Genomic DNA, 72,089 nt, shown 5'->3' on the forward strand with positions numbered 1-72,089 from the left:
ACAAAAGCCTCATTATCCAATGTCACAGTGAGAATACAGAACACAGCCTCTGTACTACTATACCATCTGCCTCTATCTTGCAAAGAATAGGAATTAAACAAACTTCCTACATTATTTGATTAGTTCCATAAAGACCAAGTATTTAAAAGATCATTTTAAATTATTTGGGTAAGGTTTTAGGATTTCGTCATGTAATTAGCCAAAAACTTCTTCCTGTAGCCAACACGAAACAATGATTTTCAAAGGCCAGTTGCATTAGAATTACAGAGCCTTAGTTACATTTCAGATTCGGGGCAGCTTCCTGCTCCTACGGAATCAACTGCCCATGGGAATGTGGGTTTACAAGCTTCCCAAATGAATCTTACATACTTTAAATTTTGTAAAGCTCTGGATGAAGCAAAATACAGGGTATTTTTGTTGTTGTTTTTCTGTTGTGATGTGGGGTGACTTTTCCTGCTGGTTGTAGCCAGCAGTGAGGTTTTCAGGCTTTCTGGTTGTAGACTATAACGGTGCTGCTCTGACACAGAAGGTTGCACCTTACAGCTCCTGTCATTCAGTTACGCAGGGGTTTCAATGTAAAATATCATTGAAAGCAGCCCGGCCTCAGATTCTGTTTTCAGATTTTTAAAGTGGTGGGTGTGGCCAAAGCAGAAGCTTCTCCGAGGCCACCAGAGCTGCCGTGTTCATTGCCTTCCCTGTAACCTTAGGAGAGAGAATGGGTTTGAGGAAAAAAGCAGAGGCTTCACACATTTGCCTTCTGACGAATTCGGATGAAAGAAGACAATTTCACTGTTTTCCTCCAAATAACTTTTTTTTTTGTAGGTAAAGAACTTACCTACAATTCTTTAATCAAGAGGGTCTCCCCCCTATGTTTAACTTTTCATTTATTCCACATTTTACCCAGTACCAGTGTATGCAAGGCACTATAGTAAGAACGGAGAGTTAAAGGTGCCTCGAAGATGAAGCAGCCAGGCACAAGAACGATGATGTTACACCCTATTAGAAGCAAAGAGAAGGAAAACTTAGTGGTAGGTGAAGTCAAGAAAATCTTGCAAGACAAGAACATTACAAGTAGAAGAATTAGCATGTGCAAAGAGACTGAGACACGACAGTGTGCTTAGTGTAAGGAAAGTAGAAGTAGAAGTTAGGACCTACCCTTCCTGAAGCAATTTAAAACACATTTTTTTTTAATTCCCAATTGAAATAGAAAACACATTTTTACTCTCCTGCATGATAGTCCTGATTATAAGTCCTTTAGATTCCTCTTTTGCCTTGTGTTTTCCAACATCCATCCCCTTTTGCAAATTGCTCTTCACGTTTTCCCTTTCTGTTAAACTGGTTGGCTCAAGACTGGATACATTTTGTAAGGTTGACAGGATATAAAGAGGACTTCACGTGCACATTGTGCTCATTAGTTATAAGTTAATGGCCTGACACTAGATTGCTCACTCACAGATATCAAGCAAGGTGGAAGCCTGTTTGAAAGTAAGAAAATAAAATCATTCAAGTTCTATATCAAGAACCTGAGATGGTTTAGATAATCTCTGAGACTGTTGTTAATATTCTAGTTCTGCGATTCTTGAATCTGTTAGGATTTATATAGGATCAAAGAGAATATAATCACCTCTGTTAATCTATGAGAACAAAAAAAAAAAAAACATGGAGAGTATAGATAGAAAAATCCCCAGAATAATCTTAAAATCAATTTTGATCTATTTCTCACACACTCTTTACCAAAACCTGTGAGAAGAAAAATTGACAAATTTCCCTCCTCTTACCACTATATTAATATAAGGTGAAATGCCAAGAAAATGGTGGCAGAGAGGTGCCATTGCAGCAAAAGGAGTTGGTCCTCTACATACTGGACATGGATAATGAATAATGGAGAGTAAATTCCTTTCATACATCTTATTAGGAGACCTAATACATGCTATGACAGTGATTCATTGCTTTATTGATGTACATCAAAATTACCTGGGGAGCTAGTTAAAAATGCAAATGACCAATCCCTAGGAGATTCCATATAATAAAGTTGGGGGGAGGGGTTTGAGCATCTTCGAGTTTATTAAGTTCTGCAGGTGATTACATTGTAAGTCAAAATTTAAGAGCCACTCTGCTAGGGAAGTATAATGATCAGTAATAGCAATTCATAAATTTTAACTAATCAATACATGTATTGCTGATTATCAGTACACAATTTCAACCATCTGATTTTTACAGGCTCTATTACCAGACTAGACTAGTGAATTTTGTTTTTATTTAATAAGTTTTCACCTAATTATTTAGTTCCATCATGATATTTAACTTTCTAATTTTGTTCTACGGAAATCTATTATGACTCTGGAAAATTTTATAATGTAGGAAAATTTACTTTTTTCTTTCTTTCTAGATTTATAGTTCATATTTTTTAAATAGACCACCCTTCATACAAGAAATGAGAAGGAGGAGTAAGTGCAGGCTTTTGATGTTTCCTGAGCTATAAAAAGAAAACACAGCATTACATCTTCTGTGGGGATCATAATGAATTTTTAAATGGCGCCTAGCCATTGATCAGCTGTCTCAGGGATTTCAGCAGGGACAGAAGCTTACGTGAGAAGAATCATCGGTATTGATAAGTCCTTTATGTTCAGCAAGAGGAGAATTGTGATTTTCTGTTTGCACATTACCATGATGTGTATTGAACATCTGAGCAATGAAGTGAATCAAATTGTACATACTCAGCATGCTTGCCACTGGGTATGTGTAATCCTTCAGGGTATATAATAGTGGAGAGTTTAAAATAGAATCCCAGAGCTACCCAAATAAACAACTAACTGCCAATTTCTTTAAGCATGGCAAAAGCACATCCCATGGTGATTAGTCTGAGTTTGTTTCCAAGGTAATTTTCCAATAACCAGTCTAGTTTTGCAGACATATTAACATGTTTTCACTAATATGAAAGTCCAGAGTTAGGAATTAAAATAATCTATTTCAAAAAGGAAACACTGTCATTGATAAAGAAAGAATATTATTTTGAATAGAGTTGCATGTCTTCTACCTTTCCATATAAACTTAAGAATGAGTTTATCAACATTGACAAAACAGTTCCTTGGAATTTAGATTGGGATTGCATTGAATCTGTAGATCAAGTTGGAAAAAGCTGACATCTTAACTATATTGAGTCTTCTAATCCATCAACATGGAATATCTATCCATTCTTTATACCATCTTTAATTTCTCTCAGCAGTGTTTTGCAGTTTTACCTATACAGATTCTGTATATATTTTATTAGATTTATGCCTACGTATTTGATTTTTGATGCTATTATAAATGTTTTTTTTTTTTTTAATTTTTTTTTTCAACGTTTATTTATTTTTGGGACAGAGAGAGACAGAGCATGAACGGGGGAGGCGCAGAGAGAGAGGGAGATACAGAATCGGAAGCAGGCTCCAGGCTCTGAGCCATCAGCCCAGAGCCCGACGCGGGGCTCGAACTCCCGGACCGCGAGATCGTGACCTGGCTGAAGTCGGACGCTTAACCGACTGCGCCACCCAGGCGCCCCTAAATGTTTCTTTTTAATTCTAGTTTTCATTATGGTACCTAAGAAAACAATTGACTTTTATATATTGACCTTTTATCTGCTACTCACCATATTGTAGTAGGCTTAGCTTTAGTAGGTTATTTTGAAGATTCATTGGCATTTCCTACATAGATAATCATTCCATCTGTAAATAAAAAGTTTTATTTCCTTCTATTTATTCTGTTTATATTTTGTTTCTTTTTCTTGCTTTGTTGCACTAGCTAGGACATCCAGTATAATGTCAAATAGAAGTCATGAGACAAGACCTTCTTACTCATGTACTTTTAATGTTATGAGTGACATTGTTTCAATTCTGGCATTATTTTATGATATAATTGATATTTGTATCATGTTCTATTTAATGTAACAAAGTTTTCTTTTATTATTTAATTTGGTTTTTGGGAAAGATTCTCAAAGTCTAGTAATTATCTTTGTTATTTATATCTATTACAGTGCCCTTAATTCTAATTTTTCTTTAAAAATCTTTTACTATAGGGGCGCCTGGGTGGCTCAGCCGGTTAAGCGTCCGACTTTGGCTCAGGTCATGATCTCGCTGTTTGTGAGTTCGAGCCCCGCATTGGGCTCTGTGCTGACAGCTCAGAGCCTGGAGCCTGCTTTGGATTCTGTGTCTCCCTGTCCCTCTCCCCCTCCCCTGCTTGTTCTCCGTCTCTCCCTATCTGTCAAGAATAAATAAACTTAAAAAAAATTTAAAAAAATCTTTTACTATCTAGTCTGTCAGTTTTATGTACTAGTCATTGACACTAACATATGCAATAGCTAATTGCCTTTTTCAAATTTTGTTCTTCTTTCTCTCTCCTTCCATTTTTAATGGAATTTTTTTCTACATAGTCAGATCGTTGATATTTAAATATTATCCTTTCATTCATGACCCTACTCTTGTAGTGATCTTTGATTTCCAACCAAATATTTTGTTTATTTATATTCCAATTTTTATGATTTCATTTTTCTTGACTTACTGCACTGGTGCCTTTTTTAAATTATTTTTTAATATAATTTATTGTCAAATTGGGTAACATACAGTACGTTAAGTGTGCTCTTGGTTTTGGGGGTAGATTCCCATGATTTATTGCTTACATACAACGCCCAGTGATCATCCCAACAAGTGCCCTCCTAAATGCCCATCAACCATTCCCCCCCGCATCAACCCTCAGTTTGTTCTCTGTATTTAAGAGTCTCTTATGGTTTGCCTCCCTCCCTGTCTGTTTGTAACTATTTTTTTCCCCTTCCCTTCCCTCTTGGTCTTCTGTTAAGTTTCTCAAAATCCACATATGAGTGAAAACATATGATATCTGTCTTTCTCCGACTGGCTTATTTCATTTAGTATAATACCTCCAGCTCCACCCACGTTGCTGCAAATGGCATGGTTTCATTCTTCCTCGTTGCCAAATAGTATTCCATCATGTATATAAACCACATCTTCTTTATCCATTCATCAGTTGATGGACATTTAGGCTCTCTCCTTCCATAATTTGGCTATTGTTGAAAGCGCTGCTATAAACATTGGGGTACATGTGCCCCTATTAATCAGCCCTCCTGTATCCTTTGAATAAATTCCTGGTAGTGCTATTGCTGGGTCATAGGGTTCTTCTATTTTTAATCATTTGAGGAACCTCCACACTGTTTTCCAGAGCAGCTGCACCAGTTTGCGTTCCCACCAACAGTGCAAGAGGGTTCCCATTTTCCACATCCTCACCAGCATCTGTAGTTTCCTGAGTTGTTGATTTTAGCCATTCTGACCTGTGTGAGGTGGTATCTCATTGTGGTTTTGATTTTACTTCCCTGATGATGAGTGACATTGAGCATCTTTTATATATGAAATAATCATAAATCCATTTACTAAGGTTTCCTTAGCATGTCTTGGTTACATGAACTCATCCTGTAGTAGATTCCTCACAAATGATTCACACAGACGATAGACCCTGGGTTCTTGCACAGTTAACACTGGTTTTCTATAGTCTTGATACTTTAAAGACAACTTGGCTGAATTTAAAACCTTGCTTAACTTTTCTTTTAGTGAACATTTTGAAAGGGTTGCTTCACTGTTGCTTTGTGTTTTTTGTTGTTCTTGAGAGGCTGATGTTAGACTAATATACTTGCCATTATAGATAATTTCATTATTTTGTTTAGGGGAACTGGCGATTTGTTTTTCCCTTAAAGTAGAATAATTTTCCTAGCATATTTCTCCAAATCATTTGTTTTAGACCATTTTCTCATGTACAAGGTAGGCCCCTTCAAAATGTAGATTTAAGCTATTTTTTATTTCTGGATACTTTTCTTGCCTTACAGATTCCAATGTTTATTTCTGTTCTGTTTCTCTTTATTTTACAGTAACTCTAATCATGTTAAGGACAGATTTTTTTCCTTGCCTGCCTGGCATTTCATCCACTTTCTTCTTAACCTTTATACTCTTAAAAACAATCTCAAATGTACTCTCTTGGTTTTTGTCCTGCCTTTCTTCAAAGTCCCTTATTAAATTTTTATTCCAATCTATATTTATTCCCCTGGGTACCTTCTAATTTCTTCTTCACTTCCTGGTTTACTTTTTCATTTTCTTCAATTTCTTTTCTGAGTTGGACTTACATTGCATTTTTTCCTGTGTTGTGTCATTTTTGTCACTAGGTGTTTTTTTTTTTAACTTTCTGTTTTAATGCATTTCTGGAATTACAATTAAATGCTTCCTTGAGAGTAATATAATTTACAATATTTGATACAGTGTTCTTCCTTATTGAATTTTGGAAAAAAATTATCACAGGTAATATTTTAATTGGAATTTTCTTTTTTTTTTTTTTTTGCATACTTTTGTGTTGATTTTGGTTGATTTTTTTAAATCGTTGGCATTTTTTTGATGATCTCCTAGCTCAAAAATGCCTTTTTCTACCAGTATGGTAAAGTGCATTTTAAAAGAATTAGTTGTGCTGTTTATATAAGTGATGATGGCGTGAAAATGGGATGAATGGCATCTCATTTTATCTTTTGTTTCTGTAGGATCCTTAACTTTTAGGTCTCCCTCTTCTTTCTCTTTCTTTCTTTCTTTCTTTCTTTCTTTCTTTCTTTCTTTCTTTCTTTCTTTTCTTTCATTCTCTATTTAGCAGATTCTCCACATAAGAAGCAATGTATCCCAAAAGCTAATTCCTCCAGGTTTGCCTACTTTTAAGCCCCATTCTTGTAGCTGGTGTTGGGAACTACCAATTACTTGACTCGTTTCTAGTATTTTGGTACTAACTGTTGTAATTTCTTTCTGTAAGTGATTTATCTATCTTTTTGCTATATGTTCTATTCTATTCTTCTTTGTCACAGAATCCCTAAGTTCTCCTTCACTTATTCTTCACACCTATAGACTTTCACCAGCCATGAGAGCTTTCTGGAATTTAGTTTTTATTTCTCTACTTATAAGAATTAGAAGCTGATGGCATTTGTGTCCCCTAGTGATGTCTAAAATATGGTTGGTTGTAATTTTATTTTTGTTTTTTTGTTTATTTATGTCATTTTATTTGTCATTGTTGGTCATGTGGGTTTTCAGAAGGTTGTAGGAAGAGATTCAGATTCAAGGAGTCACCATTACCCTCCATACTGGGATGCTTCCCCAGGGAAGGTTACTTTAACAACTTCAAACAAATCAAGAGTCGGATGTTCAACCGACTGAGCCACCCAGGTGCCCCAAAATGTCAGTTTTAGAAGCTGAGTGGAGGCACTACTGCAGGACTGAGAGAGTGGAAATAAGGATGAGTAATTGTTTCAGTTTGTAAAGTGACTCATAACAAAAAAGTGTCAGTAGAATTTCAAAGTTAGGATAGATTCAAATTGCAAAGTGATACGGACTAATTGGTAACTTCTTAAATAAATTGGGTTTTATATAACGGAATTGTTACAAATGGAGTAAATTTTCAATTCATTAATAGCAAAGTAATCAGTTTTTGGAAAAAGATAATGTCCTACTAATGCACAGTAAGGATTCCATTTGTCCCTGACCTTCAGGGAAATTCTAAAGGAAACACTATTGAAAAGGATTGTAATACCATATCATTATCACTTGATTAATTATGCCAGATTTTCACTTGAGATGCTCATTTTTAACAGAGATTTGTTTTTGACTCAAATTAATTTGGTTTAATTGAATTGAATTGTTTTAATTTTTGTTTATAACTTAATGATTATAGCACTTAAAGATATTAGGTGTGATGGCGCTTTGCTATGGAAAAAGTAAGCTGATTGGGATTGAACAGGAATTAATATAAATTGCCACCAATATGAATCACTTGGAGAATTAAGCTACTAGAGGTATTGTGAGATTTACAAAATTAATAAGCATAAAATGCTTGGAACAGTATCAAGCACAGTGTAACTACTCAATAAATATTAGCTATCGTTAGGACATAAGCTGTATGTCCTAACTGTATGTATATAATCAACCTTGATTTTGTTTACACAGCTCTTCTTTTGGATATAGCTAATAGAACAAATTGGAGTAAAAATTATTTTTGTAGGTCATTTCTTTTTGACTTTGGTCAGTAACAGTGGAAATATTTCCTGAAACCTCTCCATTTTTAGAATCTAACTTCTAAAATATAGACATATTGCTTGAAGCATTCATGCTTTTTTTTCTATAATGAGGCAACCTATTCTCAACATAGATTATGGTGAAAAAAGAATGTAATATTTACTACAAAAGAGAAACATACAATGCTTCTAAATATTATGCTATTTAGTAATTCTTTATTGAATTTTATGGTTTTATATTTCTTAGTCCGTTGGATTAATTATTGAGACCTATTGAGACCTTTGTTCTGTCATATAATCATAAAGACAAAAAGCTTTTCTTAGGGAAATATTTGCCTTAATAGTTATATTTTCAGGCTACTTAAATCCTGAATCTTTACCATTATACCCTGTCAGGTTTTTTTTTTTCCTCCATATGCACTACTTTCTATCCCTTTTTACTTATTCCTTCTGCAGCATATAGCCAGCCTAAAACAAAAATTAAATTAAATGTTTGCTCCAGTCTCCGAAATACCAATTTATCCACATTTGTATATTTTATGTTGCCATGACCTCCTTTGACAATTTCTAGAAGTTTAAATTTTTTTAATCTTTGTTTAATTCCAGTTAGATAACATAGTTAGTTTCAAATGGACAGTGTAGTAATTCAACACTTCTGTACAACACCCAGTGCTTATCATGACAAGTGCACTCCTTGATCCCCATCACCTATTTCATCCATGCCCCCACTGACCTTTCTCTGATAGTCCTTAGTTTATTGTCTCTCTCTTTCTCTCTTTTTTAATTTAATCCAAGTTAGTTAACACATAGTGTAATAATGATTTTAGGAATAGAATTTAGTGATTCATCACTTACATATAACACCCAGTTTCATCCCAACAAGTGTCCTCCTTAATGCCCATCACCCATTTATCCCATCCCCACCCAGCACCCCTCCAGCAGCCTTCAATTTTTTCTCCGTATTAAGAGTCCATTATGGTTTTTCTCCATGTCTGTTTTTATATTAATTTGCTTCTCTTCCCTTATGTTCATCTGTTTTTTTTCCTAAATTCCACATATGAGTGAAATCATATGGTATTTTTTTTCTCTGACTGACTTAATTTCGCTTAGCATAATACACTTTAGTTCTATCCACATTGCTGTAAATGGCAAGATTTCAATTCTTTTAGATCACTGAGTAATATTCCATTGTACATATATATGCCACATCTTCTTTATCCATTCATCAGTTGATGGATATTTGGACTCTTTCCATACTTTGGCTATTATTGATAGTGCCAGTGTAAACATTGGGGTGTATGTGCCCCTTCGAATCAGCACTCCTATATCCTTTAGATAAATACCTAGTAGGCAATTACTGGGTCATAAGGTAGTTCTATTTTTAATTTTTTGAGGAACCTCCACACTGTTTTCCAGAGTGGCTGCACCAGTTGGCATTCCCACCAGCAGTGCCAAAATGTTCCTCTTTCTCTGCATCCTCGCCCACATCTGTTTTTGACTGAGTTGTTAATTTTAACCATTTTGACTGGTGTGAGATGGTATCTCATTGTGGTTCTGATTTGTATTTCCCTGATGATGAGTGATGTCGAGCATTTTTACATGTGTCTGTTAGCCATTTGGATGTCCTCTTTGGAAAAGTGTCTATCCATGTCTTTTGTCCATTTCTTCACTGGATTATTTGGTTTTTGGGTGTTGACTTTGATAAATTCTTTATAGATTTTGGATACTAACCCTTTATCTGATAGGTCGTTTGCAAATATCTTCTCCCCTTCCGTCGGGTGCCTTTTAGTTTTGCTGATTGTTTCCTTCACTGTGCAGAGCTTTTTGTCTTGATGAGGTCGTAATAGTTCATTTTTGCTTTTGTTTCCTTTTCCTCTAGAGACATGTCAAGTAAGAAGTTGCTGTGGCCGAGGTCAAAGAGGTTGTTGCCTGTTTTCTCCTCTAGGATTTTGATGGCTTCCTGTCTTAGTTTTAGGTCTTTCATCCATTTTGAGTTGACTTTGGTGTATGGTGTAAGTAAGTGGTCCAGGTTCATTCTTCTGCAGGTTGCTGTCCAGTTTTCTCAACACCATTTGCTGAAGAGACTGTCTTTTTTTCAATTGCATATTTTTTCCTGCTTTGTCAAATATTACTCAGCCATACATTTGTGGGTCCGTTTCTGGGTTCCTTATTCTGTTCCATTGATCTTTGTGTCTGTTTTTGTGCCAGTACCATACTGTCTTGATGATTACCGGTTTGTAATACAGCTTGAAGTCCAGAAGTGTGATGCGTCCAGCTTTGGTTTTCTTTTTCAGGATTGCTTTGGCTATTCAGGGTTTTTCTAGTTTCAAACAAATTTTTAGGATTGTTTTTTTTAGCTCTGTGGTGTTATTTTGATAAGGATTGCATTGAATATGTAGATTGCTTTCAGTAGTGTCAACATTTTAACAATCTTTGTTCTTCCAATCCATAAAGCATGGAATATATTCCCATTCTCTTTGTGTCTTCTTCAATGTCTTTCATATAGTTTTCAGTGAATAGATTTTCACCTCTTTGTTAGGCTTATTCCTAGCTACTTTATGGTTTTTGGTGCAATTGCAAATGGAATCGATTCCTTGATTTCTCTTTCTGCTGCTTCAATATTGATATATAGAAAGGCAACCTATTTACGTACAGTGATTTTATATCCTGAGGCTGCTGAATTCATGGATCAGTTCTAGTAGTTTTTTGGTGGAGACTTTGGGTTTTCCACATAGAGTATCATGTTGTCTGCAAAGATATACTGTCAGTTTTTAATGCTTTGTTAAAAGCTCCTGTGTGGTAAGTACACACACACACACGCACACACACACACACACAGAGCACACTTTGAAGGGGCCAGCTGCAATAAGTAATCTGATTCTTGGGCTAAAATGTGTTTAATGAGATTAATCACCAGAAGATGTAAAAAAAAGTAGGGCAGAAGTTTGAAGTTTGGACATTAGATTCTCTTTCTTCTCCTCTTACTTCCTGTCTAGTAATCCACAAGTAATAAATGAGTCTAAATGTCTGTTAAAGAATGTTGAGTAAAATAGAAACTCATGTAATCAGAGAGATAAAATCAGTGGACAAAATTGGAAACTCTGAGCTCTGAGAGACCTCAGAAGCTGTGTTTAACATAAATACTCTTTGGGCCAAATTTGACTTCACTATGCCCTAATTAGAAATATACATATCACTAAGTTCCTACTTGAAAAAAGCTGTTACCTTTTAGATGTTTTGGAAGAAGATAATGGAAACAGAGGTAGAAGTAAGGAATAAGTAGGGGGAAGATAAACAAGAAAGACAGATCTATGGGGCATAGTCTGGATTAGGACCTCATCTTTATTTCTTCCTAGAACAGGATGCTGGCTACTGGGAGGCAATGTACTACTCTTTAAGTTATGTAAGTGTGTTTGTAAACCCATGACAGAGCACCAAGGACTAAGAACATTTTCTTTGGTACTGAAGCATAGATTTTAGAGGCTTAGGTAAGCTTGTGCTACTAATGGAGGAATTAAAAGAACACCGCCTTCCACTTTCTACCTCCATGAAACCCTAAGAAACCAATCCATGAATATCCAAATCTGTTTTCCTTGCTTGCAGGCAGAGGCAAGGAACTGTATCAGACAAGGATAGCATGCAGACTGCACATGGAGGCTTATTTTCATTCCTTGCATTGCTGGCCATCGTTATCCATTTCTGGGTGCTTCTTAACATCTATGAGTGCTCTAGAGCTTAACGACAGGGGATAAATGGTAATATATATATATATATATATATATATATATATATATAGTTGGCAATTGTGTGTGATATTATGAGCTAAAGGCTTTGGTACTTATTGCTTGCTGGGTGATGGGGTGCTAAATATGTGTGAGTTCAGGACATCATCCCATGCAAAGCACAAATCAAAGAAAATCTTGGATTGGAAAACAAAGCTGAGCAGACCATGTATTCGGCAAACAAACCAGATTTGTGACAAAAATACAAATATACAGATGTGTGTTCAATAAAACCTTGTGACAGTGTTACCATAAGAAATTATTAGCTTAATTTCAAATTCCATTTTTAAAAATGTAACATGAGGTCCATCTTGATTTAAGGAATTTTTAACTGTAGAACATATAGTCAGTTCCTTATAGGACAATGTCACTCACATCACGAAGTCAATTTAAACCTTGAGTTTGAAGGTAAAGCACATAAGAACATTGTTGAATGTCCTCAATCACCACTTCCTTGCACTTTGGGGGAAAAAATCAGAAGAGGAGGTGGATGGGAACAGATGCTACTTAAGTAGAATTCCACTTGGGCTATTTTAAGTCGTAAATCCCCTTCCATTTGAATTTATTATTAATTTTCTATTCATGTGGTGTGATATTGTTGTAGTTTAGAAACCGAAGTTTAGCCAACAAACGTTCAGAATAAACTATATATTCTTTTTGAAAATGCCATTAGTTGAATGGCTTTTGATAAGTGCCCAACTTTGCTAAGCCTCACTTTCCTTCGTTTAAGGTGGAGGCAGTTCCTGCTTCAATTATTTACAGTATCTTTATAAGATTCCAAATAAACCTCCTATACATTTGAACTTTCATTGAAAAACCTTGCTTAAAGCCCTAGTAATAAAAAGTAAAATGTAAAGGGCAAAGTTATCCGAACTACCATAAAAAATAATGACTAAATTAATTAATTAGGACACATAATCATGTGTTGAGAAAAGCTATGTGCTTTTATTAGGAATATTAGGAGGTCATAAAGCTAACTAGGTTTGAGTCACTAGCACAAAATAGTAATTTACAAAAAAAGGTCAGTGAAGCTCAAATATGAAAATAGAAATCTCAACACATTTTTATAAAGGTGAAGAAATAATGTTCAGTTCTACATAAGTACGTAGAAAACAGGTAAAAGGACCAATTTAGGGACTAATGTGATTAAAAAAAAATGTTAAAAAGTGAAAATTATGAAAAAGTATAAAAACATGTGAAAGAGTGAAGTCTACAATATTGAATCTATTTATTAAACCTTGAATATATTTAAGTTACTGACAAGATCCTTGAGGAATACATATACTGTATAACAGAAATACTGTAGATGTACCACATGGGGAAAAAGCTCAAAAACAAAATAGCTGAGCGGGATCATACATATCCGACTATCATCAGCCAGTGAGGGGTCTGTCCTGGTAGATGACGAGGGACATAGAGGCACACTTGGATTAGGGGACCCAAGAGGTTGCAGATATATCTGGACCTGGGTATTGGATGTATGATATCCAACAATTAAAGGGATGCAGAAGGAGTGCTAGATTACAGTTAATTTGGATCAGGTGAGGCTATAGACAGTTGTTTTATTTGGGATGTTTAGATTTTAAGTTTGGGGTAGGAAACACAAATGGGAATATATGAAAAGTTTTTGGACATTCAACAGGTAGGCCTCTTAAGCATTTTTACATACACTGGACTTAAGGATACAAGTCCTTCCTAAAGAAAAGCAAAATGTTTCACCAGCTACTGGTGTCATCTCTTAATCCGGCATGTTCAACAAATACCTATTTTGCAGCTACTTTGTGTCAGAAGCCACGCCTTCTCTACATACAATATGAAACCTTCAATTTCACTTTTCACCTTTCCATAGGCTATTCTTCCTGCTTGGAAGGCTATTTCTTTTGCATTCGCCTTTTCAAAACAATAATAAAATGTATGATTATATACGGCATGAATTTCAGTATACAAAATCATGTCTATAAGGACTATATTTTTTCTATAATTCAGTTTAATTTTTATTTCAAGCCCCTATTCCAAAAATTGTATGACATTTAATTTCAGTAGTGCTTTCGGGCTCCATCCCCTAACCTGGGTGTAAGTGTCAATTGTTAGAATTAATACACTGTACAAAGGCATAAGGGAGGGGGTAGGGTTGATAATCTATTTATTGCCTGAAAGAAATCATACATCTGAGTCATATGATAAAACTAAAATTTAAAAATGCATATTAGGGGCACCTGAGTGGTTCAGTCTGTTAAGCGTAGAACTCGACTCCTGATTTTGGCTAGGCTCGTGATCTCACAGTTCGTGAGTTTGGGCCCTGCGTTGGGCTCTTCACTGACAGCATGAAGCCTGCTTGGGATTCTCTTTCTCCCTCTCTCTGTGTCCCTCCCCGACTTGTGCTTGCTTCCTCTCTCTCTCTCTCTCTCTCAAAAGAAATAAACTTTTAAAAATGCATATTAAGCAGGTTACAGTAAAGAGCATATTTTTATTCCAAAAGTGTTGTTTTACAGCTGGTAAAAGAGAAGAGAGGATTACTAAACTTAGCTACACTGGCATAAAAATAAAAATGTAGCCTATAGACCAAAATAGATCCAACCACATAGATTTGTGTATACTTTTCTGATGCTGGAAATAAGTGCTATTTCACTTCAAGTTACATTGTCCAATATGTATTTCGGAAATTTGAGTCACCCTTGTTTTCACAGCTCTTTACATTTTCATGGGTTCTGTTCTCTCACTTCACCTGAATGCATTTGAAGTTTGTCACTTAGAGTATATTTGTATTAATTGATATGGCAATGTGTATATTTATATTAATTTATATAGCAATATATATGTACATGAGGTATATATACATATATATGCGAAGTTTGATATATAAATGTATCTTTTCCAAAAATGAGTGAAAGCTGTACCTTCTGCAAAGACAGATGAGACTCAGTAGAATCAATGAAACTTGAGCTCTATATTTAGCCAAGATAAATTTAATTTTCTCAAGATGACATATAAACAAAAACATTCCAAATTTTTGATGAATGACAATTATACACATTTTCTTTTATAAATTACAACTGACAATATTTGCTTCTTTAAATCTTAAATACAAATACCACATATGTTCACACAGAGTAACAAATATAATGTTGTTGTCAATTTATTGTCAATTTTTCTCCTTGAATTTGGAGAAAATTTTGTTTTATCTAGAAACCCAAACCATAAGAGTCTTCCTCCCATTTTATAGCACCATACAAAGATAAATTATTTAATATAGATTCTTATATTGTTCTAACAGATTCTAAAGTGCCTTCAGAATTAAATGTTAAAGTGTTATTAAAGCCTTATTTATTCATATTATTATTTAATATGTGCTTTTTAACCATATTTTATTATGATTGTCAACAGTAGAAAATAGATTTATCCAACCTTTATCTGATTAAAGCTCCATTTTCACAAGTGAATTAGTATTGGGAATGGATTTTTGAAAAGCAATGAAAATGTGGCAATGAAAAGATCTGAGAAAATTACTTTAGCAATGATACATAAAATGTTTTAGAATGTAGTGTTATCGGTGGCATACCTGTTACTAAAATAATATAGAATTGAAGTGCAAGGGGACATACACTAAGCTCAGTTAATTGTGATAGAATATAAAGCACAGGAGAGCCATGAAAATTTGAACAGCTGAATAAGACAGAATAAAGACAGAATATGACAACTGTTCCTTAGTTCTTTTTTTCCCTAATTTTTTATTTTGCATTTCTTATTTTTTAAAATTTATATCCAAATTAGTTAGCATATAGTGCAACAATGATTTCAGGAGTAGATTCCTTAGTGCCCCTTACCCATTTAGCCCATCCGCCCTCCCACAACCCCTCTTGTAACCCTCAGTTTGTTCTCCATATTTATGAATCTCTTCTGTTTCGTCCCCCTCCCTGTTTTTATATTATTTTTGTTTCTTTTCCTTTATGTTCATCTGTTTTGTCTCTTAAAGTCCTCATATGAGTGAAGTCATATGATATTTGTCTTTCTCTGACTGACTAATTTCACTTAGCATAATACCCTCCAGTTCCATCCACGTAGTTGCAAATGGCAAGATTTCATTCTTTTTTGATTGCCGAGTAATACTCCATTGTATATATATACCACATCTTCTTTATCCAGTCATCCATCAATGGACATTTAGGCTCTTTCCATACTTTAGCTATTGTTGATAGTGTTGCTATAAACATGGGGGTGCATGTGTCCCTTTGAAACAGCACACCTGTATCCTGTGGATAAATGCCTAGTAGTGCAATTGCTGGGTTGTAGGGTAGTTCTATTTTTAGTTTTTTGAGGAACCTCCATACTGTTTTCCAGAGTGGCTGCACCAGCTTGCATTCCCACCAATAATGCAAAAGAGATCCTCTTTCTCCGCATCCTTGCCAACATCTGTTGTTGCCTGAGTTGTTAATGTTAGCCATTCTTACAGGTATAAGGTGGTATCTCATTGTGGTTTTGATTTGTATTTCCCTGATGATGAGTGATGTTGAGCATTTTTTCATGTGTTGGTTGGCCATCTGGATGTCTTCTTTGGAAAAGTGTCTATTCATGTCTTTTGCCCATTTCTTCACTGGATTAATTTGTTTTTTGGGTGTTGAATTTGATAAGTTCTTTATAGATTTTGGATACTAACCCTTTATCTGGTATGTCATTTGCAAATATCTTCTCCCATTCTGTCGGTTGCCTTTTAGTTTTGCTGATTGTTTCCTTAACTGTACAGAAGATTTTTATTTTGATGAGGTCCCAGTAGTTCATTTTTGCTTTTGTTTCCCTTGCCTCCAGAGACGTGTTGAGTAAGAAGTTGCTGTGGCCAAGATCAAAGAGGGTTTTGCCTGCTTTCTCCTCAAGGATTTTGATGGCTTCCTGTCTTACATTTAGGTCTTTCATCCATTTTGAGTTTATTTTTGTGTGTGATGTAAGAAAGTGGTCCAGGTTCATTCTTCTGCATGTCTCTGTCCAGTTTTCTCAGCACCACTTGCTGAAGAGACTGTTTTTATTCCATTGGATATTCTTTCCTGCTCTGTCAAAGATTAGTTGGCATACGTTTGTGGGTCCATTTCTGGGTTCTCTATTCTGTTCCATTGATCTGACTGTCTGTTTTTGTGCCAGTACCATACTGTCTTGATGATTACAGCTTTGTAGTATAGCTTGAAGTCCTGGATTGTGATGCCTCCTGCTTTGGCTTTCTTTTTCAACATTGCTTTGGCTATTCAGGGTCTTTTCTGGTTACATACAAATTTTAGGATAATTTTTTCTAGCTCTGTGAAGAATGCTGGTGTTACTTTGATAGGGATTGTACTGAATATGTAGATTGCTTCGGGTAGTATCGACATTTTAACAATATTTGTTCTTCCTATCCAGGAGCCTGGAATCTTTTTCCATTTTTTTTTTGTGTCTTCTTCAATTTCTTTCATAAGCTTTCTATAGTTTTCAGTGTATAGATTTTTCACCTCTTTGGTTAGATTTATTCCTAGGTATTTTATGTTTTTTTTGTGCAACTGTAATTGGGATCGATTTCTTGATTTCTCTGTTGCTTCATTGTTGGTGTATAGGAATGCAACCAATTTCTGTGCATTGATTTTACATCCTGCAACTTTGCTGAATTCATGAATCAATTCTAGCAGTGTTTTGTGGAATCTTTTGGGTTTTCCAAATAGAGTATCATGTCATCTGCGAAGAGTGGAAGTTTGATCTCCTCCTGGCCTATTTGGATGCTTTTTATTTTTTGTGTTGTCTGATTGCAGAAGCTAAGACTTCCAATACTATGTTGAATAACAGTGGTGAGAGTGGACATCCCTGTCTTGTTCTTGACCTTAGGGGGAAAGCTCTGTTTTTCCCCATTGAGGATAATATCAGCATTGGGTTGTTCATATATAGCTTTTATGATCTCGAGGTATGATCCTTCTATCCCTACTTTCTTAAGGGTTTTTATCAAGAAAGATGCTGTATTTTGTCAAATGCTTTCTCTGCATCTATTGAGAGGATCATATGGTTCTTGTCCTTTCTTTTATTGATATGATGAATCATGTTAATTGTTTTGCGGATATTGAACCAGCCCTGCATCCCAGGTATAAATCCTGCTTGGTCGTGGTGAATAATTTTTTTTAATGTATTGTTGGATCCGATTGGCTAATATCTTGTAGAGGATTTTTGCATCCATGTTCATCAGGGAAATTGGTCTACACTTCTCCTTTTTAGTAGGGTCTCTATCTGGTTTTGGAATCAAGATAATGTTGGCTTCATAGAGAGAGTTTGGAAGTTTTCCTTCCATTTCTAGTTTTTGGAACAGTTTCAAGAGAATAGGTGTTAACTCTTCCTTTAATGTTTGGTAGAATTCCCCTGGAAAGCTATCTGGCCCTGGACTCTTGTTTTTGGCAGATTTTTGATTACTAATTCGATTTACTTACTGGTTATGGGTCCGTTCAAATTTTCTCTTTCTTCCTGTTTCAGTTTTGGTGTTGTATGTTTCTAGGAATTTGTCCATTTTTTCCCAGATTGCCCATTTTATTGGCATATAATTTGCTCATAATATTCTCTTATTATTGTTTTTATTTCTGTTGCGTTGGTTGTGATCTCTCCTCTTTCATTCTTGATTTTATTTATTTGGGTTCTTTCCTTTTTCTTTTTGATCAAACTGGCTATTGCTTTATCAATTTTGTTAATTCTTTCAAAGAACCAGCTTCTGGTTTCATTGATCTGTTCTACTGTTTTGGTTTTTGTTGTTGTTGTTGTTGTTGTTGTTGTTTTGGTTTCGATAGCATTAATTTCTGCTCTAATCTTTATTTCCTGTCTTTTGCTGTTCTGGGGTTTTATTTGCTGTTCTTTTTCCAGCTCCTCAAGGCTTAAGGTTAGGTTGTATATCTGAGATCTTTCTTCCTTCTTTAGGAAGGCCTGTATTGCTATATACTTGCCTCTTATGACCGCCTTTGCTGCGTCCCAGAGGTTTTGGGTTGTGGTGTTATCATTTTCATTGACTTCCATATACTTTTTAATTTCCTCTTTAACTTCTTGGTTAGCCCATTCATACTTTAGTAGGATGTTCTTCAGTCTCCAAGTATTTGTTACCTTTCCAAATCGTTTCTTGTGGTTGATTTAGAGGTTCATAGCGTTGTGGTCTGAAAATTTGCACGGTATGATCTTGATATTTTTGTGCTTACTTAGGGCTGATTTGTGTCCCAGTATATGGTCTATTCTGGAGAACGTTCCATGTGCACTGGAGAAGAATGTATATGCTGCTGTTTTAGGATGAATTGTTCTGAATATATCTGTTAAGTCCATCTATTCCAGTGTTTCCTTGTTGATTTTTTGATTAGATGATCTGTCCATTGTTGTGAGTGGGGTGTTGAAGTTTCCTACTATTATGGTATTACTATCAATGAGTTTATGTTTGTGATTAATTAATTTGTATATTTGGGTGCTCTCACATTTGGCGCATAAATGTTTACAATTGTTAGGTCTTCTTGGTGGATAGACCCCTTGATTATGATATAATGCCCTTCTGCATCTGTTGATACAGTCTTTATTTTAAAGTCTAGATTGTCTAATATAAGTATGGCTACTCTGGCTTTCTTTTGTTGAGCATTAGCATGATAGATGGTTCTCCATCCCCTTACTTGCAACCTGAAGGTGTCTTTAGGTCAAAAGTGGGTCTCTTGTAAACAGCATATAGATGGATCTTTTCTTATCCATTCTGTTACCCTATGTCTTTTGTTTGGAGCATGAATCCATTGATGTTTAGAGTGAGTACTGAAAGATACGAATTTATTGCCATTATGATGCTTGTAGAGTTGGAGTTTCTGGTGGTCTCTGGTCCATATGTTTTCATCTTTTCTCCCATCAGAGAGTCCCCCTTAAAATTTCTTGCAGGGCTGGTTTAGTGGTCACAAACTCCTTTAATTTTTGTTTGTCTGGGAAACTTTTTATCTCTCCTTCTATTTTGAATGACAGCCTTGCTGGATAAAGAATTCTTGGCTGCATATTTTTCTGATTCAGCACACTGAATATATCCTGGCACTCCTTTCTGGCCTGCCAAGTTTCTGTGGATAGGTCTGCTGCAAATCTGATCTGTCTTCCCTTGTAGGTTAGGGACTTTTTTTCCCTTGCTGCTTTCATGATTCTCTCCTTGCCTGAGTATTTTGTGAATTTGACTATGATATGCCTTGTTGATGGTCGGTTTTTGTTGAATCTAATGGGGGTCCTCTGTGCTTCTTGGATTTTGATGTCTATGTCTTTCCCTAGGTTAGGAAAGTTTTCTGCTATGGTTTGCTCACATAACCCTTCTACCCCTATTTCTCTCTCTTCCTCTTCTGGGACCCCTATGATTCTGATGTTCCTTTTTAGTGAGTCACTGATTTCTCTAACTCTTAAATCATGCTCTTTTGCCTTAATCTCCCTCTTTTTTTCTGCTTCATTATCCTCTATAAGTTTGTCCTCTATATTGCTGATTCTCTGTTCTGCCTCATCCATCCTTGCTGCTGCTGCATCCATCCGTGATTGCAGCTCAGTTATAGCATTTTTAACTTCATTCTGGCTATTTTCTACTACTTTTATCTCTGCAGAAAGGGATTCTAATCTATTTTCGACTCCAGCTAGTATTCTTATTATCGTGATTCTAAATTCTGGTTCAGACATCTTTCTTGTATCTGTGTTGGTTAAATCCCTGGCTGCCGTTTCTTCGTGCTCTTTCTTTTGGGGTGAATTCCTTCATTTTGTCATTTTGAAGGGAGAAAAGGAAATAATGAGGTAGAAAAATTTTGATAAAAAAATTAAAATTAAAAATATATTAAAATTAAAAATTAAACATACACACACACACAAATCGAATAGATGATGCTAGATCCTAAGTGTGTTTTGGTCTGGGTGTTGAAAGTGGTTTGACAGATTAGAGAAAAAAAAGCGGAGCGGGGGAAGGAAAAAAAGGAAATCGTTTGAGAATTTGAAAAAATGAATACACTGAAGTAGATTAAAATGAAATGATGGGAGTAAAATTGAATTTGAAAAAATATACACAAAAGTAAAGAATACTGTAGAGAAAATTAAAGAAAAATATTTTTAATAAAAATTAAAAATAAATAATTTTTCTTTTTCTGTATTCAAGAAAATAAGAAACAAAAAAGGGAAAAAAGATTTTAAAAAAAGAAAGAAAAAAATGGAAATCGTTTGAAAATTTGACAAAGTGAATACACTGTAGTAGACTCTAATAAAATGATGGAAGTAAAATAGAATTTGAAAAAACTTACATAAAAGCAAAAAATATAGTAAACAAATTAAATAAAATATTAATAGAAATTGAAAGTAAAAATGAAGTTTTTCTCTTTCTGCATTCAAGAAAAAGAAAAGAAAAGAGAAAAAAAGAAAAGGAAAAAAAATAAAAAGGAAATTGTTTGAAAATTTGAAAAGGTGAATACACTGAAGTAGACTAAAATAAAACGATGGAGTCATTGTGGTGTCTGTACGTTTCATCAAATGACGAATGGATAAAGAAATTGTGGTTTATATACACAATGGAATACTACGTGGCAATGAGAAAGAATGAAATATGGCCTTTTATAGCAACGTGGATGGAACTGGAGAGTGTTATGCTAAGTGAAATAAATCATACAGAGAAAGACAGATCCATATGATTTCACTCTTATGTGGATCCTGAGAAACTTAACAGAAGTCCATGGAGGAGGGGAAGAAAAAAAAAGAGGTTAGAGTGGAAGAGAGCCAAAGCATAAGAGACTCTTAATAACTGATAACAAACTGAGGGTTGATGGGGGGTGGGAGGGAGGTGAGGGTGAGTGATGGGTATTGAGGAGGGCACCTTTTGGGATGAGCACTGGGTATTGTATGGAAACCAATTTGACAATAAATTTCATATTAAAAATAAAATAAAATAAAATAAAATAAAATAATGGAAGTAAAATAAAATTTGAAAAAATACACAAAAGTAAAAAATATAGTAATAAGAATTAAATAAAAATATTTTAATACAAATTGAAAATAAAAATGAATTTTTTCTCTTTCTGTATTCAAAAAAAGAAAAGAAGTGTAAAAGAGAAAAAGACAAAAAAGAAAGAAAGAAAATTGAATAGATGAACCGGCTAACAGATTGAAGTAGGACTGAAATTACTTTGTTTTCCCTTAGAAGTCAGTCTATGTATTACTTAATAGTCCATAAACTAAACCGGCAGTGAGACTTGTGTTCTTAAAGAGCCAAGTTGGCCCAGTTGGGCGGGGCTCAGTGTAACAGCTCTGCTCTCCACTAGATGGCACTGCTAGCCTACTGGGGTGGATTCTTGTGGTGCTCATAGGTGAGTATGCGCATGCGTGGGAGCGGTGAAAATTGCACCAGACAGCCACCCAGTCTGTTCTCCCGGATCAGCAATCGCGCACCCGTCCTCTGTCTTCAGCTTTCGTCCACTCCCCGCTTTTCCACTCTCCGTGACTAGGCCCCAGGCAGTACCTCTCCCCTGAGTTTTGCCTGTGATGCGGCTGTTTTCCCCAGCTCCTTACTTCTGAAGAACTGTGGCTTTGACCTGTTCCGCCCCTCTGAGGGAGAGTCTCACCAAGCAATGGCTGAATGCCAGCTGCACCCAAGAACGCCTGCTAGACCCTGCTGCTGCCGGTGTCCCGAGATTTCGGCCAGGTGCCAGCCCGCTCCAGAAAAAGTTCGTGGGATAGTGTAGCAGCGTTTCAGGGATTATTGAAAATTAAAACATACATCTGGCACACCAGGCTTCACCCTTAACGACCTTGTTCCGGCACCAGCGAACGTGGCCATTTTCTGGGGTCTGCTGGGATCAGGTGGCTTCAACAGTCTCTACCAAATATCCTTCCAGCAGTGGAACCGCTTTTCCCCGTGTGGCCCGGACTCCACTCTGTTCCTGGGAATTCACCCTTCCCGCCAGAGCACCTCCAGGTATGGAGCTGCAGAGTTGGAGACTTTGCGCTCCCCTTGTTTACAGTCTTAATGGAATTTAAACCCTGTCTCTGTTCTCCCTTTTTAGTTTAGCCCCTGGGGCCGTTTCCAATTTTCCGCTTTCTCTCCAGCTGCTTTTGGGGAGGGGTGCTTTTCCCGTATTCTCCCCTCCCCCCCCCAGTCTCCGTCCTCTCTCCTCTGACAAAAGCACCTCCCTTCCTGCTCCTTCTTGCTCCCCAGGTTCACCTCTTCATGCCACGTACCTGCTGAATTCTGTGGTTCAGGTTGTGCAGATTGTTGTGCTAATCCTCCAATCAGCTTTCTTGGTGTGCAGGATGGTTTAGTGTTGGTCTGGCTATATTTCATGGACGAGAGACACACAAAAAACTTCCATGCTGTTCCGCCATCTTGGCTCCTCCCCCCCCCCCCCCCCCCCGGTTCATTAGTTCTTTAATAGTGATCCATGTTTCCTATATCAAGGACATTGATAACAATGCTGAAACACTAAAACAAAAACATAAAGTTAATAAAAGAGAGAGTAAAGTAAACCAATTTTACGAACATAGATGTAACGTTCCTGGATAAAATATTTATTATAAATTGACTCCAATAGTGTACTAACAGACTTGGTATTGTAACCGGGTAGGATTTGTCCTAAAATACAAAAATGACTCAACATTAGGGAATCTGTAAGTAATTAATTGTCTCACAGACAAAACCAAAATAAAAGATTTGGCAGATATTAACAAATGGTAAGTCAGAAATAGGAGGAAAGTTTCTAAACTTGATAAAGTGGTATTTTATTGAAAGATACTGAAATGTAAAAGCAAAATGATGCTAACACCACTATATTCAAAATATATGAGAGGTTGTGGCTAATTCTACAAGATAACAAATAGTGATAATTATTGGAACTGAAGAGAGACTCCCTCCCAAAGATAAAATTTGCTTCACTAAAGAAAGTAGCAAGAATGTTAGACTCTGGCGAGATCTGCTGAGAAAGGACCCTATGCTTCCCTCCTATGGCCAGAGATGATCAACAAAACTCCTAGATCAACTTAGAAAGACCTGATGGTAAGCAGGGCTGAAGTTCCATCTTCTGCCAAGGGACCTGAGGGGAGGCCAGTGCCCTCAAAGTTCTTTGTGATACCATGGCACAGGAGAGTAATAGAAATGGCTACCTCAGGGTTCCTCGGTAAGTAGACCTATTCCAATCTCAGAGACCCTGTGAACCCCTGTGGAGAAGCAGGAACAAATAGCAATGAAAGCCATAGTTCTGCGTATGACCTGATTCCTAATGTGAGTATGATCATCTCAGCAGATACTGCAGAGAGAGGTGGTGACCAAGATCCGGAATACTCCTGTCGATGTTATTATGTTATGTAAGCCCTTGAAGCTTACAGATGCCTCTGAATAAATTGAGGAATTCCTGATTTGACTGCCTTTACCAAAAATGGGAAAAAATAAAATTCCCATTGCTGGAAAAATGGGGATGTATTTGGAATTCAGACATAAACACTTTTTTTCTCTACAACAAAATTTATGACACATTTTACAGATTTACACATATTACCTATATTAGTTTCTCTCTAAGTAAATTTGTATATAAAGCACTCATGTATCTATATGTGTAATGGCATGCACACATGTGCACACACACACACACACACACACACACAAGAATAGAAATATCTGAAAGGGCATTTAACTATTTATTAACTCTAGGAGAAATAAGAAATTATTGACTTAGGAAAAAGAACGCACAGCTTTTTTTTCTACAATTATTTTTATCATTGGGATATTTTATAAGAATGAATATTCTTGTTTGACTTGTTTAAAAATCAATTAAAAGTAGTCACCACCTCAAATGTACAATTTATAATATACTGTTCTGTAAGGTTAAATAAATTTTATGATTAAAGAATAATGAACAGAGAAGATAACTTTCATTGAATGTTAGCCACTTGCAGATTGTAGGTTTTCCAAATACACTTTACAATAATCATGGATGTCTCACTGTAACAGATATAATAACTTTGAGAATGACCTTTATTTGTGTTAGCAGACAGTGTTCCATTTCATGTATTTGATTCAGAATAAGACTTAAAGCGGTGTTTCCCAACCTTTAATGTTTGAGAATGGTAGCCTTTAAAAAAATGCAGATTCTGAGTAAATATATCTTGAGTGAAGCCTGAGAATAATGTTGCAAGGATTAAATGAAATAATGTATATAAAGCACAAGGTTGACATATAGGAAGCGCTTTATAATTTTTTTTTATTTTAACGTTTTATTTATTTTTGAGACAGGGAGAGACAGAGCATGAACAGGGGAGGGTCAGAGAGAGGGAGACACAGAATCTGAAACAGGCTCCAGGCTCTGAGCTGTCAGCACAGAGCCCATCGCAGGGCTCGAACCCATGGACCGTGAGATCATGACCCGAGCTGAAGTCGGCCGCCCAACCGACTGAGCTACCCAGGCGCCCCTAGGAAGCGCTTTATAAATACTAGCTGTCACAATGAGAGTATTTTTAATGATTAAATATTTGTTGGTAATGATTAACAAGTTATCTCATTCCAGTTTACAAGTGCAAATAATTAAGAAAATCTTACCAGTTTAATTTAAAACATCACCACTAGTGAAATTCTGCAATCCAAATTATTTCATGAAATTCAAGGAATTTGACTTATTCTGACGTATTCAATAATATGCATTCTCTTTCTTAGAACAAAGATTGTAAAAGGTAACTGGCAATGGAGAATTGTCAGATAGAAAACGTGTCCATACAATCTGAGATACCCTAGGGATTCAAATATATTGCCCTAAGCGAAATAAGTCAGTCAGAGAAAAACAAGTATCTTATGATTGCACTCATATGTGGAATTTAAGAAACAAAACAGATGAACATAAGGGAAGGGGAGGAAGAATAAGATAAAAACACAGAGGGAGGCAAACCATAAGAGACTCTTAAATACAGAGAACAAACTGAGGGTTGCTGGAAGGGTGTTGGGTGGCAGGATGGGCTAAACGGATGATGGGCATTGAGGAGGGCACTTGTTGGGATGAGCACTGGGTGTTATATGTAAGTAATGAATCACTGGGTTCTACTCCAAAAACCAATACTACATTGGATGTTAACTAACTTGAATTCAAATTCAAATAAATAAATTTAAAAAAAAAGAATATGCAGTTTGGTTGTGTTTCATTAGTGTATAGTTCATAGATTAAAAATCAATGGTATTGCAATTTTGTCAAGATCCATTTCCAATGAACAATAATCAGGCAAAAATTAAGCATTTATACTTATTTAAATGTGAGAACACTGTATCTGTTACATGGTACACAGAGAAATATGAGCGTGGCTTGGTGTTCATTTTAATGAGTTTTGACTCATGTACACCTGTTTCTCATTATCCAGTAAGAGAATTATAGCAATTCTGAAGGACAGAAAGAAAAAAATCACCCTTGCTGCAAACTAAAAGGAAGATTGCAACTTTCCTATAGCTTTACAGAATATCTCACAATTGTAATGGAGAAAGCATTGGTTTAGAATGTTTCCATTTGTTAATGCAAATGTGAAATAAACTGTTAAAAAGCATTGTGCCCGACAGCATTTCAAGTATTAAAAATATCCTGTCAACAAAAATAAAATGAGTTTTAAAAAAATCTTGCAGCACAAAAAAGAGTAATAGAATCCAACAGCAATTTGTTTCCCAAGTACCATTCTGGCATCTTTATAGGAGTCTTGGCACGTATATATTCAGTTATCTAAGTTAAATTCCACATTGAGCATTTTTTTTTTTACATACATGCTCTTGAGAAAGTTACATTAAAATAACCTAAATCAGTTTTTCAGCCAGGTAGGTAAATTCAAATTCTCTATCTATTCTTATGAATTTCAATATAATTCCTTTAAGGATTATTTACTGAATACCTGTTATGTGCCAGCCACAGTTGCACATACTAAACAGATATCATCTCATTTTTTCCACAATTCTGTAACGTAGCTACAATTATGTACATTTTACAAATGAGAAGAATAACACTTAAAAATATATATTAACTTGGCAAGGTGTGGGCTCTTAAGCAAAACACCCGGAATGATAACATCCAGAGTAAGAATGTTAAGAATCTGCATTCTTAACAATTGTACCTTTTTTCTCTTTTAACATTTATCCCAATTGCAGATAATTTAGATACTTAAAGAATGCATTCCAAAATTTTATTATTGGTAGAAAAGAGGCCCAGAGCACCTGGGTGGCTCATTCCGTTGAGTGTCCGCCTTCTGCTTGTTCAGGTCATGATCTCATGGTTCATGGGTTCAAGCCACCCGTTGGGCTCTGTGCTGACAGCTCAGAGCCTGGAGCCTGCTTTGGATTCCGTGTGTGTCTCTCTCTCTGCCCCTCCCCCACTCACACTTTGTCTCTCTCTGAAAAATAAATAAATATTTAAAAAAATGTTAACAAAAAAGGAAATGGGCCAAGTTCTACTCACGGCTTTTCAAATGATTTTGTTGTTTTTGTTCTTGGACAAAATGCATTTTTATCATCAAAAACTATTAAGAGGAGCAAGAATATATGCTTTGCCAACTTTTCAGAATTGTTATATGACATGAAGGAGTCAATGCATGTGAGAGCACATTAAATGTAATGTGTTACAAAAATATATTGTATGCAACTGTCACATATTAAATGTTTCTATGTCACTGAAAGTAGTTATGGGTTCAATTTCTTTGTGACTTAAGATCTTCATGAAGAGAACTCCCTGCCTGTTTCAGGAGACAGGTCATTATACTGTACACCAAACCCAGGGACCTTCCTTGAAATCCCAGGGCTTTTCAAAAAGCCCCAGCAGATGAATGTGTATGGCAATCTTTTTTTAATTATTATTTAAAAAAATTATTTTTAATGTTTATTTATTTTTGACAGAGAGGCAGAGCATGAGTGAAGGAAGGGCAGTGAGAGAGGGAGACACGGAATCCGAAGCAGGCTCCAAGCTGTCAGCACAGAGCCTGACACGGGGCTCAAACTCACAGACCATGAGACCATGACCTGAGCTGAAGTAGGACGCCCAACCGACTGAGCCACCCAGGCGCCCCATGGCAATCTTAAGTGTTCATGATGAGGAATGTAGATTCACAAGGCTTCGGTCATTCCTGAGTGTGAGTTTTGCAATACTTAAATATTCACATTAGATTAGTTGTTTAGTGTTTTTAATATAACGTTTGATGGTTTTAATATAATTCCTTTAAGGATTATTTACTGAATACCTGTTACGTGCCAGCCGTGGTTGCGCGTACTTAACAGGTATTATCTAATTTTTCCACATTAATTCTGTAATGTACTTGTCATACCTGCTTCTGGGCTTCCTTTATGACAAATTACAGTGATTTAAATCCTTATGTTTAAATCCTCATCTTCTAGAAGTCACTATGTGTATACTATTTGGAGCCTCTAGGTGATATCTGAGGCAGTTTTTATATATATCTCAAGCAACTCTTAGAGCAGGATTTGCGAATTCAGATGCTCAAATAACATGCAAAACAGACCAAATATAGGGAGTAAAGTGATGTGAGCTTCAGCTCATTGTTGACCTGCAGTAATGTTGGCCCACAATTGCCCTGTCTTCCAATTTAATTTTTTAATGCGTTCCCAACTTTATTGAGATACAATTGACATGTAGCATTGTGTTTAGGTATGCAATGTAATGACATGCTGACATATATATTAACAAAATGTTTACTACAATAAAGTTAGTTAAGCCATCCTTCACCTCACATAATTACCACTTCGTTGTTACAGCGAGAACATTAAAGCTCTACTCTCATAGCAACTTTCAAGTATGCATTAGGGTTTTGTTAACTAAAGTCACCATGCTGTCCCTTAGATCTCAGAACTTGTTCATTTATATTGAGAATTTGTACTCTGACCAACAACTCCTTCTTTCCCCCAACTCTTTTGCCTCGGGAAGTCACCATTCTAATCTCCATTTCCATGAGATTGATGTTTTTAGATTTCATGTGAGGCCATACAGTATTCATCTTTCTCTGTTTGACTTATTTCACTTAGCATAATGCCCTCAAGGTCCATCCACTTTGTCACAAATGATAGGATTTCCCTCTTTTCCATGGCTGAAATGTATGTGTGTGTGTGTGTGTGTGTGTGTGTGTGAGAGAGAGAGAGAGAGAGAGAGAGAGAGAGAGAATGTGTACATGCGTGTTTATACACATATACACACCACATATTTTTTTATCAACTCATCCATCAATAGACACTTAGATTGTTCAGGTCCTCCAATTTTTAAGAGATGGCAGAAAATGGTTCCTTGAGTGAAACCCTACCAATTTTTAAATGTTAGAAACTAACTCAAATTAAAACAAAAAAATATAAGAAGGACAAAACAATTCTGTTTATAGGATTCATTTTGTAGTCTCCTGATTCATAATTTCTATGTCAGTCTTTTATGGTACAGTCTTTAAATATTATGTATAAAACAGTGTCTCATTATCATTTAGTGCTTATTAACATCATGCATTTCTTCCCATTGAAGGCAACCTTAAAACACATTTTCAAGAGGGCACAGTTCAGCAGCTATTCCCAGTTATTACTGCCAATGGAATGCTTTATTTCTGGCTCCAAGAGAAGTACCAGCTTTTAGGTTCTGCGTAGAACTCACACTGCCTTAGGGACTGTCTCCACTCTTTCTGCCCTCTGCAGCCTGATTACTATGTGTAGATATGGCTGGAATTTTGTATGTTTAAAGAGCAGTTGCTTTGCTGGGAAAAGCTTCAATTAAACAGAGTCTAGAGATACTCAAGGGTACTTCGTTGCTTCTGTAGTGGAGGGTTACATTTATTTTCATAAGCTTCTGTAACAAAGCCCCAGACTCTCCAGCAATCATGTAGACCAAAATGTCTGTGCATACTGGGATCTTCTTGCTAAATTTAGAATGGCACAGGACCAGCTTTTCTATAAACTCCCTGGTGCAATGTGACCTCTCTTACAATAGAAATAATACTTCGTGTCTTTGTTGAAATGATGCTATGAAGAAGGAGGAAAAAGGAGATAAAGCATTTGAAACATATTGGGTTCCCTAGATATAAAACTGTGATGAAATCCAATGTGTCAGCATCAAATGATAGAGTAAAGTTAAGGAAATTTTGTACCCTTTGTACCCGTTCTAAGATAACCATTCGAACACTGACTTAGTTCCAAACCCTGTATTCTACAAGATTTTTCATTGATGAATCATCATGAAAATATTGAGGCAAGTTCTGGTGGAATTTGGATTAACATCTCTGTGTGGGATTTCCCAGTAGGAGCTAAGAGGGGAGCAAAAAAAGAAAACAGAAATATAGTCTCTTGAACCCATGGTCACCTCTATTAATTTTCTAATTTCCACCTTGGAAGGTCTTTGCAGATTTAGCATCATGTCCCTTTGAAGCCCGTTGAAGGAAGCTTGATACTGTATTAATTGCAAAGATGTCACTGGTGTTGTTGAAGTTTCAAAAATTAGGTCAGCATCCTGACATAGACTATGCTTAATGTTTCTCTCTGAAGGTTAAAATACCTTAATCAGTTTTGGCAAGGGTCACGTTTAATGTAGATTAACAATCCAAAATGGAGAACTATGAGCATGCCTCCATTTTCAAGGAGAGGCTTAAACTGATTTGAAAGATAACACATTTTGAGTATGGCACATTTATTAAATATCTGTTTAACCCTCAGCAAACATACAACCTGAGTCTATAATTGAAAAAACATAATTTCCTTCAAGGTTGAGGAAAGGTGGAGATCTACTCAGAAAAGAGTACCTAAAAGAAATACTATTTTATCATCCACAGTGCATAGATTGGAAAAATATTATTTTCGACATAATTTTTCTGGCTTTTCAATTTACTTAGCAACTTCAAAAAATGTAGATTCCAGCTGATGCAGACATAGCAGAAGGCAGTAAAGCAGTCTTGTTACAATCTTTGTGTATGCCTGTGTATATCTGTGTTTATACTGAGAACACATGGTCGTCAGATTCTAATTCCATTTTGGGAAAAAGACATCAGGTGCCATAAAGATAACTACCAAACGTTGAGAGTCAGATGTACCAATTATTAATAGATAAATGTTACTGTTTTTTTAATCTCTAAATTAAATCTCAAAATCTTTACCGTATAAAATTTCCTTTCAAGGTGTCTTGGAAAAATAGGTATGGACCATTTTAAGTTCTATTTTTGTTAGTGTGTCAGCTCTGTTTATAACTCAAATCTATATTTTAACTCTTAACATAAGAACCAAGGGAGCATGAAACCTAGAATAGATTCTCTAAGGTACTGCTAGGTCACACTACAATACCAATACTGCACTTCTTGGTTTAGATTCATTTTTTTTTTCTGGCAGTGCTTTAATGGAATCTTTTGTTATTATTATGTAGTCAAAGAAGAGATATGTAGTTAATAGAGATATTTACTTATTTTGTATAATATATACATAAACACCATTTCCCACAGGATGTTTGTAGAGCACTAGCTCTATCATGAAATGCTATGAGAAAAAGAAAATGAAGAATTAATGCACATTCACAATGCATATTACCATATTAAAGGCTTTGAAGTCTTGCAATGAATCAATCTGTTGCTGTTTCATCATTACTTTGCAAATTATGTGATTGCTTTGTGAGTGTGTGTATGTGTGTAGCATAACATGGAATCAATGGCCCATGCTTGGGGAAAAACAGAAGCGCCAATAAATTATTAAAGATGAAACAAATGTTGATAAAATAGTTTCCTAAACTTTAAAAAATAGGAGTAGAAGTTAAAATGAACGTTAAAGAGTTTTTTTTTTCTTTATTTTTTTTTGTAGGGGAAGGATGCTACTTTTTAGCATCCATGTATTTATTTATCTAAAAAGTTTCAAATAAGATGTTTTTTTTTTCTTTGTGGGAAATCAAAATACTGAATGAAGGGGGATAGGTTTGTTAAAAACAAAACAGACTCCAAGTGGAGTCGCTTAGGCTAAGCCTTAGGTGACCAAATAGAGGCATAATTACAGGTTTGTCTTTCCCAGAAATGGAATTTGAAATCAAGTCACTTGGGAATTATCTGATCAGCACTAGTTAGGTAATCTACCTCATAGACGCCTGCCATCCCCTACAAGAAAGCAACCTTGCAATAGCCAACCCCCCACTTTTTCACCCAGAATGACTCCCTTGTTCCTGCTTCCTTCTGCCAATAAAAGTCTTTCATTTTGTATAGCTCCTCAGAGCTCCTTTCAACCTACTAGATTGGATGCTGTCCAATTCAAATCCATTTTTGCTGAAATAAACTCTCCAAAATTTTTAAATGCCTCAGTTTATCTTTTAACAGGATGAGTAAAAGCAGTTCCAAGATAAACCCATGTAGATCAATTCTTTCTGAGAGGCAAAAGGGTAAAGAAAACCCTGCTTAACATTTTGAAAGAAAGATCTTTTTAAATAAATGCAAAAAGTATTTTAAATTATAGTACAACTATATATATGTACATATACATATAGTACAACTATATATATGTACATATATATATATATATATACATACACACACATATACATTACATATTTTTGAGGGAGAAGGAAAGAAGTAGGGTAAAATAAAAAGGAAAGGGAAATGTACCAAGATGAAAGGTTGGGAGAGACAGAAAATTTAGACTAGGAAAGTGTAAGAGGAGAAGGAAGCAAAAGTGACACAGGAAGGGGGACATCTATAGAGGGAGCAGTTTCTATGGTGCTAAATGTGCGTGAACTATGAAGGTTAAAGCTGAGCCCTGTACTCAAGCTGATGGGAGGCTCCCATCAGATCCCTTCAAAGCTATAATTAGCCAGTCCAGCTCGGGCTGCAGTCCTTCACTTGCTCTTTGTCCTTCATTCTCAGAGGAAATCTTGGAATGAGGCAGACCAAAAAGTAAGAGAAAAAGTAATTTTTGTGTTTCTCAGGTAGTGGCCAGAGAATCCTGAAATCGAATCTTAATAAGAATCTTAATTTAAGAAAGCTTGAGGGGCGCCTGGGTGGCTCAGCTGGTTAAGCATCCAAATCTGGCTCAGGTCATGATCTCACAGCTTGTGAGTTTGAGCCCCACGTCAGGCTCTATGCTGAAAGCTCAGAGCCTGGAGTCTGCTTCAGATTCTGTGTCTCCCTCTCTCTCTGCCTCTCCCCCTGCTCACGCTCTGTCTCTCTCTCTCTCTCTCAAAAAATAAACAAACATTAAAAAAGATGTAAGAAAGCTTGAGAATGAAAAATAAAATGGAAATGGAAAAAAATAATGAAAAGAAAAATAAAGGAAATCAGAATGAAAGTCTACTGAGGGAATAAAATAAAACAAAACATCTACTGAGAAATAGGAATGGGTGGGAGGAATGGGTTTTAAGTAGAGGCCCTGCCTCTCCTACCCAGGCTAATTTCTCTGTCTGCTCCCCAGGAGGCAAACCTTGGGCTCCTCATTGGCAAAGCGTTGTGACAGTGTTGGAAATCCAGGTAGTGTCACTTTTTAGATGTGTGATCCCAGGCAAACATCCCACGTTCTTGATACTTCTATTTTCTTAACTTTTAAATAGAGATACTGAGATCTTCCAATGAGGCTGGTCTCTAGTCTAAATTCTGTTTGCTTATCTCCATTCCTCTGGCTATAAAGTCCTTTCCTCACCCATCCTTAAATTAACATTATGTCATCATAATGGAACTCACATTTCACCTTTTCCAAGCCACAGAAAACATTTTCTCTTTCTTAACACCCATAGGAGTTAGCACTGCTACGTATATTTCTTAATGTTCTTGACTTACCTAATTGCTGTAATCTTTTCCTATTGGGTCTCAAAATCCCTTAAAGTGAGCTTGGGTATTGTCTGCTCCTTCAAAATTGCAGGCGGTGCAAGTAAGGAGTGGAAGTATTGGGAGAGGGTTTTAAACTCTGGTTTTATATCAAGGGTGTCTGAAAGTAGATAATAAAGACTTGATGCCTCATTTTATTCCCTGGTACTCAATTAACTTCAATGCAAAAAGTGTTAAAGTTGAAAAACCTTGGATTTGGTAGAATTCAACTACAATATATCTTGTATATATCTTATTTCTTCTTAACAAATCAAAAATATAAGTGTAAGAGCTTGGATCCTCCTGCAGCTGACCAAAAAAGGAAGACATTGTCTGAGAACACTACCAAGGGATCTATTTTCAGAATGTGTGTCTGCAGGTAGGGCTTTAAAGATACAGTTATTGCTGCACTCAATCAGTATTAGAGAATTTCTAGTGCTTCTATAGTTTCATGGCAACACAAGTAACCACCACCTTTTTTGATTTGCTTTCTATCACCCAAGAACAAAAAATAAATGAGCAGACAATAAACAAAAAAAATCTATAGTAGGAAGGTCGACCTTTCATGTTAGTTATCTAAGATCTATTTCTTCTTATAAAAGAGGAGGTAAAAAAAATTCAGAAGTGCTCAATGGCTGACTTCTGGTGGGATGACTTTTACACTCTATTTTGTAATCATAAGGTTCCTGAAAGTATATGCAGTTCTGAAATGTATACACAGGAGTAACATCACGAGATCTATTTGAGTAGAAAGGGATAATAAAGTTTAATTTCTCCTTTCTACCTTTTTTATGTTCTCTCTTATGAGAGATGAGTTAGAGAAAATAATTAGATCAAGTGCAAGACTTCTACCCATGAGATTAAACATTATGTAATTCCAAGTTTTCCCTATTTTAGTAGATGTAGACAGTACTGGTAACAAAGCTACGATTTTCCTCCTATGCTCTTCCAGCCTGATTTCTTTTCTTAAGTATATTTATTTATTTGGAGATATACAAAGACCACGTGAGTGGAGGAGGGGCAGAGAGAGAGAGGGAGAGACAGAATCCCAAGCAGGCTCCATGCTGGCAGCTGCAGAGGCCAACGCAGGGCTTGAACTCATGAACCTTGAGATCATGACCTAAGCCTAAACCAAGAGTCAGGTGCTTAACCAACTGAGTCATCCAGGTGCCCCTCATCCAGCCTGATTTCTGAGCAAATCCTTTATGCCACTGTCTCTTAAAATTATTCTGATTCCTTTTTTGTATGTAAGCTGCATTAAAAGTGTTTTATATGTGTCTGTATTTGAAGGTCAGAGAATAAAATTTTACATGGCAAGTTGAACTAAATTTTGTTGGTCCTAGGTGGACAGAGATTCCATGTTGCAGGAAACATTGTTTTAGGTCCTCTGTATCCCTGGATCTGACAGGTTTCAAAGCAGTAGTGTCTCCTGATCCAGCTGAGGCCAGCAAAACAGTCTTAGCAAGCTGCATTTTGTCTATGCTTTCTTAATGGTTATCAAAGACAGCTATTCAAACCTGCCATCTAGTTCTCTTGTTGATAAAGTGAGAAAACTCAGACTCCTTGCCCATTGGTCCAATTTAGGTCACATCTATTTTGCTTCTGCAGTCATGACAAAATATATGGGCTTGCCCGCCTCCAATATATTTAACATTTAATCTCTGATTGTAATGTCACTGGGATTCCCTAGAACAATTTTTTGTTCCTGTTATTATGTTTAAGGTTCTCGTCCCTGTTGGTGTGAAAAAACAATCCAATACCATCGCATACACTTTAGTTTCCCTGTCTTAACAATAATATTGGTTCAAGAATATTTAGATGTAACTGAGGACCAGAAATAGTACAATAATTAGTGGTAAGAGGACTTTTCCTCAGAACCTGGGGGCCTTACAAAATGATAACTACAGGGCTTCTAAATAAATTCTTGACAATAGCAAAGTGTTGCTTTCAGGATCTATTGCTTTTGTTGTTGCTGTGTGTGTGTGTAATTTTTTTTTAGTTGGCCTAAAAGAACTTCATCAAAAATTCTTAATGCATTCAACAGTTTCTTTAAAAATATCTCAGAAACACTTAATGGCATCTTAAAAAGAAGTTCAAATAATTCATAAAAAGACTAACCTTTGCATTATCTAACAGTAATTTATAAGTGTTGAGTATTTACTCAAACTTACCATTTTAAAATGAGTTCATGACATTTGACAAATCTGAAACAAGTTTGATTTGTTATCATGGGTAACTGTATAATGTTCTCCAGATGATATGTATTATTTCATACATCCCATCTTTCACTGCCATCTAAAAAGATTGTTTATTTCAAAATGACCACATTTGCCTTTATTTGTATTTGAAGGGACTACCACATTTACCTGTGATACTCTTGATGTAATATAGTCAAATGGTCAATTTGAAGGGACTACCACATTTACTCTTGATGTAGTCAAATGGTCAATTTGAAATAATACTGATAGTGAATAGTTATCACAAACTAAAATCAGCTCATGTAATACCTGACAAGGAATTATAAGAATCTTACAAAATTATGTCAAAATATTAGCATGTCAAAATGTGGCTATGTTATACTCACATGTCCTCAAGGCACTGCTTTAAAACACATCAAATTAGATACCAGATTCTTCTTAGATGGTAACAGTTTTGCTCCCTCCAATAAAGTGGAAGAGCCTCTTCTTCTCACGGTTTTGAAATATAAATTATTTGTTCCTGAGAACCATGATCCAACATGTTTTGGTCCTAAAAAATTTTTACATCAAAGCTTAGGTTTGTTTGCAAAGCTTTCAAGTCTCTCAAAAGTAAGGGATCTCTTGCTAGCTTTGAATGGGGACTAAAGATCTGATATTCATTATAATATCCAATCTTTGTAACAACCATATAAGGATAATTATCTCTATTTTATTTATTTTATAGGTGCTTTTAAACTTAGGCCAAGAAAAAATAACTTAATCGTACATGGTGGAACCATAATGTGCCACTAATAACAGGAGAAAACAAGACAATTTGCTCTTGAAAAACACCAAAGATAATTTCAGGTGGGTTTCTTAGAAAACTATAAAGTTCATATGACTTATATTCTTATATATTTGTCAATATATTAAACTTTTTAAATACATTATTAGCATGGAGCTGGCCTATTTTTACTAATGGCAACCTATTCACAATCTTTTCACTCTTTCAATCATTTGAAACTGACTTTATGAAGTCTTTCATTCAGTAGGGATGATGGCTAGAAATATTCCATATGATTGAACTTGCAAAGAAAACCTAGAAGAGACAATAGTCTGGCTCAGAATTTATAAGTGTTGGCCTTTAGTCAATATATAGAGAGTAACATAAAAAAGTATGGCAAAACTAAATCATTCTGCTTCCTATCCATATAATATTCTAATAATACTAACCAAGGAAAAGAATATAAATGTCTTAAGACTTAGATATGTATATAGGACTAAAATTTATTTCTTAATTTCCTATTCCTTTGGATTTCTTTTTCTTTCTTTCTTTCTTTCTTTCTTTCTTTCTTTCTTTCTTTCTTTCTTTCAAGTGAAACATGCCTTCCCCCGCCCCCTTCTGGGATACATTATATATTGTATGAATCCCAATATATTTCAGGAGTATATTGTCAAAATCATTTGTCTATAGTAATTTGTATCCAATCCCTTTTTAGAGGATCCACCACTAAAAATTCTAATTCGTTGTTCAGAGTGGGCCTTAGGCATAAATATTCAAATAAGTTCCCTAGGTGATTCTAATGTGATGGTTTAGCAACTACTTCTCAAGATAATTTAGTTTTCCTTCTTTACTCTGTGGCTGACATCTAATTTAATTTTCTATGGATTTAGAGGTTTTTTTTTTTTTTTAATTATGTGGGTTGCCAGATAATTATAATCTGATTACTTTGACCAGGTAGATCATCATACTATTAAAACATAGGTTATAATTAGAGCCCTATTCTGTCACTATATACTGTCACTCAACTTGTCACCAGAAGCCTTACAAATATGTTGTTTATTTACTATTGTTTTTTTTTTTTTTAAACACACTACACAGTTTGTTAAAATCAGGTCAAATGCATGGTTACTGATGGGCTAGCAGTTAAGAGCACATGTGTGATCAAGGTTTATAATCTGTCTTCTGAATACCATCTTTAAGTTTTATGTTCACATCTCACAAATATTATTACTTACTTTTTAAAAATTGATTCACTTTGTAAACTCAAACACATAAATTTTATTATCTACTACTCTAAAAAGAAAATAGTAACATTGTCATAAATAGAGGATAATTTTAAAACAAATCCAATAACACAAACTTAATGTTTTTAAGTCTAATTGGATACTTCTGTCTAATGCATTAGACTTTAAGCCTGTGGCTTGCTTTTGGTTTCTTAAGAAGAAAGATTTATAAGGAATGAAAAGTGTTAAGTATATACCAATACAACTGAGCTGTCTAAAGTGTACCTCAAATAATTCATAGTAGTGATCAGACATTGATTTTTAAGGCATATTATAATGCCTCAGAATCTGGATCTGAGAAGCCAGTAAGATTGCTTCTACTATGTGAAAAAAATATTTTTAAGAGTCATATTGGATTTAGGATTCTAACCCATATCTCTAATGTTTACTTCTATTAATTCTTGGGATCACATTGAAAAACATAATGTGATCTTCAGTTTCTGGCTATTTGGGTGAGTTAGAAAGTCTGAAAAAAATTCCTTAAAAAACCCCAGAAATTCTTGAGAAAATAGTACAAACATCCTTTCAAATGCCTACTTAAACTTCTGAGAAATAAAAACAGAATCCTAAAATAAATAAATAAATAAATAAATAAATAAATAAATAAATAAATATTAAAAAAAACAAAAACAAAAAAAACAAAAACAAAAAAAACCAACCAGAATCCTAGGAGGTAAAAAATACAAATAAAAAGAATCTGAAAGAGTAATAGAAAGCTAAAGTTAAAATAGCAACTGTTCTTGTGGCAGAAAGAAAGTAAGGCCTTGGGCCGTGCAATATGGTGAGTTGAAACTGAGACACTCTTCATGAAACAGAATGTCCATAAGCTACTTCGTCACTGAAGAATACACTAGAAAAAAATATTCCCTCTGGCAACTAAAAATGACAAAAGAATTTGTCTGTCTTCACTTCGATTATAAGTGGAAGAAAAAAAGTCCCCCCTGAGAATTCATGACCACGGGTGTTTTCACACAGTTTTAGTCCTGAATTTATACTACTTGTTAAATCCTGGGAAATCCCAAACTGAGAACTTGTTGTGATATCTCAAGTATATGGAAGTATCAAACACAAATTATTTTTGAAAGGATGCATCTCAACCTAGTCTTATAGCAGTTCCATAAAGAATAACTGAATACAAGCTCATAATCCAAAATTATTAGACATGCTAAGAAATAAATCGCCATGAGTAAGAGTCAGTGAGCAGAAATCACCATCAGCAGAATTAGAAAAATCAGATACAGCATATGAAGAAATTGTGTTTAAAATTGGATGCAAAGAACAAGAAGCTTTTAAAAGCAGTCAGATATTACAACCTGAAAGCAAAACAAAAGCACGCATATGATATCTACAACAGACATATAATTATTGAAATCAGTGGATCACATAAACATCAGGTATGTTATACACACCTGAATGTAATTAGTAAACCGAGATATTAATTTTTTTAACATTTCTTTATTATTGAGAGACAGAGAGAGATAGAGTATGAGCATAGGAGAGGCAGAGAGAGGAGAAGACACAGAATCTGCAGGAGGCTCCAGGCTCTAAGCTGTCAGCAAAGAGCTCAATGCTGGGCTCGAACTTCCAAATCACCAGTCATGACCTGAGCTGAAGTTGCACACTTAAACGACTGAGCCACCCAGGTGCCCCTAGTAAACTGAGATATTGATCTAAAATCTAAGGAAGTAATGAGATAGGAACCACGAGATATTAGACAATAATAGAACCATCTAATGCGTTTCAAAATTCTGGAATGAGAAAATACAATGCAAGAGAGACAATTTTTGAAGAGATAATGGGTCAATATTTTTAGTAACCGAAGACATGAATTCTCAGATTCAGGAAACTCTACAAAGTCCAAACAGGGAAATAAAATATTGGATATATCATAGAAAGCCTATTAGTAAAGACAAAGAGAATATCTAGAATATCTTAAAAGTTGTTAAAAATAATGACAGATTGTCTGCAATTAGCATTTAGATGGAAAGATAACTTTTTAATAAGAACAATAGAAGCCAGATGTTAGTGGAACAATATCTTCAATTTACTAAAAGAAAATAACTTTAAGACTATAAACCTACTTTAACTTACATTTGAGAGTAAGATAAAATACATTTTCAGATAAAACTAAGAGAGCCTACCTTCAATAGACTTCATTAAAACTTCTAGTAGATGTAGTTTAAGAAAAAGAAAAAAAATTAAGGAAAGTGAATGATACAGAATGGAAGAATGTGCACAATTATTGGTAAATATGTGGGTAAATTTATGTTAACACCAACTCTATAAAAATAATAATTACTTATTTATGGTATTAAAAAGAGAGAAAAAATAAATACCAGACAAAAATACCCAACAAGGTAGAAGAAAATATTCAGGTTAAATAATTCTATATTTGTTTTGTACTGTTGGGTGGGTGAGTAGGATAGAAATGATGATTAACTTTTATTTTAAGTTATTTTAACATACCTGTTAAAATGTTAAGGATAGTCACCCATAGGATAGAAAGAATATACAAGTTTCCCAGAAATGGCCCAAAAGAAAGAGCACGAGGGAAAGGAGGTCTCCAAACACAGACCAGTGGGAGACTTATTATTGCGAAGTGTTCTAATGTAATTTCCTTATTCACACCTTTTTTTGTTGGATTGGTGAGCTCAGAATTTTGACTCTGGATGCTGAAAGAAATCATCTGCTCCTTCTTCTGTTGGCTGCCCATGATTAACTCCAGAACTTGCTCTGTTGGCCACTTCAACAGCCACTGAAAAACAAAGACTATGCCAGCCTTACTGTCTTTTAGAATTTCACAGCATTTAATTTTGATGGAACGTTCTACTTTTAGAGTATAGTTGTAGACAACAAAGGTAGCGAGTATTCAGCTAGTTTTGATTTTCTTGGCGTAACAACCAATTCAATTTATGAGAAGAACACAATTGTTCGACAAATACGTTTCCTTGTTGCGATTGGTGGTAGGCTGGAGTTGTGAAGCCAATGAGCATATTCTTTCATTTCCTAATAGTTTTCACCAAAGAGCACTGCCAGTGATTATCTCAGATCTTCTGTTCGCAAAGTTACTAATCAGTTACTTCAGGTTTTGTCCTTCAGACCAATCTGCTTTCTTCCAAAAACTTAAGGGTTAGGCTCAAATCAAATCACTTTCCAAGGTAGTAGCCACACTATTTTTCACTGGTCTTGGTAAATTCCTTTCCTCCCCACTCCACCCTAAGAAAGCCTAAAAGTAATTCATATTTTCTGGTTGTGTGGATAGTTTGACAAATTATTTTCGGGAGTAAGAGGGATAGAGTGTGACCCAAGAAAGCCTGCTAATTTTATGGACTGCATTACGACTGAAGTCTACTGGTACTTTCTTCCCAGAATATTAGAACTACCTTGTGGCTGGATCATTCTGGATGATCAAGGGACAGAAGCTAAAATCAGTGCTTTGTGAGTGTAAACACAGACTTAAACAAAATCTATAAAAGGAAATGTTGACCTTTGGTAAGAATGGAAATAACTCCAACTGAATGATTCTTATTTATAGGCTGCTACATAAATATTTGGCATAGCAGGATTGGCACAGTCACCCCAAGGATTCATGAGACTCTTCTTTCTGAATGGATATATCTTCTTAGCTATTAGCCCTTCCTTCCTTACTGCCTAGCTACAAGAGGGAGGAAAGACGTAAGTGCTGACAGGGCACAAAAAGGACCAGCTAAAAATAAAGTTTCTTGAAATACACAGAAGCATGTGATGCCCAGAATTTCAGGCTAGATATAATACTGAATGAATTAGGTTCTCATGAAGAAGCCTTCTTATAAAAATATATGTGACAACTTCACATGCAGCTAATGAAAGAAGAATGAGAAAGGCTAAGAAGAAAGAATGTCGTTTGGCAGGCAGCCAGCCATCACTGCAGTGAGCCTCTTGTAGCAGCCAAGTGATGCAGCAATAATTAATGCCACCAACTTTATTGGGCAGAACTGGTTATCCTTATGCTGAAGGGGTGTGAGGCATATGGGAGGAAAAGACAGGGAAAATAGTTACTTTTTGTTTCCCTCACAGTTAATTAAATTAAATTGAAAAATAAATTAAAACACATCAATGCTTGAATTCTGTCTTTCTGTCCTCCCTAACACGAATAGAAAGCTCTGCTCTGACTTTCCTGTAACATGCAAAGAGAGTACATTGTTTTTATACATAATACAGAAAGAAATGAGTCTTAACGTCCAAATATTATCAACGTAAATGTGTTACGTTTACAGTTAAGGTAGGTTCTTACTTTAATCTGTCTATGAAATATTTTAAAAAGTGGTGGGTTTTTTTTTTGGTGAATTATAGATCTGTAGTTGGACTGATTAGTTTATAAGTCTGCACATATGATTTCAAAGAAATTGTGCTTACCTAGTTGTTGGGGAAATAAACACTCTACAATAAGAAGTGCTCAGCTCAGCATGAAGCATGGGAGTGCATGAGCACAGTATGGGTGAAGTGTGAGGAGACAGAATCTCATTTCAGGAACTAGGGAACCAGTTATCATGGAAAGGTACCACAAGTGTGAGAGAGGGACCTGCCAGAGCACCCCCCCCCCAGGGCAGGGGGTATTTTTTGTGCATAAGCCCAGGCCAAAACTGAGCTTGAGAGATTGGCTTTGCCAATTACCCTGTCTCAATGCAGTCCCTAAGCTATGCTTCCAATTATATAGCTTAAGAAACTTCCTTATTTCTTTTAACAGAAGAAGCACAGATATCAGCAGAGAAAATTCCAGTACTAACATTCTTGTTATTTCAAGCAACATTTCCATTTGATGCTGGATGTCTTCTGCTAATGAGCACCAGACTTAATAATTTACAAAGAAAAGCAGGTCAAATGTGAAATTGTTAGTGTGATATGGCTGCTGGTTTCATTTATTTTGTAAATGGACTATTTCTAGGTTTTAAATTATTTGGTCTAACTAACACCCCCTTTTATTTACAAACATGCACACCAGAATCTAGGGGGAACAAAAAAGCATCTCTGAAAAAGTAAACTAGAGCTTAGAATAATCTTGTTACACTAACCTAGAAAGTTAAAACCACACAAAACTAGATAGATCTACATCATAGGATACTACGCTGCTCGTAAGAACAAAGTCATACATAATATTCAGGGATATTTGGAAATGGCATTGTGTTAAATGGAAAGTAGTGCACAGAGAAGGAGCCAAACTGTGTTAACAAAAAAAAAAAAGTAAACAGAAAAAAGATTGGAAGAACATACACTAAAATATTAAGAAGAGTTCTCATGGGAAAGAGATTATTGGTGGTTTTTATTTTATTCTTTGTATTCTTTTGTACTTTCCAAAGTAAAAGCTTATTATTCTTTATGTTATCACATATTCAATTAATAAAATCTATGTTTTACTTTTATTTCATCACTGATCACTAATTATGTTCTCATAATGAGTTTTATATCAGATGTGTTCTGTTATCAATGCCAAAGTTGACTACTTTCCCGAGAAATTTTACTTCTTAGATAGTTCATTTAAATTAATTTTAGTTTATGCAAACTTCATTCAGCTAGAGTTGCAAACAACTCCATATTCAAATTTCCCCTACTGCTCAATAATTACAGATTTTCTCTTTCTTTTCTTTTCAATCCATGATCCAATTAAGGACCACACATTTCATTTATTCATGATAGCTCTTTAGTTGTGTATAATCTAGACCATTTCTCCAGGGTTGGTTGGTTTTTTAGTTTGTTTGTTTGTTTGTTTTTGTTTTGTTTTATTTTAATCTTTCCTAACATTGACATTTTTAACACCTGTGACAATTGCTTTGCAGAATGTCTTTTGATTTTAGTTTTCTGATTATTTCCTCCCGATCAGATTCAGGTAAACTTTTTTATAAGGAATGCTATACAGGCCATATTGCTTCCTTCTCAATACATCATATTGGGAGGCTTATAAGTCAGTGTGTCCAATGCCAAATTTGCTGCCTTGGTCAAGGTGGCATCTGCTAGATTTTGTCATTCTTAAGGTATGCTTTCTTCTTCGAAATTCTAAGTAAATTCCAGTGAACACTCCTTTAAGCTGGCTTCTGTGTCCTTTCCAATCTCCATATGTCTTGAAGTGCTCCTTGACTTTTTGTCTGGAATGTTCCTAACTTGTACATTCCCTGTTCCACCCCTATTCACTTCTCTAAGAAGCCCTGGTTTCTTTTAGTGGGGAATAATACTGAAAAAACAAGATGTGGGTACTGGATACCGACCAGAATTCTAGTTCCTGTTAATGGGCACTGTTAAGAGATGCACTGCTAGCTAGCATCTAGTTAGATAGAGAGATAGATGATAGAGATAGATAGATAGATAGATAGATAGATAGATAGATAGATAGATGATATATAGATGATAGGTAGATGGATGCTAGATAGATGATAGAGTTTTTTTTTTTTTTTTTTGGTTTGTTTTTTGATTTTTGTTTTTTAACAAGAAGCTATACCTCTAATACCAATCCCACTCCACAAGGTTCTTTGTTTCCTTTTCTATTTCATATTTGTACTCACTTCTCCCATGGTAAGAACCTAGTTCTCAATAGTATCAATATGTCCCTTTGTTTGCTCAGGCTTATAATATATATACTCAGATAATTGCTACATTCCTAGCACTACAAATATCAGACTATGTTATGTTTTCTTTGCAGTTTTTCCTGGTTTTGTTGTTTCTGTTGCTGTTTTGTCTTTAGAGTACATCCACCCAGGAGGTACCATCAGAGAGCTATGTTTAAAAGTGTATTAATTCCACTTTTGATCAAGCAGGTTAATTCTTCTGTGTGATTATGTTATCAACATAGTTTTACATTCTTTTTTTTCTGTTTGTTTTTCACGTTGCTGTTTGCATTTTTTGCATTTTTCTTATTTACCTTTTTCTTTTCAAGATTTTATTTTTAGGTAGTCTCTTCACAACCCCAAGATCAAGTTGCATGCTCTACCAACTGAGCCAGCCACTTACTTCTAATTTACTTTTAAACATGGAAATTCTTTACGTAGTTTACAGTAAATTATTTACATAGTTCCCGAGTAAAATAATATAGTTAGAAGAGTCTTACTCTCTACCCTTCCCCTTCCCCTCAATCCCACCACCCCCCACCCCATGCAACCATCTTCTTTTATATCTGTTGGTTCCATTCTGAATGTCCTTTTTTAAGAAGTAGCCATCATAAAAATATCTATCAATTAATATCTTATTCACCTTTTACTCTTAAACAAAAAGTAGCATAGTAAATATTTTTCCCCACCTCATTTTTTCACTTTATAATATGTCCTGGAAGTAACATGATAAGATTCATAGAGATAATTTTTATTCTATCCTCTTCGTTGTTCAATTCTGTGAATTGAATGGAGTTTACTCAACCAATGTTCTATAAATGAGAACTCTAATTATTTCAAATATTTGCTATTAGAAATATTGCTGCAATAAATATCTCTGTGATGTTTTGTTTTGTTTTGTTTTGTTTTGTTTTGTTTTGTTTCTGGAGATGTATTTTAAGGGCAAATTCCTAGAAGTGAGATTATTAGGTTAAAGAGTAATTTCATGTAATTATTTTTTTAGCTATTGGGAAATGCTTCACAATATTTTTACATTTTTGTATTCTATCAGCAACATCAGTACACAATATCAGCAATGTCAAACTCTCCAATTTTCACTAATCTGATAGATGAGAAATGGTATGGAGTAATTGTATTTAGTGTTCTCTTATTATGAGAGATGGTGAACTTTTTTTTATAAGTTCAAGGCTATTTGCATATTTTCTGTGGGAAATCTTTGTTCATGTCATTTGTTCACTTTTGTAATAAGTTTCTGATCTTCTATCCTTGCTTTTGAAGCAACCTTCACATATTACAGATAAAACACACTAATCTAGGGGCACCTGGGTGGCTCAGTCAGTTAAGAGCCTGACTCTTGATTTCAGCTCAGGTCATGATCTCACTGTTTGTGAGTTTGAGCCCTGCATCAGGCTCTGCACGGATAATGTGGAGTCTGCTTGGGATTCTCTCTCTCCTCTCTCTCTCTAAAAATAAATAAATGCACATTTTAAAAAAGACACACTAATCTACAGTATATGCTGCAAACATTTTCACTCATTTTTGGAAAATCGTCTTTTATTTCCCCCTTAGTCCATGGTCCTTTTTATGTTGTGCAATTTTAATTTATTTTTATTTTGTTGAAGTTATCAATCTTTTCAATTCTGCATCATACTTAATTATATCAAAAGAAAAAAATGATAGGGAAAAACTTAAATAATGGCCTATCTTACTATACATGCTTTTTATTAATTTCAAAGTGTTGAAATGGTCATTAAGCCAAATAAATCTCTTCCTAACCAACATTTGTTAAATAAATTTTGTTAAATAAATTTCTTCTTAATCAATATTTGTTAAAGACAGGATTTTCCAAAAAGGAATAATCTTTTCAGTCCCTATGAATCACCCACGATTAACGCAAAAGTAATGTTGAAGTGAATCAAAATCTGGGGCAAAGACAACTACATTTCTTGCCTGATTTTATATGTGTGTGTATAGTACACACACACACACACACACATATATATATATATAAAATTATAATGCAAATTTACTTCTGTAGTTTTAGACCATTTACTCCAATCAGATCATGTATTCTTTTTTTTTTTTTTTTTCAACGTTTATTTATTTTTGGGACAGAGAGAGACAGAGCATGAACGGGGGAGGGGCAGAGAGAGAGGGAGACACAGAATCGGAAACAGGCTCCAGGCTCTGAGCCATCAGCCCAGAGCCTGACGCGGGGCTCGAACTCACGGACCGCGAGATCGTGACCTGGGCGAAGTCGGACGCTTAACCGACTGCGCCACCCAGGCGCCCCCAGATCATGTATTCTTAAGAAGATTTTAGAAATACCTAAAAAGTGCCTTAGTCTTTGAAGGTGATTTTCCAGTCTCAATTCCTTTAATTTACTTCTTAGTCTGAAAAGGAAAAATGAGCACTTGAGTTATATTCAATGATTGAATATTTTTTAATTATTAAATTAGTTTTTCATTTTTAACCAATTTCACATAATTTTGCAGATGTGTTTAACCTCACAATTTTACAGCCAGAGACTTCGTTCCCAGGATCCCTCATAGTCCATGCGTTCTTTTGAGGAAAAGTTTTTTATCTCTGTTTTTGGATGCTTTTATTAGTATATGACTAGAACCTTAGCAGAAGACATTGTTTTGCTTCCCAGTAATAGGAGTAATAAAAACGCAGTTGCATGAGATGCTGTGGGGAACTCATTTATGAATACAGCACAGTATAATGGGAAAATTCTGGAAGAGGAATCAGGAGAGTAAAGATATTGCTGTTGTTCTGTCATTATATTTTAAGAGCTTTGACAATCAGTTCTGGTCTACAATATGCACATTTGTGAAATCTGAGAGTTGTGATTGACTAAATATCTCCCAAACTGGAAACTTCACAATTCTGTAATTGCAAGCCTTCCCCAAGCAGCCTCTATCCTCACAATTCTATCTTTAATGCTATTTGAACTTCCTCAACTACCTGTACTTCTTTTTTTTTTTTTTAAGTTTATTTATTTATTTTAAGAGAGAAAGTACAAGCGGGGGAGGGACAGAGAAAGAAGGAGAGAGAGAATCCCAAGTGGGCTCTTCACTGATAGCACAACCCCGATGTGGGACTCAAACTCACAAACCCATGAGATGATGACCTGAGCTGAAATCAAGAGTTGGATGCTTAACCTACTGAGCCACCCAGGTGTTCCTCACCTACCTGTACTTCTTAAATTTGTAAGTCCACTCACTTTTCTAAGAAAATGCTTCCCTTTGACTCTCTTACAAGGCCACAGAAATACTTGTATAATTCACACAAGTTTTCAAATCCCACAATAATTGGGGTTTACATACTTTTCTAGGTCAACTACCTAAGCCTTGGTATTTCTGGTTAAACCTGTGTGTGTGCACACATACAAGCACACGTCCACAAACAGCTGAAGGCACAAAGAGGTATGTAATAGCATATGAACCCCTTATAACTCTGAAATATACTATGATGAAGTATCTTAATCTCCTTCAGGGTTGGAAGGGTGTGTGTGACTTGACCTACAAATCTGGAGGGACTGAACATTGCCACCAGTTTAATATACTTATTTCAAATATAGTTCAGCTCGTAATCATTTTGCTCTCTAAAATAGCTCCCATTAGTCGAGCTTTCTTTCTGTCCCAAGAAGCTTAGTGGTCATTCTGGCCACTGGGCCAAAATAATTCTCCTTATAATATTTCTCCGTATGAGGCTTAATTTTGTGGCAAATGTCCACTAAGGAGAAGTTTTCTGAGCAATAGTACTTGGGTGGATGCACTTTACCATTATACCAACTTGTGAAAGGCAGGTTTCTGTAACTTTACCAAATAATGCAGTAATAAAAGTAAAATGTGATTGAATGGTTTGTAGCACTCTTCAAGACCCAGGACCATGACTAAATTGATATACATATCTTTTTCTTACTTTTTTAAGAGAAAGTACTTTGATAAATCTTGTAATATATCTAAAGTCAGCTCTGAAAAATACTTCTCTTCACTACTATCCACACATATTTTCAATACAGAATAATCCGAAACTGGAAAATTTCAAAGTTAGCTTGTTTTATTTTCTAAATCTCCATTCTGTATATATCTAAGCTCAAAACTATAAGATCTAGTATCAATCATATGCTTGCTTGGCATCTCAAAAGCGACCTGTTTTCAGTACAATTAGATTTGTAGAAATCATATCTCTGGTAGGCCATTTCCTATTTTAACTTGATTTTTATATATGTGCTGTTTTGGATATGCATATACATATGCATGTGTAACATATCTATATATGTCTATATTAAGCAGTGGCTGTATGAAAGAGATATTTAATCTAGGAATGTGGTTTCCTAGTAACAAGAATCACATAGAAGTTCTTCAAGAGCTTCATCTCTGCAATCATATGCTTTCAGTGTATTAGGAAGGCAAGAGCTTTCCAGAAGCAGTTTCATATTCTGCACAGGACATCTAACAATCAAAGTAAGGGTGCAATTATAGTAGAGAAGAGGGAGAAGAAAAATAGACACTCAGGCAGATTTCTTTGGGTCTGATTCAATTTTATAAAGTCACATAGAAGGAAACTCCCATAATAACAACAATATTACCAAAATGCTGTACATTGTGTGGAGTTTGAGAGGCTGAAGACTTATTTTCAGAGCTAGAAGTTAAAAAAAAATAGTTTTATTTCAGAGTGGGATTAAATAACTGGGACTTGTGGATAAAAAAATTGAATTAAAATTTTTTTTCCAGAGGATAAAATAGACCAGTTATAGAATGCAGAGATAAAAGGCCATTTGCAAGTAAATGTTTAAAACTTGTCCTCCTGCCTGATATAAAACATTGGAGGCTAAGTGAGAGATTTTAGTCTAACATTTACTTCAAAAAATTGCACATACTCATTTTTTTCCTACAAAGTTCTCTCTGTTCAAGTGCAAATGTATTGTAGGTATTAAGCTTGAAGTTGACCAAGATTTAAAAACTTAAACATTGGGAATAGAAAACAAAGAAATGGAAAGCATTTCTTTAACTGTTCCAAGCACAAAGCAAGCAACATTTAGTAGTTTGAGTTCCCAAATTCTAATGTGAGCTATGTCAAAGTATGTGATCTTTATATATTACTTAACCTTTTCTGAATTTTGTTTTCTCATCAAGGCAATCTGTCTCAAAGTTGCCATCAAACACTCTGTATTACTCTGTGTAATATCAAGGATAACACAAAGTATTTGACTTGTACAAAGAAGAGCATTGAGATAAGTTAATAGCATTGTCCTTGTGAAGACCATAGCTATGGATTAGTGGAAACAAGATTTTACTGAAAGGCATAATATTGTGTCCCAGACCTAGCTTCATCACCTGCAATTTAGAATGTTGTCATAATTCCTTGAAAATTTTAAAATTTCTAAAATGGCAATCTTGAAATGCTACCTCAGAGGATGATTAAGAAGATGAAACCAGGTAAACATATGTGAATTTTGTTTGCCAACTAAAGAGTGTTTATGAATATGTAATACCCTTAGGTAAAATCATTTATGTTGAATAAATTCATAGATCCTTTCTGAAAACATTTAGTGCTGCTTTAAATAAGCAAATTAATCTGAACAAGTATAGAGTTAAAATGCAAGAGTTATATCAATGGACATTAGAAAACATGTTACCAACTTCACTAAATACTTGGATGATGTCTTGAGAGTCCTGATTGGCATCTTCCAAGTATCTGTTTGTGTGAACTTCAGTGTGCTCATTGCATAATGACTAATATACTTTAAAATAATGACATACCTAATTTCTGAGGTTCTTATTCATGTTGTACCAACATGCACATTACCAAGAGGTAATTTGCATGTAAATGAATTTAACTTCAGTAAAATATTTTAAAGATATACTACTTATCTAATAATTTGCAAATTAAGCAAATAAAAGTGATGGAAGCTTCTAATTTCATCAGTGATGGAAAAAACACACAGACTAATTGACCTGCTGCTAACAATTATAAACCATGGGCAAAATATAAATACTTAGAGTTACTGGAAAGTAAGAAAAACAAGAACAAACTGGAAGAGGTTTAACCCTGAAAGAATAGAAACTGTCTGGGTAAGATGCAGTCTTCCCTTAAGGGAAGTCTCAGGTCTGCGAGACATGCCTTTGACAGAATTCAAGGAAAAAAGCTACTTGTCAAACAGTAGATCCAAATTAGATTCATGGATCTAGGAGTAGATAGAATATGAAGAGACAATCCCCAAAAAAGAGAGAACCACAGAGATTCTGCATGCAAACCCTTCTCAAATCATTGACTCCTAAACTATGCATGCACAGAATGAGACAACAATGAATCTCTCTGGGAAAACCAACGTCTGGAAAGCTGAAAAAATTATACTGAGATATTAGTTGCTGCTGGAGAAACAGGTTTGGAGTGTGACTTTCACCATGTGAGCAAATGGATTGTAGTTTGAATCTCATCATTTGGTAAATACCTCAGGGTCTCCACTGACAACATAAGGGTCACATATTGGGAGTAAAGACTGCATCCAAAGACTAAGGAGTTTGCCATAAAACTCAAAACAAACAAACAAACGAAAACAAGAAACAAAACACACGCACAAAAAACAAAACTGACCTCTCTTAAGAAAGCCTAAAAATAATCCCTTCAAAGATCAAGTAAACTGCTTATAATTTACTTGCATGCTTGTACAAATTGCAGCACTGAACTTTCAGAAGACAGAAGCAGATTTCATATTCTTTACAATACATCATGTCAACTACTAAAAAAAAAAAGCAAAAAGCAAAAACAAAAATCCTACTATAAAATCCCAGATTTGTACAGAAATAAATCACTGACACAAACCTGTATATGGCCCAGATATTGAAATTAGCAGTCAGGATTTTAATATAATTATAATAAACACACAAAAATAAATATAGAATAATATGGGTAAAATGGTGGAAGTGATGGAAAATTTCAGAAGAGCTACAGAACTATAAAGAAGAAACAAATGGAAAATGTAAAACTGAAAAGACACAATATCTGAAATCAAACATTCATTACATGTGATTAACATCAGATGGCACAAAAGAGGAGAGAGGATCAGGATATATGAATGCAAGTCAACAGCAATTATCCAAACTAAAATATAGAGGGAAAGTTGGCTGAGAAGTATGAATAGAGCCTCAATGGTCAGTATGACAGTATCAAATAATAGAACATACAGGTAATTAGAGTCCCAGAAGGAGAAGAATGAAAGGTGTAGGGAAAAAATATTCAAAGTAATATTGACTGAAAAAAAATTAAATTTGACCCCCAAAAAAGCAACATACAGATGCAGGAATATCAGTGAACCCAAGGCAGCATAAATGAAGAGGAAAATACACCTAAGGTGCATAATAGTCAAATTGCTAATAACCAGAGGAAAATACTAAAAGCAGCCAAAAGAAAGAAAAATTATATACAGAGGAACTATAATAAGAACACTGCTTATTTCTCTTTAGAAACAGCATAAATCAAAGAGAACATAATAACACTCCAAAAATCACAAAAGAAAAAAACAGCTATATCCAGGAAAAATATCTTTAAAAATTTAAGCCCCCCCCAAAAAAAGACATTAACATATAAACAAAAGCTGCTAGAACTTGTCACCAAAGATATACACTAAAATATTGTTAATTAAATGTCTTACACTTACAGTAAATGACTCCAGATGGATTATTTTTTGGTATAGGAACGAATGACGAACATTAGAATTGGTAAACATGTAGATAGATACTTGTATATCTTTTCTTAAATTTACTAAAAGTAAATTATTAAATTAGAATTATAAGAGCAATGTATGCAATGTTTAAAACATACGTGTTAAAGCATGACAAAATAGCACAAAGAATAGGAGAGATATAAATGGAATTATACTGTAATAAGGATCTTAAATTATATATGTAGTGATTAAATATTAATCCTTGATATAGTATCATTAGTAAAGAATGCACATTGTAGCCGTTAGAGCAATTTGGAGAAAGATTGTCAAGAGAGACACATTTTCTCACCCTAAATTGTAAAAGTAATTTATCATTCCCCCTTATCTTAGTCCTTTCAGGAAGAATAACAATTTATTTAAGGGGCATTAAATATTTATATATAATGGAAAAGAACAGATTTATTTATTTATTTATTCAGCTGACCATTGATAAAAGTCAAAGAAAAATTTTCTTCCTATCAGTATACATTACTGAAGATCTCTGTGTTGGTCCAAAGCATAAAGGGAGAATTAAGAAAATGTCTCTTACAATGATCTAGAACCCAATATCATGTACAAATTTTCTGAAATAATCAATTACCCATGTTAGAATAAATAAATTCAAAATTTCCAAAAAGAGGGGGTTTATTCATTGGATTCTATAACGGATATAAGTAGTTGCTCACCAACCCCTCCATCCATTTCTCACCCTTGTTGTAAACAAGTATTCTCTTAGACCATCTTTAGTTTTATCATGTAAGTATATCATGTAAGTATATCATGTAAGATATACTGAATATGGTTAGAAGATGAGACACAGTACCTCTTAGTCTTTAGCATCAGTTGCTAATTCAAAACCCAAGGTTAAAGAGTAGAACCAGGTCCCCAAGAATCAAGAAAATAACCATGATGGATTTAAAGGTTAATAAAAAAGGTTTTTTTTTAATGTTTATTTATTTTTGAGAGAAACAAGAGAGGCAGAATGCAAGCAGGAGAGGGGCAGAGAGAAAGAAGGAGACACAGAATCTGAAGCAGGCTCCAGGCTCTGAGCTGTCAGCATGTAGCCCAACGCAGGGCTCAAACTCAGGGACCGGGAGATCATGGCCTGAGCTTAAGTCGAATGCTCAACTGACTGAGTCACCCAGGCATCCCTGGATCTAAAGGTTTTTACTTGCTCTAGTCATCTGTAGCTGAGACATGTTCTTCACTGCATCATATTCGCTATGGTTCCCCATCTGAAATAGGGAATTATCTCCAAGTGACTTATGTATAGAAGAGGCCTTTTCATGAGGAAGTGGGCACCATTATTTACTGATAGCAGAAATGGCATAGTTTTTGGACATTTCCCTCTCCCAAGGAACACTTGTTTCAAATATTTAACAAGAATTGGGAGAGTCAATTAAAGATGAAGCTCTCTGGTCAATGTCTAAAGGGCATACATATTTAAATGGTTATATGGGACTCCTCCTGCTTTCAATAACATTTCATTAATTAATTGCGTCAACATTACATTTTTGAAGATACTGTGCCATGGTACTCATGGGAAGAGAGACTGTATGACTGTAAGAATAAGTCCCAGATATTTTCTCAAAATAATTTTTCTTTATAAAAAAACTTGACTGCTTATTTATTTTTGAGAGACAGAGCACGTGCATGGGAGGGGCAGAGAGGGAAGGAGACACAGAATCTGAAGCAGGCTCCAAGCTCTGAGCTGTCAACAGAGCCCAATGCAGGGCTTGAACCCACAAACCATGAAATCATGACCTGAACTGAAGTCAGACACTTAACTGACTAATCCACCCAGGCACCCCTCTTAAAGTAGATTCTAAAGTTGCCGCCAAACCTACAGAAGTAGAAACTTAAAACCTACAGAATTTTAGGTATAAATATAAGCAGTAAGAAAATCTGTAGATACTATAGTAGAATGTCTGATTTTGAGGTTCACAAATTTTGTTGAGAAAATGTTAGCTTCAAGCTATAGTCTTAAGTTGCAGCTTCATAAATTGTTGACTGAACTTTGGGTGGAATGATTTTTTTGTCTGAACACTGGAAATTGTCCTGAAAATACTCAGTTTTTGGTGAATTCATGTCTAGTTATTCTTTTTTTTTTTTTTAATTTTTTTTTCAATGTTTATTTTTTATTTTTGGGACAGAGAGAGACAGAGCATGAACGGGGGAGGGGCAGAGCGAGAGGGAGACACAGAATCAGAAACAGGCTCCAGGCTCCGAGCCATCAGCCCGGAGCCTGACGCGGGGCTCGAACTCACGGACCGCGAGATCGTGACCTGGCTGAAGTCGGACGCTTAACCGACTGCGCCACCCAGGCGCCCCTCTAGTTATTCTTTTTAAATAATTTCTTAAGGAAATTATAACTTTTAAGAGTAAAGACATGTTATTATTGATTATATTCTTAATCTGTGGTGGTCTTATTTCAATATCTTTTAAAACTAACCTAATTTGTTTATATACTAAGAAGAAGAGACAGGAGTCAAGACACAAGTACAATTCCATTTAAAATGATTCATTTATCTTTTAATGAGCCATTCGTATTCACTGTAATTCTGATAGAATATTGTAGTCCAGACATAAGAAATACAGAAAAAAACATACAAACAAATAAACAGCAACAAAAACTCTGACTCTATAAAGCTCAAAATAGGAAGTTTCTATTTATGGCTATGAAAATAAAGGGAAATGTTTAAATATGATAAACGGTCTAATCTTAATATCTTCAAAGTAAGCATGTACATGGGGTGGAGAAGTGCTTGCTAATAAGAAATAATACATGCTTATTATAAAATGATTTTTTTTAAGACACTGCAAGTAAGAACCACCCCAGAGGTACCTGGATGGCTCAGTGAGTTAAGCATCAACTCTTGATTTTGGCTCAGGTCATGATCTCCCTGTTTGTGAGATCAAGCCCCATGTCAGGCTCTGCGTTGAAAGTGTGGAGCCTGTTTGGGAATCTCTCTCCCTCTCTCTGTGCCCCTCTGCCTCTCATGCTCTCTCTCTGTCTCTCAAAATGAATAAATAAACTTAAAAAAGTAAAGTAAGAATCACCCCAATCCCACCATACAGACAAAACCATTGTCAACATTTTGGTGGGGAATATGCTTATACTCTTTTACACATACACAGTATATCTGTAATTTTAAGTAACCAGAACATTACTCAATAAGCTTTTTAATAATGTAATTTTCTTAATAACATGTTGCAGATGTATCTCCAGCATTCATTTTCATAAGATGAAAATTTTCCATAATTGTTCAAGAAAGTGAAGCAAAACCTGTCAGTAAGTCAGTACCTGAATGCTGCCTAACATACAATAACCAATTGGTAAATGCTGACTAATCATAACCTATTACTAAATAAAATGAAATAAAAGTAAACTAAAAACACTTTAGATTGAAAAAAGTCATTATTTACTTACATAAAAGCTTAGTTTATCACTCAAATGGTTTTAAATCTGATGGGTTCACCAGGCTTTGAATGGGGAAGATGGGGTTTAACAAATAAAGAGAGAGCATCACAAGGCAATAAAATTACCAGAAAGAATTTACATAGTCATGCTTTCTTGTGTTACCTGAGAGGTGCCATGAACTGCATCCCAAATTTTCTTCCGGGGATTTTGTTTTAATTAGAAACTGACATGGTTTATAAAAGGATATTAACTATGTTGCTTCCTCTGACTTTCCCCTTGGGAAGTTGACTTATAAACTGTTTATTTTTATATTTAACTGCTTAGCAGCTGTTGTTACAGGAGCAACTATGTCTTATTTTTATAGGAAGGGAATTTGTTTTAACTTTACAGTATATTTGCTTAATATACCAGAACTCATTAGTAGAAATTGTTATAAGACTCTCTTGCCCTATGTTGGTCAGAGGCCTCTATGTTTTTAATTTTTATTGTTATTTTTAAATGTTTACTTTTTATTTTTGAGAGATAGAAAGAAAGTGGTGGAGGGGCAGAGAAAGAGGGGGACAGAGGATCCCAAGTGGGCTCTGCTCTGACAGCAGAGGACCTGATGCTGTAGGACTGGAACTCACAAACCATCAGATCATGACCTGAGCTGAAGTAGGACACTCAGCTGACTGAACCACCCAGGCACTCTGGCCAGAGGTTTTTAAAAACAACTGACACAAAGAGTGGCAAATTTCAGCAGCTAATGAGACTTTTATGGATAAAACTCTGAACCTCATGTTTGTGAATTGTATCCAACTATTCTTTAAATGGTTATTTTATAGAGGTCCTTTACTTTTACAGGCCAAGAATATAGTATTCACTCATTCTTTATTTCATTTATCCTTCATTTATTAACTCAATTATTCAGTGACTAAGGAACAATCATGTATTTATATATATACTGCTATGGACTAGGGATTGTTGTAGATGTTGTGGATATTATTGTAAACAAGACCGATAAGATCCTTCGGATCACATGTTTAGGATTTATAAAGAAATATGGACAAATAAACAAGTAATTATGTATAATTTAAGAAGAATGGAATATTATGCCCTTAACAAAATATGTGGTTGAGGACAGCTTGTAGAACAGTGAATTAAACTGAACGCAGATGATTGAGTAGGAATTAGCCAAGTAAATGCAAATTAGGATTGCTTCACGTCAAAGGAAAATTAAAAATGGAGAACTAGAATCAAGAGAAAGGGTTGAAATGAAACTAAAAGCATTTCTAATGTCCGGGACAAAATATTCCAGTTGGTAAATTATGAAAGACAAGGCAAGTAGTGCCTTGGGCCTATGTCATAAAGACCCATGAACTTACATAAAGGGATATGAGCTTTATCTAAAGATTCATTGACAGCCACTGGAGGATTTTGAGTAATACTGTGATATGATGGGTTTTTCATTTGTAAAGAGCAGTTCAACTATGTTACAGATAATGATCTTAATTAGAAGATATTTCAATAAACCACATGAGAGAAATGGTAGCCTGAATACATGAGGAGGCAGTGTAGATGAAGAGAACAATTATTTCCAGAAGTTGCTGATTGGATGGGGCAATCACTCGCATTGAGATTGGGGATAGCATGCCAGTCAAGGATTTATGTGAGGATAAAGACTTTCTTTTTTTTAAAAAAGTTGAGGTTTAATTTTCATACAAAATTTAAAAATCAGGTTTAGGAGTACAGTTTGAAGAGTTATGACAGATGTACATACCCATATAAGCACCACACCAATTGAGATACAGCCCAGTAAGTTTCTTCATGTCCATTTCTAGTGAAACTCCATCCCCAAAGGGAACTGCTCTTCTGATTTCACCAGTTTAGTTTTGCTTGTTTTTGAACTTTATATGAATGGAATTTCACATTATTTAGTCTTGTGCATCTGGCTCCTTTCATTTAGCAAAATGTTCTAAAGATTATCCATATTGAATTTATCAGTTTATGATTTTTCATTCTTATATTATCATTATCATCAAATAAAAGACAAAAATCTTTCAGAAAAGTTAAATTGCCTTCCCAAGATCATACACAAACTATGGAGCTGAGGTCTAACTCCAGGAAAGTTCTAGTGGAAATGCTGAATTTGAGGAAAAGATGCAGTACGAGGTATTCCAAGGGAGTAAAATGACAGTTCTGAAGAATGAGAAAAGAGAGAAAACTAGGGAAATACAGAAAAGATTGTTGAGCAATGCGAGGGCTTGCATTGCAGTTAGAGACCAAGAAATACAGCAATTTTGTTTGTATACATGATTATCTCCAGCAGTGGTTGGCACCCCAGTGGTAGGGGATATGTGATCAGGGGTTGTTTAGGCGTTTGAGATCAGTTGGTCTGGAATTTTGGTTTTGTGAGGCAGATAGGACTAAAAAAACCCCGATAGGTCAAAAAGATATGGCCAAGGAATAGTTAAAATGGTTCTCTTAGCTGGCTAGGGAAGATAGTAAAGACAGAAGAATGTAGGTAGAGACAACATAGAAGATACAAGACCTGAAGATCAAACTGTGGTTTAATAGAAGAAACTAAATGAGAGAGCAAAAAGGGAATAAAGTTTTGGTCAGAGAGAGGAATGTTTGAATTAATTCTTTCAAAAGAGATAATGTTTATTTTCAGATAATGGCATGGCCAAGGTATACCCATAAGCTTAGGTGTGTGAGGTACCATTAAAGATGAGAGGATCCAAGAACTGAGAAGCCATATTGTTGAATAACTGTTTACGTTCCCAAGAATGTAAGCAGAACTCGGTGTAGAAGGAGTCTATGAGCCATGTGCTAGGAAATTTGTAGTGAGGAAGACATGTAAATGTTCATAAGTCAGTTGAGATATGTCCCAAAGGATCAGGTTCTTTTTTTTTTTTTTTTTTTTTTCTTTCATTCACGAAAGTCTATTAGTTTAAATTAGGATTTATTCTTTGTGTCATAAAAGTTTTTTTGGGTTTTGACAAATGCATAATGTCATATATCCTATATTTTGGAATAGTATAGAATAGTTTCACATACTTAAAAATCTGCAGTTCCCCAATTCATCTCTCCTAACCATGTCCTCCCTCTACCCCACAGCTCCTCGGCAACCACTGATCTTTTCGTCCTCTCTACAGTTTTACTTTTTTCAGAATGTCATATATGTGGAATGATAGAATATGTAGCCTTTTATGATTGGCTTATGTTACTTAGCAAAACATATTTCAGTTTCCTCCATATCTTTTTGTGGCTTCTGAGCTCATAGTTTATATTGCTGAGTAATATTCCATAGTGTGGACGCACTACATATTTTTTTAATCTAGTCTCTTATTGAAGGATACTGTGGCTGCTTCCAGAGTTCGGCAGTTATACACAAAGCTTCTATAATCATTCATGTGCAAGTGTCTATGTGAACATATGTTTTCAAACACCTGGGGCCATGATTGCTGAATCATATCGTAATGCTATGTTTAGCTTTAGAACATACTATCACGCTGTCTTCCAAGGTGGGTATACCATTTTACATTCCCATCAGCAATGAATGACCATTCTTATTGTTCCACATCCTCATCAGCATTTGGTATTGTGTATGTTTTGGATTTTGGCCATTCTAATAAGAGTGTAGTGGTATCTCGTTGTTTTAATTTGCAATTCCCTAATGACATGAGTTTGTAGTTTTCTTCATTAGATCATCTGTGTATTTTGTTGAATTCGTATCTAAGTATTTCTTTCTTTAGGGAGGGAAGATGTTAAGGTAAGTGGTATTGTGTTTCTTTTTTTTACATTTATTTAGTTTTTAGAGAGAGAGAGAGAGAGAGAGAGAGAGAGAGGGAGACACAGAATCCGAAGCAGGCTCCAGGCTCTGGGCTGGCAGCACAGAGCCTGATGCGGGGCTCGAACCCACAAACCATGAGATCATGACCTGAGCTGAAGTTGGACGCTTAACTGACTGAGCCACTCAGGCGCCTCTATGGTATTGTGTTCCTAATTTCAAATTCCAGTTTTTTCATAGCTGTGATATAGGGAAGCAAGATTTGCAAGGTTAAGGTGTTTTATAGTGTTTATCTTTCTTTTTTTTTATACCAAGTTGAGAATGTTCTCCTTTATTCCTAATTTCCTGAGAGTTTTTATCAAAATGGGTATTGAATTTTATCAAATGTATTTTCTACATCTATTAATACAATTGTGTGATTTTTCTTTTCTAACTTATTGACTTGATGAATTACATTAACTGATTTTTTAATAAATTTCTTTAAGTTTATTCATTTTGAGAGAGACAGAGATAGTGCAAGTGGGGGAGGAGCAGAGAGAGAGAGGGAGACAGAGAATCCCAAAGAGTCTCTGCATTGTCAGCTTGGAGCCTGATGTAGGGCTTGAACTCATGAAACTGTGAGATCATGACCTGAGCAGAAACCAAGAGTTGGACGCTCAACCAACTGAGCCACCCAGGCACCCCCATTAATTGATTTTTGAATGTTGAATCAGTCTTGAATATTTGGGATAAATCCTACTTGGTCATGGTGTATAATTCTTTTTTTTTTTATTTTTTTTTAATGTTTATTTATTTTTGAGACTGAGAGAGACAGAGCACAAATGAGGGAGGGTCAGAGAGAGAGGGAGACACAGAATCGGAAGCAGGCTTCAGGCTCTGAGCCATCAGCCCAGAGCCCGACGCGGGGCTCGAACTCACAGACCCTGAGATCGTGACCTGAGCTGAAGTCGGACGCTTAACCGACTGTGCCACCCAGGCACCCCTAATTCTTTTTTTAAATATGAGAATGTATATCATTGTTTATTTAAAAAGCAGATGAAAATTGGGATGGCTGGATGGCTCAGTCGGTTAAGCATCCGTCTTCGGCTCAGGTCATGATCTCACAGTCCATAAGTTTGAGCCCCACATCGGTCTCTCTGCTGTCAGCATAGAGCCTGGAGAAGATCCTCTGCCCACCTCTTTCCTTGCCCTCCTCCTCACGCATGTGCATTCTCTCTCTCTCTCCTCCCCTCAAAATAAACATTTAAAAACAAATGAGAGTAAATAATCTAAATGTCTAGCAATAGCAGATGGCTAAGTCCATTCTTTCATTCATATGATAGGATATTATATATCCATTAAAATGATCAAGGTCAACTTTTGACTTGGAAGTATATTCTTGAGATAGTGTTAATTTATTTTTATTTTAATTTATTTGGGAGAGAGATTGAGTGTGCATGAGCAGGGGAGAGGCAGAACGAGTGAGAGAGAAGTGATTCCAAGCAGACTCTGCACTCTCCGGAATGCAGGGTTTGATCCCATGAACTGTGAGATCATGACCTGAGCCAAAATCTAGAGTGGGACACTTAACCGACTGCGACACACAGGTATCCCAAGATGGTGTTAGTTCAAAGTAAGTTGTGAAATACATAGTATGGTCCAATTTTGTAAAAAATAGACATTTATGGGGACGCCTGGGTGGCTCAGTCGGTCAAGCGTTGGACTTCCGCTCAGGTCATGATCTCACATTTTGTGGGTCCGAGGTCTGTGTGGGACTCTGTGCTGACAGCTCAGAGCCTGGAACCTGCTTAAGCTTCTGTGTCTCCCCCTCTCTCTGCCCCTCTCCTGCTCATGCTCTGTCTCTCTCTGTCTCAAAAAAAGGCATTTAAAAAAAATAAAAAATAAACATTTATAAATTTTCACAATAAAAAGACAGGAAGTATGTCCATAAAATATTAACAGTGGCTATTTCTTTAAGTTTATTTATTTATCTTGAGAGTAAGAGCAAAAGAGAGAGAGAGAGAAAGAGAGGGAGAGAGAGAGAGAAGAATGGGGGGGGCAGAGAGAGAGAGGAAGAGAGAATCCTAAGCAGGCTTTGCACTGTCAGTACAGAGTCTGATGCTGGGCTCTAATCCACAAACTGGGAGATCATGATCTGAGCCAAAATCAAGAGTTGGATGCTTAACTGATTGAGCCACCAGGTCACCACAACAGTGGCTATTTCTAAATGGTGATATGTGTAATTAAAATGCTTTTACTTATGAATATTTTCTAACTTTTCTGAAAAGAACATGTATTAATTGTAGGAGCAAAGTGGGAGAAAATAGAAGCTCCACCCTGGTGCTCCTGTATTATACTTTTTATACATTACTGGATTTGATTTGCTCTTTTGTTAAGGATTTTTGCATCTATATTTATTAGAGACATTGGTTTGTAGTTTCTTACAATGTCTTTGTGTAGTTTTGGTATTAGGATAACGCTAGCATCATAGAATGATTCAGGAAGTGTTTCCTCTGTTTCAATATTTTTATAAGGTTGTAGATAATCAGTACCATTTCATCCTTAAATGTTTGGTAGAATTTACCAGTGACACCATCTGGGTCTTATGCTTTCTTCTTTGTAAGATTATTTGTTGTAAATCCAAATCCTTTAATAGATATGAATTTCTTCAGATGGTCTACCTCTTTGTGTGAGGCTTGGTAAATTTTAGTTGTCAAAGAATTGGTTCATTTCATCTAAGCTATCAAATTTGTGGGCACAGACTTGTCCATTGTACATTATATTCCCTTATTATACTTTAAAATCTGTGGAATCAGTAGTGATTGACACTCCTACATTTCTGATATTAGTAATTTGTCTTCTGTCTTCTTTTCTCAGATGGCCTGAATCGAGATTTATCAATTGTATTGTTCTTTTCAAAGAACCAGCTTTTGGTTTCGTTGATTTTCTTTATCACGTTCCTGTTTTCTATTCCATTGATTCGTTTCTTAATTTTTATTATTTCTTTTCTTTTCAGGTTTTAGATTTACATTGGTCTTCTTTCTCTAATTTCTTAAGGCAGTAATTTAGATTATTGGCTTTAGTTAGATCTTATTTCATATCTAATCTATGCATTTGATGGTTTTTTTAATAAGTGGTTTTTTTTTATTTTTTTATGTTTATTTATTTTTGAGAGAGACAGAGGGGCGCCTGGGTGGCGCAGTCGGTTAAGCGTCCGACTTCAGCCAGGTCACGATCTCGCGGTCCGTGAGTTCGAGCCCCGCGTCGGGCTCTGGGCTGACGGCTCAGAGCCTGGAGCCTGTTTCCGATTCTGTGTCTCCCTCTCTCTCTGCCCCTCCCCCGTTCATGCTCTGTCTCTCTCTGTCCCAAAAAAATAAATAAACATTGAGAGAGACAGAGACAGAATGCAAGTGGGTTAGCGGCAGAGAGAGAGGAAGACGCAGAATCCGAAGCAGGCTTCAGGCTCCAAGCGGTCAGCACAGAGCCCAATGCGGGGCTCGAACCCACGAGCTGTGAGATCATGACCTGAGCCAAAGTCGGACGTTCAACCTACTGAGCCACCAGGGAGCCCCAATGCATTTGATGTTTTAAATGTCCCTCTAGGCACTGCTTTTGCTGTATCCCACAAATTTTGATGTTTTTGATGTTGTAGTTTCATATTCACTTTTTAGCGGCTGCCCTGGTGTTTGTAATGTAGCATTACAACTAATCTAAACCCACTTTCAAGTAACACTATACCACTTCACAGGTATAGCAGAGTATTCCCAACTGATCCATTCCATCCCTTATAACATTGCTGTCATTTATTTTGTTTCTTCATCAATATAACTACTCAATGCATTGTTCCTATTATTATTTTGAACAGTTGTCTTTTAGATCAGTGAAAAAGTTTTTTAAATTTACCTTCATCTAGTCCTTCCCCAATACCTTTCTTTATGTAAATCTGATTCTCTGACCTATATCATCAAAAGAACTTCTTTTGACATTTTTTGCAAGGCAGGTCTAATAATGACAACTTCCTAGTTTTTGTTTGTCTGAGACAGTATTTCTCCTTCAGTTTTGGAAACTGGTTTCACTGGATACAGAATTCTAGATAGGTGAGACTTTTTATTTTCTTTTAAGGCTTTAAATATTTCACTCTACTCTCCCCTTGCTTGCGTGTTTTCTGAAGAGAAGTTCAATGTAATTCATATTCTTGTTCCTCTATAGGTAGGGTCCCCCATACCCTAACTTCTTTCAAGATTTTCTCTTTGTATTTGGTTTTCTATAGTTTGAGTATGATATGCTTAGGTGTACAATATGTTTTGTTGTCATTGTTGTCCTGCTTGGGGCTCTCATCATACTTGGATCTATGTTTTGATGTCTGTCGTTAGTTTTAGAAACATCTATGCCATTATCACTTTAAATATTTCTCTTGTTCTTTTCCCTCTTCCTTCTCTTTCTGTATTCCAGGTCATGTTGTTCCTTTCATAATTTACCCCAGTTTTCTTGGACATTTTATTTATTTTTATTTTAATTATTATTTTCTGTTTGCATTCAGTTTGAGAAGTGTCTACTGACATATCTTCAAGTTTACTGTCATTGTCATGTCCAATCATAACAATGATTCACTCATCAAACGTACTCTTCATTTCTGTTGATGTTTTTTATTTCTAGAATTTCCTTTTTCTTCTTTCCATCTCCCTGCTTACATTACCTATCTGTTCTGGCCTGTTGTCCATTTTTTCCCCCATTAATGCCCTTAGCATATCAATCATGGTTGTTTTAAATTCCTGTTCTGATGACTCCAAAATCTCTGCCACATCAGAATCTGGTTCTGATGTTTGCTTTGTTTTTTCAGACTGTGCTTTCCTTGCCTCTTAGCATGGCTTGTACTTTTTCTGTTGAATTCTGCAAATGACGGATTGGGTAAGAGTAACGGAGGTAAATAAGCTTTTAATGAGTGGTCTATGTCTGTTCGGCTAGGAGTTAGGCTGTGTTTAACATTTACTGTAGTCATGTCAGAGAGGTTTCCATTTTCTCTACTGGCCTCATTTTTTGTTTACTCTGTTGTGTTTGATTTCCCTAGAAACTCCTTAAGGAGCGTGTATGTCTTACAAATCTCTTAGATGTGATGCACTGCAAATATGCAAGGGTCATGTGGTATGAGATGCTGGGGAGGGAGCATTCCATACTTATAATCCTGTGACTAAATCTCCATTTTCAGGGAGGGAAAGGGTGACCTTCAGTACAGCTTCCTGGCCATTTTATTTCTCCACTTATAGGAGACAGGAACACAGAGGGGGGCTGGAGTTGGTTTATTGCCCTTCCCCCAGGTCAGATGACACTCTGGTAAGGTAGTCTCCTTTGAGGACAGAATTTTGTTAAGGAAAACAGGATGTTCTAAGTGTATTTCAAAATAGTTACTTTTCCCTTGCTCCTACCTGAAGCACAAGAGTTTTCCCCAGTCTTCAGCGTGAGAACCTGGTGGGGTTCTTGGAGGTAACACTAATGAAAGTGGGAGGGTTTATGGTTGGGCCCCAACTGGTTTTAACTCTGAAGGTAGCCCACACTCAGCCTCCAGCATTTTGCTGATTACTGTTTAAATGTTCCTATCAGTCTCTGGCTCCAGCAGCTCCTGCTTCCAGTCAACCATGATTCTCTGCATTAGCCTGTCATTAGCAATTTACATAGTAACCTCAACTCTCTGATTCTTAGAAGAATTGTTGATTTCCAATTTTTTTTCATTATTTTCCTTGTGTTGACAACTTCCAAGCTCTTCATATGTCAAGATAGAAAACTATTGGGTCTTTTTGTTTGTTTGTTTTTGTTTGTATGCTTGTTTGTTTTTAATAGAGCAAGAGGAATAAGATTCTGGAAGTGGATGTTTGCAAAGGGATATGATGCCATTTGTTGACTTTGAAAGAAGCTAAGAAAACTCAATATTGCTTTCTGAATGGCCTGACTCAGTATAGGGGAAACTGGGGAAGTTAGCAAACTCACAGCAATGGCTACTTATTGAATCCCTGTACTACCCCTAAAATATTAGCTATCTTAAGTGAACATTTGGCAAGTATTAAATCACAGTCAATTCATGATTGAATTCTGTGACAACATTTGAAGTGCCAATATTCCACAGAATTACAGGGATCCATGCACTTTAGATGCCAGGTGTGCAGGTGGTAGAATTGACACTTGGTTGAGAAAATGTTAAAGTATAACGTGCATTCTTGTTTAACAGGTCCCTTCTATGTGAACAGAGTGTCAGTATATTCATAACAGAAAAAGTCTGTATGATCCAGTCACCTTGCAAGTTCTTATTATGGCAGGTGAGCACGCAAGCAATTATACCCATAAACACACACATATATATAATGTGTGTGTGCGTGTGTATGTATCAACTTTCAAAACAACAGGCACAAACATACAACCTTTCATTCTACTCAGATATTTTATGAAACAGTTAATTTCCCTAGATCGTCTAAACTATCAGAGTACCAGTTGGTATTTTTTAAATTACTCATATCTGCTCTGTACCCTAGAGACAAATCAGAATTTTTTGAGTGTACCATACTTATGAATTTATTTATGACACTACTTATCCAAAAGTTGTAGCTTCTTTTTCAGGTCGCAACTGTGTCATGATGCTAAGCACTGATAAAAAAGCATAGAGAAAAGTAAAAATACCACTTACCTTTGAGGAGCACACTTCAGTAATTTCTTACACATGACTTTCTTGATGCCTTATCTCATTTAATCTTTCCAACAACCTTTGATGATAAATATTATTTTCTTCACCTTAAAATGGGAGAAAACATGGCATCAAGGTAAAGCAATTGCCATTTTAAGCTTGGCCTTCAAATAGTTTCTTTCTATGAAGTAAAAGTTGAAAAAAATTGTACATGATGTGAAAAGCCTCATATTTTTCTTGGCCAGTTTTCTGGTGAGATGAAAGTAGAATGTAGCCATGATCAAAGGAGAACAATAGAAACTAAAAGTTATTTAACCTCCACACTTCAAATATAAGCATACGCATGAAGGCAGTATGCATACTGGTTAAAAGGGCAGACTTTAAATGTAGACTGAACTATTTTTGAATTCTGGTTCTGTTTATACTCGCTTCATGACCTTGGCCAGATTACTTAACTTCTTGAAGTCACTATTTTCTCATTTGTCAAGTAAAGACAATATAGGTCAATTTTCTTATTTGTCAAATAGATTGAACAGAGTTGAGGTGGAAGTTAATATATGTGAGATGCCATTTATATTTGAAAAATTCATAAATAGAGGTTATTAATACTATTGATACAGAATTGTAGTAAGGAATACTTCTTTATTCTCCAGGATTGGTGCATGTACTATTTATATACTTTTCAGACCCTCTTCTTCATTACCTGATAGATATTGAAAATTCCAGTAAGTGAAACAAAAATAAATAGAGTTGAACAATTTTCCTAATTGTTTCTGAAAGCATTATATCTTTAAATATTATTTAAAAGTGGGGAAAAATGTTCTATTTGCTCTTTGATGCTTTCTATCTCAAGAATTCAACACCACCCTGCATTTAGAAACAAGCTACAAAGTACTGTGAAATAGGATGTCATAAAGCTAATTTATTTCTCTAGCTTTTTTAACCAAATGGTGTGGTTTCTTTGACTTTGTATGTGCAGAAAATTTAGCATTTGATTTTAAAATTGAAGAACGTGTATTTAATTTCTGAAACATTTATTACCTTAATATGTTCATTAAGGTTGTCAAAAAAGAAAGCTTAAAGAACCCTTGTCTCAGCTAAGAAATTAAATCACTAAACAATGATTGCTAAATTATGAAGCAATCAATTGAGAAAATTACACAAAATATTAAGTTCACTCCAACTTATCCATTTTATTTGTGCTTAATGGATATTTTTCTCATTTTATGCTATAACATATACAAATCATAATGTGCTTTAATGAACACAAATTCTATGCTCAATATAATATATAGCAAAAACTAAAACAATATTTCTTGTTGGATCTGAATCAAACCTCTAAATTTGACAAGCATATTTTAATTTAAAGGATGAATTTCTAAGGTAGCTTAATAAAAATGAATCATTCCTTAAACCTTAACACCTTAATTATTTCTTATACTCAGTTAGAAAACAACTTCAGTTTAAAATCGATAGTTACTCATGTAATCAATAAACATGATTTTCTAATATAATTTTTATTGAACAGATGAAATTTGGACCATTTAATTAAATTGCACCATGTACTTAGTATTGATGGGTTTCTTTAGCCACAATTAGATAAGAGCTTTACTTTAAAATTTAGTGTTACCTATGCTTCACAGAATAATCAATAAATATGTTTTCCAATATTTGTTTGGAAAATAAACTTTATTATGAGAAAGATTGTTTACAAGCTTTGAATTTAGATTGTCATTTAAATAATTACATTTCTTATTTGTTATTTGTGTAGCTAAGTCAAATTACAAAGCATTGTGATCAAAATAATTTGCTGGGAAAAAAATAACTTGCTGGTACCATAGAGAGAATTAAGAAAATGAAAACCTAGAGGAAAATGTGGTATCTATAGCAACAGACTTAGTATAAATTAGAAGGGTCTATTCACCTCCAATTCATCAAACAAAACAGTATGTACAGCAATCAAATACCAGTGGCATCAGCAAACACATATCAGCATCTACTCTGTGTAGAACGCTGTAGAATGCTGACCACTACCTGCCTGTCCATTTGGGGAAAAGAGACATACATATGACCTGGGTAAAGAAAGCATACTGAAGAGCAGTGGAATAAAAGGTAAGAAATATTGTATGAAGACATATCATGGAAGAATTTGAATGAAGAAATTAACATTTATTGAATGCTTACAATTCAGACACAGTGCTGAGTTCTTGAAGTCTCTCGCAAGGCACATCTTCAATTCATTGCTAAGGATTCTGGGAGGCGGATGGCTTGAGTGATATTGTACTAGGGTATAACATATAGAGGCAAACAATGTCCATCATTCTCTCATGTTAATTTTATCACCCAGCTAAGATGATGCTTACTTTCTTCACTGTACAGTTCCCAAAATTCCTTTTGCAACTATTAACTGATATTTGTCAAGACAATTTAAGACAATATGAATATCTTACACCTCATCAAATTCTCCTAGATTTAACATTCATTGATGATTCTTGCTTGAATGAATCTTTACTATGATGATCTGGTTTATATACTTAACTTTATGTAGTCACAAAATGATGGTTTCCTAACCCCAGGCTTCTCTCCACATTCTCCAATCATCTCTCCTCTAAGGTTCTCTTCCCTGCGTAGCCATCCCACAAGAAGATGTGGCAAGTTTAGCAGTGGTAAGGATAGACTTGTATGAAGGCTGCACAAAAGGAATGGGCAAATTAAAAAGTAGATATGTGGAGAAAAAATAGAAAAGCAAAGGATCAGGATGCAGTGATCCCAGACAATGTTTATAATTAAGAAGAAAGAGAAAATGCAGGAGATCTCAAATAAATGAACATGCTATCAGAATGTTAAGCAAAGAATCAAGGTAGTGATTACAGAGTTCATGGCACAAGGGAGGTTCATGAAGGAAAGTTTGGTAACAAAATAAATAAATTTTCCAGGTCCATGGAAATAAGAAATGTCATTAGAAGTGACAATAAATGGAATAAAATTGACCCTTGAACAACAAGAGTTTGAATTGTGAGTCCACTGATAAGTGGATTTTTTCCCTAAATACTGTACAGTACAGTAAGCATATTTTATTTTCCTTAAGATTTTTGTAATAATATTTTTCTTTTCTTTAGCTTACTTTATTATAAGAATACCGCACATAATACATATAACATTCAAAATATGTGTTAATTAAACCGTTTATGCTGTCAGTAAGTCTTCTGGTAAACCATAGGCTATTAATAGTTAAGTTTTGGGGGAGTCAAAATTTAAATGTAGATTTCTGAATGTGTAGGGGATTGGCACCCCTAACCTGTATGTTGTTCAAGCGGTATTGGAAAGTGAGCATTTTTTCAGAACAGTGGAGTCAGATGCAAAATTGCAGAGATTACAGTTGGTAAAGACAAGAACAAAAATGAATACTGACATGTTTTCAGTGAAATAGAAGATAAATAAGTGTTTGTAAGTGTGGAGGGCAAAGGAAGGGTTCATTAGTTTTTTGTTTTTATTTTTAAAAAGGAAAGAAATACCATGTATTAAAGTAGTAGTTGCTCAAAGTAAAAAAAACAAAACAAAACAAAACAAAACAAAACAAAAAACAAAACAGTGCAGAGTTGGGTATAGAAGCAAAGACCTCAGGTGTCTGGAAATAATGGGATCAAAAGTAACTGATTACGAAATACTAAGATTGCTACACCTTCCTTTGTTGCTATTTTCCACAAAATGTGAGATTAGTTTGAGGAGAGTAAATCCACGCGTTTCCATCCTATCAATGAAGCCAAAGGTGAGCCTATCCATAAACAGTGTGTGTCAAACCAGTGGGCCTGGAACTTAAGCAAAGTATATAATGACTTTGGGGTCTTCAGTAGGATTTTAGCAAGCAGGAGAGTTTCTGCTGAGCTGGTCTCTGTAATTCATGAAATATGCATGGTTATCTATCTTCCTTTGGGATTATTGTGTGATTCAGAACAAGAACAGAGAAAACAAGTATGCGATTAAAAAGCCAGGGATTTAGAAAAAAATATGGCAAAAAGAGGAATAAAATAGATGAACGTCAAGTCCAGTCTGATGATGAGCTCCTAATTATTTGAAAATGAGTAATCAGGAAAATCCAGATAATTTTAGATCTAAGGCAGTTCCTTACTATTTATGTGGTTATGTGGGCAGTTGGCTTTTTATGTTTATAGTGTGTATGGCTGTGGAGGTATATGTAGTTATATAAACAGCTAAATGATGCAATGAGATAAGGTGTTTTTTATCTTTGCAATTGCACCAATGCATACAAGTGTGCTACACATTCAGAAAGAAGGTTTAAGTATAGACAGTTTTAAGCATAGGTAGTTGAGTCAGTGACTCTTATGACTATGTCACCTCATCTTTCTTTCCTTCCTATTTTTCCTGATCTTCCACTAATCCCCCATCCAGAAGAATGGCGGGAAGACCACAACCGCCAATTAGAGAACATAGATTGGGACAACTTGTAGGTAACTTTTGCACCGAAGATATCCTACATTGCAGCAGGAATAAAGAAGCTGGAATGGTGAAAATACTGTCTAATACTAGGAGCTAGTCTTGATTGATATTTCAAATAGTAATTGGTTCTCGAAAGATTTGGATTTGCCACAGATTTGTTATACAATGGTGGATGTCATTACCTCACCCGGAATAGTAGCCTACTAATTTTGTTTACGAGCTAGAAGAAAACAAATCAGAATCTCAGTTGGACAGGGACATTAAATATTTTCACATATATTGAAAGACATAGATGTTTGAATAGACCAAATTGGGAATAATTTTAGAGATTAAAAGTATGCGATAACTCATGAAAAACCCTTATTTTTTTCTCTTCTTGCAGACCAGGAGGTCATATTTATATTTAGTAAATATATTGTTGTTGTTTTTTTTCTTTTAGGTAGGCTCCACACACAGTGCGGAACTAGAACTCACAACCCTGAGATTAAGAGTCAGTGCTCCACTGACTGAGCCATCCAGGTGCCCTGGTAACTATGTAGTTTTTTTTTAAACTAAGTAACCTCTTAAAATCCCTAATATAAAATGTCTTTAGTCTTCTAGTCCAAAGACTTCTGGACACAAAATATACTTGCTAATTGCAGATGACCTCTAAATATTATTATTTACTCATTGGCTCTTGGGTATACTGGGAAAATGGTATGGAAAGATTTAAAGTTTAAAATTTCAAGATGTTATCTTTAACGTATAAAGGGAAAACATTAGTTCTGTGGAGTTGAAAATAGTGAATGAAAAATTCCTGATCCAAGCAACATCCCTTCCTCCTGTTCCCTACCTCCAAGTTGGGAATAAAGTTAAATGAGAACATCACGTACCCAGATATTTCTCCTATTCTAACAATCTAAAAACAGTAAAACCAGCATTGTAGAAAGAGTATTTGCATACCATCTAGTGGCAGCTTTAAAAAATAGCAAAAGTTTTTCCAGACATGTGTTTGTTCCAGAAGAAATTGTGTATATGATTATATTTGCTACAAATATAAATCACAATGCCTTTCATTTCACATGTTCAAAAAATAAGGTGAGGAGTGGTTTTGCTCATCCTGACACACACACGAATAACACTATCATCACTTACAAATAACTGTTTGGCACTTGTCTAATATTTTAAATGGTATAAAATAGTGTGACTTTGCAATTGCTGCACCATTTTCTCAGACGTGTGTACTTGTTTTTGAGCTCCACAATACCGTTAAAAGGGAACGTCTTAATGCTGAATTAAAATGTTGAGTGAAACTTCATTTTTTTAACAGTGGACAACAAAATATAACAGTCAGAGCTTTTATGCTCTTCCCACACATTGGGATCATGTTGAAAATAAAAACCTTCACATAATAGCTTCATCTGGAGCACATGAATGGAGACTGAGGCTCATTGACCAGCTCTTCAACTTCTTGTGAGTGATTTCGTTACGCAGGTCAGTCATATGGTTTATCTCTCTATTTTTGGAAAAAAAAAGAAGTTAACTGTTAATCATTTAAATACAAAACGAAGGGTTTGGGGATTATCTTTTCTCCTTAGAGTAACTTGAGGCAAAGTATCCAGATCATAGACTGTAACCATCATTCCCAAAGCCAGTGCATAA

The 72,089-nt window shown here is 35.3% G+C and overlaps 1 long non-coding RNA gene across 1 annotated transcript; it reads right to left on the reverse strand.

Moving 5' to 3' along the window:
• Positions 1–28,827: 28,827 nt before the first annotated feature.
• On the reverse strand, positions 28,828–47,818 carry LOC115520468. The gene is made up of 3 exons (XR_003970799.1): positions 47,807–47,818; positions 34,400–34,415; positions 28,828–28,900 (listed from the first exon to the last, which is right to left on the reverse strand). It is a non-coding gene; the product is annotated as an uncharacterized LOC115520468 (long non-coding RNA).
• Between the last annotated feature and the right edge of the window lie 24,271 nt (positions 47,819–72,089).

Source organism: Lynx canadensis, chromosome C1 (genome assembly GCF_007474595.2).
Source record: "Lynx canadensis isolate LIC74 chromosome C1, mLynCan4.pri.v2, whole genome shotgun sequence".
Classification (NCBI taxonomy): domain Eukaryota; kingdom Metazoa; phylum Chordata; class Mammalia; order Carnivora; family Felidae; genus Lynx; species Lynx canadensis.